The 70,615-nt window shown below is 39.0% G+C and overlaps 5 protein-coding genes across 6 annotated transcripts in view; all 5 read right to left on the bottom strand.

Annotated features, from left to right (window-relative positions):
* Positions 1 to 1,375: 1,375 nt before the first annotated feature.
* KRT25 (keratin 25) lies at positions 1,376 to 7,768 on the bottom strand. The gene is made up of 8 exons (XM_028089864.2): positions 7,340 to 7,768; positions 6,734 to 6,816; positions 6,158 to 6,314; positions 3,855 to 4,016; positions 3,636 to 3,761; positions 3,050 to 3,267; positions 2,382 to 2,449; positions 1,376 to 1,567 (listed from the first exon to the last, which is right to left on the bottom strand). The coding sequence occupies exons 1-8, from the start codon at positions 7,766 to 7,768 to the stop codon at positions 1,458 to 1,460; spliced, it is 1,353 nt and encodes a 450-aa protein (XP_027945665.2). The 3' UTR covers positions 1,376 to 1,457.
* Positions 7,769 to 17,073: 9,305 nt separating this feature from the next.
* KRT26 (keratin 26) lies at positions 17,074 to 22,011 on the bottom strand. Of its 2 annotated transcripts, none has more exons than XM_028089870.2 (8): positions 21,506 to 22,011; positions 20,740 to 20,822; positions 20,186 to 20,342; positions 19,894 to 20,055; positions 19,683 to 19,808; positions 19,102 to 19,319; positions 17,788 to 17,855; positions 17,074 to 17,213 (listed from the first exon to the last, which is right to left on the bottom strand). In XM_028089870.2, the coding sequence occupies exons 1-8, from the start codon at positions 21,932 to 21,934 to the stop codon at positions 17,074 to 17,076; spliced, it is 1,383 nt and encodes a 460-aa protein (XP_027945671.2). In that variant the 5' UTR covers positions 21,935 to 22,011. The 2 variants fall into 2 exon arrangements, with proteins under 2 accessions (XP_027945671.2, XP_087883423.1); XM_088027297.1 differs by having other exon boundaries at positions 17,788 to 17,849; positions 21,506 to 21,934.
* Positions 22,012 to 30,422: 8,411 nt separating this feature from the next.
* KRT27 (keratin 27) lies at positions 30,423 to 34,698 on the bottom strand. Its single transcript, XM_028089862.2, has 8 exons — positions 34,285 to 34,698; positions 33,740 to 33,822; positions 33,208 to 33,364; positions 32,774 to 32,935; positions 32,557 to 32,682; positions 30,954 to 31,171; positions 30,681 to 30,730; positions 30,423 to 30,565 (listed from the first exon to the last, which is right to left on the bottom strand). Exons 1-8 carry the CDS (start codon positions 34,696 to 34,698, stop codon positions 30,423 to 30,425), a joined length of 1,353 nt encoding a protein of 450 aa, XP_027945663.1.
* Positions 34,699 to 55,181: 20,483 nt separating this feature from the next.
* KRT28 (keratin 28) lies at positions 55,182 to 62,860 on the bottom strand. Its single transcript, XM_028089846.2, has 8 exons — positions 62,411 to 62,860; positions 61,884 to 61,966; positions 60,974 to 61,130; positions 60,079 to 60,240; positions 59,869 to 59,994; positions 56,682 to 56,899; positions 55,608 to 55,663; positions 55,182 to 55,324 (listed from the first exon to the last, which is right to left on the bottom strand). Exons 1-8 carry the CDS (start codon positions 62,858 to 62,860, stop codon positions 55,182 to 55,184), a joined length of 1,395 nt encoding a protein of 464 aa, XP_027945647.1.
* Positions 62,861 to 70,407: 7,547 nt separating this feature from the next.
* The window catches only part of KRT10 (keratin 10), a 4,413-nt gene continuing 4,205 nt past the window's right edge, over positions 70,408 to 70,615 (bottom strand). Inside the window, exon 8 of the mRNA XM_028089844.2 lies at positions 70,408 to 70,615. This exon is cut by the window's right edge and continues 156 nt beyond it. The gene's annotated coding sequence lies outside the window, so the exon portion shown is untranslated.

The raw sequence follows: 70,615 nt of genomic DNA, 5'->3' as shown, positions 1-70,615 counted from the left end.
CTCCATGGCTGATTTCAAGCTACCAAGGTGATATCACTAAGTGGGGAGTTGGGAAGAGATGTACAGAATTGGTTCTTCTGAGATGGAGAAACAGCTCCCAGATACCACTAGGTGTAATTTACAGAAATTTTTAAATTTGCCCTTTTTATGTGTTTGGGCTATAAATTTTGACAAATCTATACCATTGGTGTCAGAATTTACATCTGGCAGCATCATTTTAATGAGGTGGGATTTGATGATAGGTAGGAAAGGTGGTGTGTGTTCCTTCAGCACTTAGATAACTACAAGATATTTTTTCTAAGTGGAATTTTCTCCAAGACTATAATGGTTTGTTTCACATAATCTGATGGAGGATACTGTTAGGCATTTTGACTGTAGTGGCCTCTGGCTAAGATTCATTAGAAGAAAATAATAAAAGTAATTCAAGGATAATTCTAGTGTTCTTAAAGGATCCCAGTATTCTGCTTAATTTTCAGATGAAGCCTGAAATCAAATTTTCATGGATGGATTACAATATGGATAGTCCATCCACAGAAGACCAAGAGTCAACAATGTACCTAGGGGCAATATTTGATCTGAGAAAATTATGTTTTCAGTTCCACTGATTTATTTCCCTTTACTAGAGATGGATCCATTGGTCAAGAGAGTTATAAGCATCAAGCATACTTTGTAATACAAGTGAATGACTCCATTAATAGAAATGGAATTCTAAACCAGAACTTTTGCTTAACCTCCCTGTACTTGGAATATTGTTTAAATACATATTCAAAAAGGAAATGAGATTTGAAAATTCCTCATTATAAATATCGAATATGAAAAACTGAGTTAGCATTTATTGAATGCTTGCTCCTTAAGTGCATGATCCAATAACTTATTTGTTTAATCTTTACAGTAACCACTTGAGAGAAGTAGTATTATTTTACAGATGAACCTGAATTGCTTACATCATAGCTGTTATGAAAGAGAAGAGGCTTGTTATTATATCACAGCATGGCAGATTGGAGATTTAAGTGGAAGTATTTTTATTCCTTCTGAGTTTATCTTATTTTGAATTATTGGGAAATCCTCATGAAAATCTAGGGGGAAGCCTGTCAATTTTTTGTAAAAATTTTCATGTAAATTAAAAGCTATTAGATGTTCATACATCTGTACCACAGACACGAGCATTTTAAAGATAAGACAATACCACCAGTGGTAACTTGCTAAAGGAAGAAGGTTTATTGAATACAAAGAACTGACATTTTCTGTAGAGCAATCAAATGACTCATCAAATTGGTATGTGACATTCTTCCAGATGAATGGGGAGATACCAGTATTGATTGCCCACACAGTGCTTATATTTCAGTAACAGAAAGAAAATAGGACAGGCATTTTTTCTTAGGCTTGCTCATTTTTCCAGACATAATGCTCTCTTTTCTTAGAGAGTATCTGGCATATGCTCCCTCCTTTGTCTTAAATTAATTGTTTTGAGATTTCTCTTCCAGGGAGTGGAGCCTGGTGGTGAGTATTTTGCTTCGTTGGTCTACCTCCTCAAGAACTTTCTTAACCACTATGGCTTTGGCCAGATCTAAAAATTAAAATTTAAAAGGAGATTTTAGAAAGTTGAAAAAAGATGAATAAGATCCCGCTAGCTAAAATGTGGAAGCAACCCAAGTGTCCACCAAAGGATGGCAGATAAACAAACTATGGTATATACATTCAGTGGAATATTATTCAGCCTTCAAAAGAAAGGATATTCTGATAGATGCCATAACATGGATGAATCTTGAAGACATGATGCTCAGTGAAGTAAGTTATCAACAAAAAGACAAATATTGTATGATTCCACTTATAGGAAGGACCTGGATTAGTCAAATGAGTAGAGAGAGGAAGTAGAGTGGTGGTTGCCAGGGGCTGGGAGGAGGAGGGAAGGGGGAGCTCTTGTTTACTAGTTACAGAGCAAGACGAAAAGAGTTCTAGAGATGGATGGTGTTGCTGGTTGCACCACAATATGAATGTACTTAACCTGAAAATGGCTAAGACAGTAAAGTTTATGTTCTGTGTATTTTACCACAATGATAAATTGAAAAAAAAAGATGAATAAGAAATTATATAAATTAAAGGAATAGTAGGATTTTTAATAGGATGGACTATGCAGTAAGCACAAGTAGATGATTTTTTGGTGAATTTTGATTTCTTGGTTAGCTAAAAGCCTGGTGACGTATTACTTTGTTTAAAATTAGTGCATATCACTAAAGTTAGACATCCATCACATGCTGATGTGTGTACTATAAATCTTTATCATTATCTATTCTTACTAAGCCCTAGGAATATAAAAACAACCAAGCTGGACATTGCAAATGAAATAGTACAGCATACAAACAGAATTTCATTTTAATTACCTTTGACTTGATTTCCCACGTTTCCAGATCCATAATCTCTAGACTTGTAAACTCCAGACTTGCAAGCCCTGTGAACACATATTGTTGGAAACTCACAAAAGAAAGTGATTTAGAGAGAACGCCTTCTTTTTTTCTTTTTTTAAAAAAAAGATTGTACTTATTTATTTTAGAGAGAGAGTGTGAGTGGGTGGGGGGGAGGGGCAGAGGGAGAGAATCTCAAGCAGGCTCCACACTCAGCACAGAGCCCGATGTGGGGCTTGATCCCATGACCCCGAGATCATGACCTGAGCTGAAATCAGTAGCTGGATGCCCAGCCAATTGAGCCACCCTGGTGCCCCTAGAGAGAACCTTTTCGATTCTAGATTCACTCTTGCATTTTCTTTAACTGTTTGGTGAGAACAGTTGCAGTGGGTTACACAGCTGGAACTATTCTGCTTTAGCATTAGCATCAAGAGGCGATATTTTTAATTGTCATACCTTTAATACAGGGCTTGTCCCATTTGGGGTTTGTGAGATGTTAATTTTACCTTGGCGGTCATGTATTATGTTTAATGTTTAGCATTCATGATAACAAATGCAGTCATGTCAGTTTACGTTCACTTTCTAGTGATCTAAGTGTCCAGTGGACTTCACTACAGGACATCTTCCCCGTGAATTATTTCACCTACCCATCCTCTCCATCAATCAGGCGGCAGTAGGTCTCGATTTCCTTCTCCAGGTGGACCTTGATGTCGAGCAGCTGCTCGTACTCCAGCTTCTGGCCCTCCGTCTCGGTTCTGACCTGGTGCAGCTGCTCCTCCAGGGCCCCGATCTGAGCCTGGATCTGGGCGAGCTGTGCACAGTAGTTGCCTTCAGTCTCGCTCAGGGAGCACTCCAGGGAGTGTTTCTGTCAGGAAACAAGAACGAACCTGAGATGCAGAACCCGAGATATGCAGATGTTTGCTCTGATAGATGACTTCCTTCTCTTGTTAATTTCATCTCCAACTGAGTTCGATTTCACATGGACATGTAGTGAAGAAGACTCCATGGAATTCTTAAAAAGGAGCACATCTCTTTTTGGTGGAATAAGCTAGAGACATTAATGTGTTACTGTTTTAGCTGTTCTATGTAAAATCCTATTCTTCTGTTCTAGGTTCATTGCATAAATATACATGTGGATATATTCTCACCATGGTTAGTTAAGGGCTTTAAAAACAACTGGTGCATATTTAAAACGATACTCTGGGAGATGGTAAGAAATTGTCCTTTTCATACCGTGGCTAAGAGAGATTGAAGTTCAATTTCCAATGTTTGGAGATTGCGCTTCATTTCGGTCAGTTCATTCCGGGCTGAGGTTGTGGCCCCAACGTCCTCAGAGATCTGCTGTTGCAGCGAAGCACTCTGAAAAGGTAGGAGTGAGGGAGCAAATCTTAGTTTTGTGACCCTCACTAAGATACGGAGGAATTTTTTTTTTTTTTTTTGGACAGGACTCACCTTCTCGTTGAACCAGGCCTCTGCGTCCCTGCGGTTCTGCTCGGCCAGGGCCTCATACTCAGCCCTCATGTTGTTCAGCAGGACGGTGAGGTCCACCCCGGGTGCTGCGTTCATCTCCACGTTCACGTTCCCTCCGGCCGCGCATTGCAGGACCTGCATTTCCTAGAGGCAGAAAAGTGTACAGGTCAGGTATGCAAGGATCTCATAGAAAGTCTAGAGGCTTAGCTTTGGAAGGCTTCTTAGAGTTCGTCTGGTTTCACCTCCCAGTCTGTGCCATGACCCTCCTCTCCTTTTTATATTTCTTTCCCATCTCACGAAGTAGCCTGCTTCATAATGAGAGAGTTCTTCAATTGCTCCAGAGTTCTCCCATCTGCTGAACCAAGGCCCTGCGTTTATGACTCCAATTCATTGGTTTTAGTTCTGTTGCACAGAAAGTCTTAATTCCTTTTCCGAATGAAAACCCTCAAGATATTGAAAATGAATTATCCACCATCTCTTATTCTATTCATTTACGGCTGAAATGTCTCCACCTTGGTGGACTGGTCTTCAATCCACTTAGCAAACAGCTTTGATGTGTTCTTGACTCAGCCAGATCCTGAACACAGCATGAACAGGGGCAAGGGGCTGAGTCTGAGTATTTCTGAACAATTGAAATAATTATAAATAAATATTTATGTGTATATATTTATTTATACTTATAAATATATTTGTTTACTTATAATTAATAAAGGAAGAATATCATCCTCTAAATAATTCTAGCTGTTTAAGAAGCTATTAAGCTCACATAGGGACATTTGGTGTTAGACACATCTCTATGTGAATTCTGGTTCTGCCTTGTAGTGGCTGGGTGAACTTGAGAAAGTTGCTTAACTTCTTTAAATCTCAGTATTGTTATCTGAAAGTTGAGGATAAAAATCCTTCTCTGGGTTGTTGAAAGGGGGTGAAAGAACTATTAGTAAAATGACCAACAATATACCTGCTGTATAAATACTAAATAAATGCTAGTTATTCTGATCATTGTCATCATCGTAGAAGTTGGAATCAGTTTTGCAGTCAAAGTCCACACATGATTCCATATGCAGTATGTACTGTTGGGTTGGAATGAGTTTCTTCTCTCAGACTGTCATTGGCAGACATCACTGCTAAGACTGTGTGCACTGAAATCATATGTGTTGGCTTCTGTCTCTACTGCAGAAACTGTCCTCCCCACCCATGTCCTGGGTTTAGATTGGTCCTTGTGATGATCAATAATGAGGTTTTCTTTCCTTCCTGCCCCAAGTCCCTCGAGTGATTCTAGCATTCTTTCCTCCCTGGTAGCCCCAGATCTTCTCTATCGTCAGATGTGGTTTTTACGTCAGAGGACTTAGTGAAAACTTCCCCAGTTCAAGCAGAAAAAGATAAAAGAGATGCACGTGGGTTTGCCTGTAAGTGAAGCTTTAAAAAAAATCAATGGTATGCAATTTATCAAAAATTTATTAACTACCCTGGGCAATACCCATGCTTGAATCATAGAAATGTTGTTCTTCAAGTAGTTATTTTTATAAGACAGGCTCATGACTAATCAAATAGCATTTTTAGCCTGACTTCCTGCTTTAAGTATTTGGCTTGACTGTAGAAGACTTTTGGTTGTTTAAAAATATCAAGTTCATTTTTCAAAGAATAAAGTTTTTTTTTTTTTTCAGAAAACAGTGGTTCTAAAAACAGTCCCAAAGATGTGTCTGGAATAGTGGCTGTAGGATCCGATTTTGAACCCAGCTTCCAATTGACCGCTTTGAAGTATACTCTTTATTTGGAAGAAAAGATTTTGATGTAACAATTTATTTTCAGTCTCCCTTTTTATAGACACACCTATTAAGAATATGCATTAATATTAAATGTATATATGTAATGTATGTACAAGGTAAATGTTTAAGTGTTTTGAATCTGCCACTATTATATAGGAATTTAGATCTAGTTTTCTTAGGATGTCCTTACTGTATATTTATTTTATGTAATTAGATGTAATCTCTTAACTGTCCCATTTTAACTTAGCTATAATTACCTAGCCAAACACTACTCTTATAAACCTGATTGATCTGGAAAACAGGATTCTTTTTTTTTTTTTCCCATGGGAAACTTGATGAGAGAGCAAGGGTGGATTTGTACAAATACTTTGCTATTTCTCAAGGCAACTCATGCCTCATTGCCTATCTGACAGTGGGTCTTTAGTACCAATTTCTCATTTAAGAAGTCAAATGCATTATCTTCCACCAGATGGATGGTGTCTGCAGAGGGATAGCAAAATGCACATAGGCAGTTCTTACCTCCTTATGGTTCTTTTTTAGGTAAGTCATCTCCTCACTGAGGGTTTCATACTGAATCTCCAGGTCTGTTCTGCACAAGGTGATTTCATCCAGAACTCTGCGTAGCCCATTGACATCACTCTCCACACTCTGGTGAAGAGCCAGCTCATTTTCATACCTTAAGGAACATTCATAATTTTCCAGTATGTCATATGGTAGGAAAAATAGTCACTTATCAATGATCAAGGGCTAGAATTCTGGAATTTTGAAGTGGCAGATTTGGCCACAAGAAACATTTTAAAAGTATACTGCATAACAATAATTATTTTCTTTAATTTGAGGCATTTCTGTCACAGAAAATGAACTAGGGGATTGGACACTGCTTTTATAGCAGTTCATACTTTATGTTTCACAGCCAAAATATAAAAAAGTAGTAACATTCTGTTTAGTTTATTTTACATTCTGTTTTAAATCCAAGTGTTTTACCAGTGTTGGAATAAGAGTTGGTAATAGTTAATGGAGGGCTCAAAAAATAAATTCAATTTAATGCTTTGTGTTAATTCCCATGTATCTTTTTCACTCTCTGAGTCGACTTACTTGAGTCTGAAATCATCCGCTGTCAGCCTGGCATTATCGATCTGCAGAATAGCATGAGCATTGCTGGTGGTGGAAGCAATGATCTGGAAATGGGGAGTTTGACTTTTAAAGGGCAATTTAGCACAACCAATAAAAAATAAGTTTTTTTTTTTTAAGGTTAGGGAGTGGGAATAATAAAAATTAATATAGTTACTAGATAGTGACATTTTTATCATGAGGTTCACAAACTGAATCTACTTAATGCTTATTTCCAATTCTACATTGAAATTCCCTTTAAGAAATTAAATATAGGGGGACTCCTGGGTGGCTCAGTCGGTTAAGCGTCTGCCTTCATCTCAGGGTGTGATCCTGGGGTCCTGGGATTGAGCCCTGAGTAGGGCTCCCTGCTCACTGGGGGAGTCTGCTTCTCCCTCTCCCTCTGCCCCTTACCCTGCTAGTGCTTTATCACTCCTTTCTTGCAAATAAATAAATAAATAAATAAAAATCTTAAAAACAAAAAGAAATTACACAGAGGGATGATCCATGTTTTTAGTATTCAGTGAAGAAAGGAAAAGAACATTTAGAAATAAAACTATGTAAAAATGATCGTGAAGTGTAATTTCTTACCTGATTTTTCAGATCCTCAATTATCGGGAAATATCTACTATAGTCGTGATCAAGACCGCGGCAAGAACCAGGCCCAAATTTCTCGTACCAGCCCTTGATCTTCTGCTCCAGGTCGGCATTGGCCTCCTCCAGAGCACGCACATTCTCCAGGTAGGAGGCCAGGCGGTCATTGAGGTTCTGCATGGTCACCTTCTCATTGCCTGACAGGAGGCCCCCCTCATTCAGTGTAAAGCCAGTACAGAGATTGCCTCCCCCTGCATTTCCCCCTGATGAACTGCCCCCGAAGGCGCACGAGAAACCACTTCCAATTCCAGGCAGGCTGCAGACATTGCCCGCTCCAAAGCCGGATCCCCCGCCAGAGAGCCTGAGCGATCCTGCAGTAGGACGGGGACAGGCCCTCCTGGATCCACTGGAGAGTCGAAGAGACATGGTATCAGGGCCGATGCGTTTCACAGCTGTCTTGGAGAGAGCCAGAGTGGAGTGCCTTTTTATAGACAATTCTCAAGTGTGTTCTGGATGAAATTCTGCCTACATAGAGTAAAACATGGCTTGCCAGCCTCAGCAAGTTAGCATAATTGGATGATTTTTCCTAATTAGTAACTAACTTAGCTGGGCTCCTTTCTGTAGGAGGGCAGTTGCCCTCAGGTTGGTGGTTATCTGAGAAATGGGTCTGGGTGGAGCCACGTCAGTTTCCTTATAGCCTTTTTATGCGAGTGAGTCATTCTTTACTTCCATCCTCAGAAGATAAAACTCATCAGTCCACCACACAATAGAAATCTGGCGTCATGGTATTGGGCTATTATGCTAATAGATATCGATGTTTCTGAGACTTTTTCTACTTTTATTTTCACAGTTCTTTCCACAGAAGTAGAGAACAGTCCTGTACTTGTTACTCCCCCCAAATGGTCCTTCAGTCACTGGTTTTCCCCTCCCTCTTGGCACTGTTTCTAATGGGAAGTTAACTTCCATTTTGGCTGATGTGCCATCATCTTCTGTTGACACAGAAGATGTTTGGGGATAGTTGTCTTCTCTTATCCATTTTGGCAATTAGGAACACACCCCTAATTGCTGTTATGTGCTGTGGGACTTCCGAAGGACATTAACATATTTCCTGACCCTGCAAAATCTGAGGCAAACCTGGAAGGAAATAGTTCATCTGTTTTTATTTCACTGTGGGTTAGCTTAGGTGAAAGTCATCAGTAGACTAATTATTTACTAGGTGTGGATTCCCAGATATTTATTGAAAACCCTGAATATTTTGGCAGTTTTTGAGACATCTGGAAATTGACTTGTGGACAAAATTTCCCTGAATATTTATTATGGGTGTGAAGCTGTTACAGATTCATTCGTTCATTCACTTAACAAGTATTTATTAAACACCTATTATGTGCCAGTCACTATTCTGGGCACTTGGGATAAGTAGATTCATACATTATTTGTCTTTTGGTGACTGACTTATTTCATTGAGTTTAATGCCTTCAAGGTTCAACCATGTTGTAGCATGTGTCGGAATTTCTTTCCTTTCTAAGGCTAAATAATGTTCCATTGCATGTAACCATGTTTGGTTTACCCCCTCATCAGTCAATGGACATTAGGATTGTATTCACTTTTTGGCTGTTGTGAGTAATGCTACTAAAAACATGGGTGTACAAATATCTGTTTGAGTCCCTGCTTTCATTTCTCATAGGAGTATACACCATGGTGGAAGTAATAGATCATATGGTGATTCTGTTTTTAATTTTTTGAGGAACTGCCATACTGCTTTCCATTGTAGCTGCACTATTTTATGTTCCCATCAATAGTGTACAAGGATTCTCATTTCTCCACATCATCACCAACATTTGTTCTTTTCTTTTTATTTCTTTTCTTGATAGTGACCATCCTAATGCACAGCAGGTGGTATCCCCTTGTGGTTTTGGTTAGCATTTCCTTAATGATACATGGTGTTGAGCATCTTTTCATGTGCTTGTTGGCCATTGGAGTATTTTACCTGGAGAAATGTCCATTCAAGTCCTTTGTGCATTTTTAGAATCATGTAGTTTGTTTTTTTGTTGTTGTTGAGTTGTAAGAGTGTGTTATATATTCTGGATATTAACCCATTATCATTTCATTGTTAAGCAGGTTGTATTTATCACTCTTTCTATTTTTGGATTGTGATTCTTTTATCTTATTTAAGAAATGACTAATTCTCCAAGATCATATACATATTTTCTGATGTTGTTTTCTAAACATTTAATCATTTTGCCTTTCACATTTAAGGCTTAGGTAGTTTGGAAAATTTTTAAGTATTATTTTTTAAAATTCTTTGATATAGAATCAAATTTCATTTAAAAATATAGATAATGATAATTTCATCATATTTACTGAATGGTGCCATACTTTCCTCACAGTGCCATATTGTCATAAAGCATGTGTTCAGTGCCTCCTCTGTCGTCAGTAAAATCTTCATATAGGTGAGGGTTCAAGAGGTACTATTTTTCTATCTGTGCCAGAACCATGACACACAGTTTTAGTCACAGTTGCTCCATAATATAACATGATATTTGGTAAGGCAAGAACTCCACCAGCTCCATGCCATCAAGTCAAATATTCTTTCTCCATTCTTCTTTCATATAAATTTTAAAATCATCTTTTTATATACAGTAATATCCCAAGATTTGCCTTAAATCTATAAAGATATTGAGGAAAATTGACATCCCTATGATATGGTGTATGTCTAGCCAAAAAATTGAATATCATTTCCGTTTATTGAGGTCTTTCTTAATGTTCTTTAGTAGAAAGTTATTTTTCTGTATGTGCTTTCATATTGTTTTTTAGAAAATTTCCAGATATTTATCTAATATCATTGTTAAAGATATCTTTTAGAAATCACATATTCTAGATAAATTTTACTATATAAGAAATGCAATTAATATTTGTGTAGTCCCTGTGATAAATTTTGCTACATTCTTTTCTTTTCACCCCAGTTTTTATTTTCTCCAGGCTTATTGAGGCATAATGGCCAAAGAAAATTGTAATATATTTAAACTGTACAATGTGATGATATGATATATGTATACATTGTGAAATGATTCTCACAATCAGGTTAATTAGCACATTCACCGCTTTACATAGTTACCTTTGTGTGTGTGTGTGTGTGTGTGTGTGTGTGTTAGAGAGAGAGAGAGAGAGAGAGAGAGAATTGGTAAGATCTACTCTCAGCAAATTTCAATTATGGAATACAGCATAATTAATTTTAGTCACCGTGCTACATGTTAGATCCTCAGAACTTATTCATCTTATAACTGAAAGTGTGTACCCTTTTACCATCCTATCCCATATTCCTACCTCCCGGTCCCTGGCAATCACCATTCTGCTCTGCATGAAACCATTCTTGATAAAAACAAATCTAGCAGTATCTAAGAGTGTGGAGTAAAATGTTAAAATCTTTCCTTATTTTGTCCTCCCTCCCCTCCCAGGTGACTAGGTTACCCTTCTAGATGTTTGCACCCTTCCAAATGGTCTTCTGTTCATTTGCACAATCCATAACATGGAAACATGCCATACGTGAATCATCTGTGTTATATGCACTGTTCTGTAACTTGCTTTGTTCACCTTACATAATATGTCTTAGGGCACGAATATGTGCCTGATATGGCAGAAACTCTTGGTTGACCCCCAGTTTTTACCCGGGCAATGGCTGCCCACAATAAAGACTAGTTTCCCAGCATTCTTTGCTGCTCACTGTGGTATGTGATCAAGCTAGCCAGTGTGATGTAAGTGGGAGAATATGTGGCATGTTCTAGGGACTTTAGCTAAGAAGGAGCTGACACCAGTCTTTGTCCCATCTTCTCACTTGCTTTCATCCTGCTGGCATGGGTGTGATGGCTGAAGCTGATGGTTGGAACTTCATCTTGGACCATGTGGCAGGGCCACATCCTGGCTATGGTAGAGTGGGAAGCTGAAAACAACCTGGGTTTCTGATCGTGTTCTGGTTCAGAGATATCATCCTAGCCCTGAGTGCTCTACGTCTGGAGTTTTGTTTTTTTTAAAGATTTTATTTATTTGTCAGAGAGAGAGAGGGCACACAAGCAGGGGCGGGGGCAGACAGAAGGTGAAGAGCAGGGAGCCTGATGCGGGACTTGATCCCAGGACCCTGGGATCATGACCTGAGCTGAAGGCAGACACTTAACCGACTGAGCCACCGGGGCATCCCTACCTCTGGAGGTTTATGTGTGAAAGAAATAAACTTCTGTGTAAAGTTCTGTTATTCTGTTAATGTTACTCAGAGCCAAACCTAATATTAAGTAATTTGTCTAACCACTAGCTTATTAAATAAGGACCTTCAGATTGTTTCTAGCTTTATTGCTGTTATTGATAATGCTGAACATGTTCACATTTTTCTTTAGGATAGATTCCTTAAATTTTTTTGCCAGTTCTTTTTAATCAGATTTATTGAGGTTTAATATACATATAATATAATTCATCCTTTTTAGCTTACAGTTCTTTTGTTTTTTTTAAAGATTTTATTTATTCATTTATTTGAGAGAGAGAGAGAGAGCACATGAGGTGGGGGAGGGTCAGAGGGAGAAGCAGACTCCCCGCTGAGCAGGGAGCCCGATGCGGGACTCGATCCCGGGACTCCAGGATCATGACCTGAGCCGAAGGCAGTTGCTTAACCAACTGAGCCACCCAGGCGCCCTAGCTTACAGTTCTATAAATTTTGACAAATGCATGGTTCATGTAGCCACTACCACAATCAAGATATAGAACAGTTCCCTAACCACCCCCTCCCAAATTCCTCTGTATCCCTTTGTAGTCAGTCTCTGCCCACAGCCCCAGCTCTAGGCAAACACTGATTGCTTTTCTATGCTCATAGTTTTACTCCAGAATGTCATATAAAAGGGTTCAGACAGTATATACTCTTTGTGTTTGACTTCTTCACTTAGCATAATGCAGTTGAATGCATTCATGCTGTTGAGTGTATTAAAAGTTTGTTAATTTTTATTGGATAGTTTCCCATTTTTTTGATGTACCACAGTTTATCCACTCACTAGTTGAAGGATATGAGTTGTTTCCAGTTTTTGATGAATATGAATAAAGCCACTATAAATATTCACATATAGGTTTTTATGTGAATGTAAGTTTGATTTATTTAATATCAGGTAGTGGGATTGTGAGGTCATATATATAGATGTCTATTTAATATTATAAGTAACTGGCAAACTGTTTTCCAAAGTGGTTGTACCATTTTGTATTTTCTTTCTTTTTTTTTTGAAAGATTTTATTTATTCATAAGAGACAGAGAGGGAGAGAGGCAGAGGGAGAAGCAGGCTCCCCGCTGAGCAGGGAGCCCGATGTGCGACTCGATCCCAGGACCCTGGGATCATGACCTGAGCCAAAAGCAGACACTTAACCATCTGAGCCACCCAGGCACCCCCATTTTGCATTTTTTAAAAAGATTTTTATTTATTTATTTGTCAGAGAGAGAGAGAGAGAGCACAAGCGGAGGAGCAGTAGAGGGAGAGGGAGAAGCAGGCTCCTCACTGAGCAAGGAGCCCGATGTGGGACTCGATTCCAGGACCCTGGGATCATGACCTGAGCTGAAGGCAGATGCTTAACGACTGAGCCACCCAGGCGTCCCTTCCCATTTTGCATCAACAATGAATGAGAGTCCTAGTTGCTCCTTATCCTTACCAGCCCTTGGTATTGCCAGTTTTAAAAATATTTTTTGTGTATTCTAATAGATGTGTGATAGTATCTTATTGTGGTTTAAATTTTCATTTCCTTAATGACTCATAATGAAGAGCATCTTTTCATGTGCTTATTTGCCATCCATATTTCTTCTTTGGTGAGTCATCTCTTCCGTTCTTTTTCCCATTTATGTATTAGGTTTGCTTTCTTACTGTTGAGTTGTGAGGGTTCTTTATATATTCTGGATACGGTACTTTATCAATAGGTAATTTGCAGGTATTTTCTCATAATCCATGTCTTGTCTTTTCATTTTCTTAGTGTCTCTCAAAGAGCACACATTTTAAATTTTGATGAAGTCTAAATGAGTATTTTTCTTTCAAATCATGTTTCGGATGTCATGTCGAATGAATCTATGCCTAAACCAAAGTTACAAAGATTCTTCTATATTTTCTTCTATAATTAAAAAATTACTTTGAAATAATTATAGATTTACAGAAAAGTGCAAAAGTGTGCAAAGAAATGTTCAGGGAGGTCCTGTGCACCTTTCACCCAGGCCCTCAGTGTTAACATCTTATATAACTGTAGTATAGTATTAAATCCAGGAAATTGACATTAGTACAATCCATAGAGTTTATTCAGATTTTGCCAGTTATGCAGGCATTTATTGGTATGTGCTCATGCATGTGCTTGTGTGTGTAACTCTATGCAATTTTATCACACATGTGCCTTCATGCAACCACCACCATAATCAAGATACCTAACTGTACCATTTTCGTAAGACTCTCTTGTGCTAACCCCTTCACAGCCACACCCACTCCTCCCTCCCAATCCCTAACCCCTGGCAACCATGAATCTGTTCTCCATCCCTGTAATTGTTTTATTTCACAAATGTTATATAAATGCCATCATGCAATATGCATTCTTACAGATTTGTCTATTACTTCTTTCCACTCTTAGTTTTTGCTTCATGTGTTTGGAAGATTTCTTGTTTTATGTATTTAGGATTGCTTTGTCTGATATTAATATAACCACTCTTGATTTATTAAAAGTAAATTAAAATTTATTTTTTAAAAAATGGAGATATAATTGACATATAACATTGTATTAGTTTCAGGTGTATAACATAATGATTCCATATATGTATGTATTATAATGATCACCACAGTAAGTCAAGAACATCCATCACCCCACATATTTACAAATTAAAAAAATTTTTTTTGGATTAATTTTGCATGATATATCTTTTTCTGTCCTTTTACTTTCAATCTACCTGTATTTATGTTTGAAGTGACACTTCTGTAGATAGCATATATGTGGGTTGTGTTCTAGAGAAACTCGTGCACATGTAGTAGGTGCCATGTGCAGAATGTTTATAGTAGTATTGTTCATACTAGTCTCAAACCGGAAGCAATTCAACAGTAGAATGGATAAATTGTGCCAAATATTTTTAAAGTTTTGCCAAGCTGGGAGTTGTGTAATGGTATCTCCTGTGGTTTCAATTTCTATTTCTCTGATTGCTAGTGACGTTGAACATTTTCATACATTTATTGGCCATTTAGGATTTCTCCTGGCACATCGAAGATATTCTACTGTCCTTTGGATTCCACTGTTGATGTTGCCATTCATTCTTGTTGCCACTCATTTGAAGGTCATAATTTCCCCCCCATTTGTCTGATTTTAAAGATATTCTATTATCTTCATTGTTTTGTGGTTTCACTATGATTTATCCATATGTGGATCTTTTTATCTTGTTTTCAGCTTTATTATGATCTGATCCATGTGCATTTCATTTTATTTTGATGTGTAGGACTTCTTTAATCTGTGAACTGGTGTCTTTCATCAGTTCTGGAAAAATTTCAGCTTTTTATCTCTTCAGATATTGCCTTACTCCAATTGTCTCTGTTTTATCCTTCTGGAAGCCGGAAGGGGTTTACTTTCTCTGTTCTGTCTTTAAACCAATTGCTGTGGGGAGATCCAGGGCCTGTTCTGAGGGCCTGAAGCTTATTCAATGTTTGGTCCTCAGATGGTGTGCTGGCAGAGGTACTATAGGAATTGAAAGGCAAACCTATATTTGAATGAACTAAGTGTTACTTCTGTTAAGGAAAGTTTGCTGTTCCCTCCAGGATAAAGGGATTCAGTAGTGTCATCCTGAGAGCATGTGGTTAGTTTTCCTTCTAAAAAAAATGGTACCATCTCAAGAGCTCAGTTTCTATGTCTGCTGATGACATCTCAGTAGCTTGACCAACCTTAGGGAGATGGAGTCTGAAGTATAGATTTCATATCTGTCACAATGGCCACTTTGACAGTGGGCTCATTGTGCAAGCATTGAAGTGGTGAAGAGGGAGACTGGCTGACCTCCACAAGATGAATCAGCTTGTCCACATAGTTTCTCTGGGGTGGATGTTCTATAGAGGGCATTAAAATGAGTCACAAAGAGCATATGCCTTGTGCTCACTCCCAGAGGAATACAATTTTCATAACCATGGACTTGTCATATGTGAAGACTTTTTACAGGAATTGCACAGAAATAAAATTTATAAAAATTCTTGTGTATAAAGAGCATAAAGCAGTACTAAAAATAATAACTATGTTGCATTACCCATCATATTCCTGTCAGGAGGAGATTTTTGTCTTTCGTAGGCATCAGTGAAAATGAATTCTCTACAATTTTACACATATGATGACTTAAAAGATTTTCCATAGACTAGCTTCTGGTTCCACATACTTCATACATTGTATCTCTTCCGTTATCTGCATATTTCTGGTGCTGTGTTTTATAAGATTTGTTCATATCACAATTTGCAGCCTGGTAACTTTATGATATGATACTGCATGGGCACAGTGGGCAGTGGGAATATTCCTAGAAGTTTCCATGGAAATGATGAGAACCTCATTAATATATTTCACTACACTCATCTCAACTTCCTCTTGACTTAGGGTGACTTTATGTCCATATGCCTAAAATAGGTCAGTTCATGTCTGCTAATATGCCTGGTAAATAGCATCCTTTACTCTCCCTCAAATGTTACATTTGGATAATAAATTGTGATCATACAATTTAGTGATAGATCACCCCCAGACATGAGGGAAAGAGTGATGGAGGAGAAACTGGAGTGGAAAGAGATAGCAGACTTAACCGATGGTGCTAAAATTATCATAGTTTTGCAAAAGTTTTCTAAAAATGGCTATACAAACATAATGCTAGAGCCCTTCCTGTGCTAATGAGGGACCTGAAGCTTATGCATTGTTAGTGTCATGGTAAATTCACCTGTCAATCACCCTGCCCTCAGCTTAATCTTAGTCTGGTTCACTATCATACTTGGTTCTTCTAAGTCCTGAATCTCTCCTGGATTCTATGGGATCAATCAGTTCCTTGAACATGTATTATTGTTGTTGTTGTTGAGGATTCTTCCACCATTCTGAACCAATGGGTTTTCTCCCCTGGGGCAGGAGTAGAGAGATTAATGTACTGCAAAATGGAAAAATAGCTATACATATTCAGATTCAGCAAATTCACATTAACTGATCACCCAAGCAGGCTTGTCATTGTAAGGGTGAACAAATCCTAGTGATCAATGGGGATACTCTTCCATCCACAAAAACCCAAACCCAAGGAGATCTAGTCATTTACATGGTTGACTGAGGACAGATTTGGGACCAGGGATGAGGTCTGGTACTCTTTCCAACTTATCTTATCATGAATTGAAGTAAGTGTGACTGTATGAGGCACTTTATTTTACCAGTGTATCCTTAGTACTGTCAAATTGAGATCAACTGTAGAAATTCAAAAGCACCAGATTCATCAGAAATAATTTGCAACAGAAAAATTTTTAATGAATGGCCAAAAAGTTCCAAATAGAAACAAAACAATGAGACAGAGCAAGATTTTTCCTACTCCTGAAAAGGATTACATGGAAAGAATGTGAGAAAAGAAGAGAAAGAAAAATTCTAGCCCTTGAATTTTTAAGAACACACATGAATGATTTCCTTGGTTATTTGGCCAATGGGATTTTGCAAAGGCAGGCTTTTTTTTAAATAACTTGTTTTCTCACTATGGTGCTTCAGAAGGTACGTTGCTCCATTGTAATGTTGCTTATTTTAGAGGATTTTTCTTCAACTGAATGGACCCTTAGTGAAAGGACATTACCAAGTTGATCTAGTTCCTCAACCACTGTTTTGACAACAATTTCTTCTTTTGAGTCTAAAATAAAATAAATGCAAATTTAGTGCTCATTCTTAACAGGCTGGAAGGTACTTAGTCATAACGGTATGCTTCTAAAAAATAGTATTTGCAATAACTTGAGATATAATACTGTGTTTGAAGACAAATACTGTGTTTGAAGACTTGCTTAGCAATGCCCAGAACTATCTTATACTTAACCATTGTGTTTAGAACAATGGGTGTTTGAAGGTGTAAATAAAACATAGATTAAAACTAGAGCAAGTAATGTCTTCCTTTAAATGCCAACTTGCCCTATTTTTGTGGTTTAAAATACAATAGCTCTTTCACCAAAGCATTGGAATTGGGAAAATGATAGGTTCTAGGTAAGAAAAATGTTTGGGGATTGAATCCCCATTTCAGAAATTTCACAATTTGACCACATCTGTTCTACAGGAACATAAAATACATTAAGAAGTTGCCATAATGACCCCTGATTTCTTCATTCGCTAGAATTAACCTTAGAACAATTTGATTTAGTTTACAAATAAGTGACTTATTTAATAAAATTGCTCAAGTTGAAAAGATTTATGCCAAGTAAAAAAGCCTTTTGTACCTTTGACTTGATTTTCAGAATGTATAGGCCCACGTCCTTTGGATTTGTAACACGTGGACTTGCTTTTTCTGTGAAGAGAAGAGTAAATTGTTGCATTTCTTTTTTTTTCCTTTCAGGAGGAAGCTCAGAAATAACTATGAGTGGGGAATAAAAGTTTAGGAATTCTAGTTTCTGCAATATTAAATTCCTTTTATGCTTAAGAGATATATAAGTAAGCCTTTCATGACCTCAGTGTTGTGAAGGGAGAGATTAAATGAGTGTTTATGATCAGAAATTCCCTTGTGACCAGCTATCATCTCTTTGGTCTCACTCTCTAGAGACTCCAGTTTCTGACTCTGACTTTTCAGTCAATCACCGGGGCAATGAACAAGTTCAGGGTGCCACAATGCAGAAGGTGCTGGGCTAGGTGCTGTAGAAAATATAGAGTGATGATACAAGCAGTTTATACCATTGAAAATAAAGCATATGCATGTAAAAATTTAGCTGGAACACAGCTTGAAAGGTGTAGTGAAAGAAGGGACTAGTGAATGCTGTAATGAGAGCTTTGTTCGAAGGAGGGAACATCACGGTTGAGTTCCTATGAGAATAGATTGTAGAGGGCTGACACTAGCCTTGGCAGATGCATGAGATGGTACGGACTCCTGGTGTGACCATGGGCAAGCATTTAGTAACAGCCACGGATTACCGAGTACCTTTTGTGTGCAAGCCACTCTCCTGAACACTCTACCTCCATAGTGATGCGCTATGGTCATGGGTAAAGAGTGTGGTTTTGATGTTCTCACAATCTTACCAATAAGGAAAATGGGATTTAAAGAGGTTAAACCATGTGTTCAAATTCACACAGTGGTGTGATCTGCACCCAGAGCTGTTGCTCTTGGCTAACAAGCCATGGTGACTTCTCCAAGGAAACTGTTATTGTTCATCTTTCAAATGAAAACATAATAACCCACCTAATACAGGGTGCATGCGTGGTCACTAGTGAAGTACCGATAAAATAGAGTGTGTTGTTATAGGAAACGTGCTCCAACATTAAATCACAGAAAGCAATCCCCCCACGCCTCCCCCCCCCCAGAGTATAGGAATTGTTTAACATTTGGTATTTAAATGTCCTATATGTTATTATAGATATGCACACTTCACATACTTGCACATTTGATTTGGCTGCCCGTTTCATGTCATTTGGATGCAATAATAAATTCCTGAGACCAACAGATGAGTATGATCCTTAGAGTAGGAAATTCTAGGATATGATACTGGTGTATGTGGGTACTGAGAAAACCTAGTTGATGGGAGAGGATTCTTTTTAGTATTTACCTTTCTTCTCCATCTATTAACTTGCAATACGTTTCTATTTCTTTCTCTAAAAATATTTTGATATCTAGAAGCTGTTCATACTCCAGCTTCTGGCCTTCTGTTTCCGTGCGAATCTGTTGCAGTTCTTCCTCCATCGCCCCAATCTGGTCCTGGATTTGCTGGAGCTGGAGGCAGTAATTGCCTTCTGTCTCGGCCAGAGAGCATTCATAGGAATGTTTCTGAAAGAAGAATAAAGCAAGTGGGGAACAGATAAACAGCACGTTCATATTTGAGACATTCTCAAGGTGGAAAGAAGCATTTGTACAAGGTCTAAATCTTTTCGATCAGAAATCAGCATAAGCCAGGTTTCTTTAAAAAAAGGAAAAAAAAACCCAACCATTTTCTCTTCATTGAGAAAAGTTTGATTTTTAAGTATTGGGATTGGTGAGTTAGAAGTGATGTTTATGGACAGCATTCTTATTATTTACCACATTTTATACTTTTAGTTATATGTAATTAGTTATATATACTTAGATAGATGTGCATTTACCTACACACACACACACACACACACATTCAAATCAGTGGTGACTTCTACGAACCATGGCCACAACAGACTGAAGTTCTATTTCCAAAGTTTGCAGATTGCGTTTCAGTTCCGTCAGCTCGTTCCTGGCTGTGGTGGCCGCTCCTGCATCATCAGAAATCTGCTGTTGAAGTGAAGCACTCTGTAGCATAATCATCGGAACGGTTAGCGACCAGCCTGGTGGTTTACTGACCAAGCCTTTGGTGTGTGATCTGCCACAGACGTACCTTCTCGTTAAACCAGGCCTCCACGTCCCTGCGGTTCTGCTCAGCCAAGTCCTCGTACTCGGCCCTCATGTTGTTCAACAGGACAGTTAGGTCCACTCCTGGGGCTGCGTTCACCTCCACGTTCACATCCCCCCCTGCCGAACACTGCAGGACTTTCATTTCCTGGAAAAGGGATCAGTATTAACCCTCAAGGTAGAGTTTTGACTGATCTTCCCACTCTGCTCTGAAGTGAACAGTGGGCCAGAGGAACGAAATCAGGTACTATCGGAAGCTATGCTGGGGGGTCCTTTACCTCCTGGTGATTTTTCTTGAGGTATGCCAATTCCTCACTGAGTGTTTCAAACTGTATCTCCAGGTCGGCTGTACAAAGGGTCAGCTCATCCATAACCCTGTGAAGACCATTGATGTCAGCCTCTACGCTCTGGTGTAGAGCAAGCTCGTTTTCATACCTGGAAGTTTAGTAAAGTGCTTGAGAATTGTGACCGTGGGCAGGTGCAAAGCATAACTTTCTCTGACATCTGGTATACTGAATGACAGGATGTTCTGTCTAGGCTTCTAAAGCTTATTGCATCGGCAAAGAGATGACACACTTTGGAATACCTACTGATTTAGGATGACTATTTTGGAGGAATTGATTTTTCAGAATTTTTATCATCCGATGTGCTTCGTAGTTGAATCAAAATGTTTAAAATTTGGGATAGCTCTTTTTATAACGGCACATTTAATTTCTTCAGTGATTTAGTCTGACTTCATAAAAACATGTTGGTTTTTAAAGCAAAAGGTCTGGTTTTTACTCCAGCTGTAGTATTTACCTTTATTATAGTTAATTACGTTATTTTCACCTACTTCAGCCTGAAGTCGTCAGCGGTCAGTCTGGCATTGTCATTTTGTAGAGCAATGCTGGAGTTACAGGTAGTCACAGAAATAATCTAAATAGGGTAGATTGTGCAAAATAGTTAGGTACTGAAAGTCGAGAGAGTCCAGATTTCAGTGTGATTCTTATCTTCTCAACCCATCAAATATCTACTTTAATATTTTTTCTGTGTGAAAGGAGTCTGGCTTTTTTTTTCCAGACAGTGAATGTCCAGAGCTTAAGAGTCAAAGTGTAAGCTTTTACAATCACAGATACTTTTATTACTCTTGATCAAAAAATATGAGCTAAATATAAGGTCAGCAAGGCGATTATATCTGTTTTGAAATTATTTGCCTTTAATTCTACAACTTTTTTTTTTTTTTTTTTGGCCAGACATTGCTTTTTTTAATTTTTTTTATTTTTTTTTAAAGATTTTATTTATTTACTTGAGAGAGAGAGAATGAGAAATAGAGAGCACGAGAGGGAGGAGGGTCAGAGGGAGAAGCAGACTCCCTGCTGAGCAGGGAGCCCGATGTGGGACTCGATCCCGGGACTCCAGGATCATGACCTGAGCCGAAGGCAGTCGCTTAACCAACTGAGCCACCCAGGCGCCCCAGACATTGCTTTAATAAGCACTGGGAATAGAGAGTGAGCAATTCTACATCATGTCAAAATTTTAAGCACATTTTATATTTTGTCTTTTTTAGGTTATGTACACCAAAAGTCTATAGTAAAAGTAGGCAAATCCATATTTCTTACCTGCCTTTTAAGATCCTCAATGACTGAGAAATATCTCGTGTAGTCATGATCTAGTCCTCGGCAAGAACCAGGCCCGTATTTCTCATACCAGGCCTTGATTTTCTGCTCCAGGTCTGTGTTGGCCTCTTCCAGAGCTCGTACATGGTCCAGGTAGCATGCCAGGCGGTCATTGAGGTTCTGCATGGTCACCTTTTCATTCCCAGAAAGCAGGCCATGCTCATTTCCAAGAAAACCAGCACAGACACTCCCACCACCATTACAGAAGCCACCTCCAGAAGAAATGCTCCCAAGAGTACAAGAAATGCTGCTTCCTGCTCCCGATCCATGGCACACATTCCCAGCCCCGAAGCCTGGACCTCCACCAGACAGCCGCCCTGGGCCCGCTCGTGAGCAGACTCGCCTGGATCCACTAGAAAGTTGAAAAGACATGGCGACAGTACGGCAGAGCGACCCTTTCTCAGTGAGGAGTGAAGCAAAAGCACACCATCCATAGAAGTGATCTCCATTGGCCTTTTATAGGACTCAGTAGGTCATTTCAGTCTTGACTTTCAATCTCTAATAAAATATTACTCGCTCCCTAATTGTTGTTTTTCATAATTGGGTGATTTTTAAGAGTGTCCAGTCTGTAGGTGGAAAGGTGCCCCAAGGATATCTTGGTCTATGAAAAGGTGCCTGGTGAAGTAATACTAAATCATAGTTTTAAAGGTCAAAATTAAACATGAGTAAGCATATATCTTTTTGACTTCTGGAAGAGAGTCTAGTTTTTTTTTTCCCCCTAGACAATAAAAAACTAATAATTTACGTGAGAAATGTCCACTGCTTTTGTCCTGCAAATGTTTATGGAGTATTTCTATGGGCAATTTCCTTCCTTACTAATATCAGATACTCTCAAAATACAGTGATCTGATATTGAAGTATGTACCCTCTATCCCTACACTCTGAAGAGTTTTGATCAAGAAAGGATGCTGTACTTTGTCAAATGCTTTTTCTGCATCTGTTGAGAGGATCATATGGGTCTTGTTCTTTCTTTTATTAATGTATTGTATCACACTGATTGGTTTGCGGATGTTGAACCAACCTTGCAGCCCAGGGATAAATCCCACTTGGTTGTGGTGAATAATCCTTTTAATGTACTGTTGGATCCTATCGGATAGTATTTTGGTGAGAATTTTTGCATCTGTGTTCATCAAGGATATTGGTCTGTAATTCTCCTTTTTGATGGGGTCTTTGTCTGGTTTGGGAATCAAGGTAATTGTGGCCTGATAAAACGAGTTTGGAAGTTTTCCTTCCATTTCTATTTTTTGGAACAGTTTCAGAAGAATAGGTATTAATTCTTCTTTAAATGTTTGGTAGAATTCCCCGGGGAAGCCATCTGGCCGTGGGCTTGGAGAGGGATGGGAGGATGAGTTAGCCTGGTGATGGGTATTAAAGAGGGCATGTTCTGCATGAAGCACTGGGTGTTATACGCAAACAATGAATCATGGAACACTACACGTAAAACTAATGATGTAATGTATGGTGATTAACATAACATAATAAAAAAAAGAAAAAATATAGTGATCTGTTGGTAGTGGGAATTTTTTAATTGATTTTTTTAAGTTGAAAACTGAAGTAACAGAAGTCCTGCAATACTTTGCTTATCAATTTAACTAAAATTAATGAATATGTGTCAGTGACAGAAAATTATTTTTACTGAGATTTCTTGGTTTAGTCCAGGAGCAGAATATCCATTCAACAAACTTCTGAGTCTCCACATTGTTCATTTTTCTACCTCAAAAATATTGTTTACTGTATTTTAGTTTAAATTTTTGTATTTAAGGTATTAGGAATTATTTTGAGAACTGAACTTCCTATTGATAGTTAGGGAGTAAAATATATGAAGGAGAGATGTGTTTTCATCCCTACCTAGAACACCAATAATTATGGTACTCGAGATGGAAGATTAGTTGTTATAGGTAAGCAACCTCTTCATTCTCTTTCCTTGATGCCCATGGGAAGTTATCCCATTTGGTTATGCTTCATTTCCCTGCTGGGCAAATGGAAATAATAACACTGAATGTTGAGCAGTTTCAATAATTAATGACTATAAAACAGTCTGAAGGGCACAAACATTTTGTAAATGTTAATTATTTAAATTATTATCATAAAGTGAACATGTCAGACAGGGTCAGGTCTCTATGACTTATAATGGTACAATTTGATTGGTTACTGATTTTAGGTTTAGATTGTTTTGAAACAGTAATTTTTTTCTGAATGAGATTTTTCAATGTGGTGTGTATCATATACTTTGAAAAACACCCAACATTACTGCTCCTAAAAGATACGTAATAATGGTGGGCCAGAATGTCTGGACTTTTTTGACTAAAATATTTTAAGATAATTTATATAAAACTGTAATTCAGACCATTGCTACAGGTTTAGAATAATGTGCGATAAGAGTTGTAGCTCACATTCAGAGACTTGTTATTGATGTTGTTGTGACCTGGTCACAATTTTAATCTTTTGTCCAAACTTCCCATGAATAAAACAAGAAAAACAGAGTATGGGGTCAGTGTAATCTTGAGTCTCTTGAATAAGAGGTATTATGAGGCTGCAAAGTATTATTAACATAATCTACTTATCTCTAGATATTTTATAAATACTAATTAACTTGTAATCTTTTGGGGAACAAGTTAAGCATATATTATTAGAATCTTCTGGGGATGAGTTGGCTGTGAAGCTAAGCGGCAACACAGATCACAAAGCATTTTTATATCCAAGCAGGACTGGAATGAATGATGCTTAACTCCTTCTGAAAACACTGTCATCTGTTTGCTCATCAGGGCAAATCTCTTGACTTTTCTTACTCATAGATTTCCTCTACACTAACAATTGCTACAGAAGTTTAGGTATACTTTAGTCCTTTCCAGAAGTGGGAGATAGACTTAATGGATTCTATCCATACATTTCTTCCTTGAGAGTAGCTTATTTTATTCATAGTAAGAAACACGTATTCAGCCACATATCATTATCCTTTCTTCTATTAGGTATTTAAGTATTAGAACTGTATTAGGTATTAGAACATTCATTATATAATGTGCATATTTTAGGTACTCAGAAATAATTGAATTAAACTGTAAGTTATGCAGTGTAAATGTCTGCTCACCTCAGGATAAAGACATTTATCACTTTATCTTATTCTAACAATAGTAGGCTAATTTTGTCCCCAATAAATTTAGTGTTTAGTTTCAAACATGCTTAAATACCTTTAAAAAACATTTTATTTAAATTCAATTTAGTTAACATATACTGTATTATTAGTTTCAGGGGTAGAATTTAGGGATTCATCAGTTGCATATAACACCCAGTGCTCATTACATCAAGTGCCCTTCTCAATGCCCATCACCCAGTTACCCTATGTCCTCACCCACCTCCCCTCCAGCAACCTTCAGTTTGTTTTCTAGAGTTAAGAGTCTCTTATGGTTTGTCTCCCTCTCTGTTTTCATCTTATTTTATTTTCCCTTCCCTTCCCCTTTGTTCATCTGTTTTGTTTCTTAAATTCCACATATAAGTGAAATCATATAGTATTTGTCTTTCTCTGACTGACTTATTTCACTTAGCATAATACCCTCTAGTTCCATCCATGTCATTGCAAATGGCAAGATTTCATTCTTTTTGATGGCTGAGTAATATTCCATTGTGTGTGTATGTGTGTGTATACACATTTTCTTTATCCATTCATCTGTCAATGGACATCTGGGCTCTTTCCATAGTTTGGCTATTGTGGATATTGCTGCTATAAACATTGGGGTACACGTGCCTTGAATCACTATTTTTGTATCCTTTGGATAAATACCTAGTAGTGCTATTGCTGGGTCATAGGGTAGCTCTATTTTTAACTTTTTGAGGAACCTCCCTACTGTTTTCTGGAGTGGTTGCACCAGTTTGCATTCCCACCAACAGTGTAAGAGGGTTCCCCTTTTTTTCCATCCTCGCTAACTTCTGTTGTTTTCTGAGTTGTTAATTTTAGCCATTCTGACTGGTGTAAGGTATCTCATGTGTTTTTGATTTGTATTTCCCTGATGCTGAATGATGTTGAGAATTTTTTCATGTGTCTGTTAGCCAATTTGTATGTCTTCTTTGGAGAAATGTCTATTCATGTCTTCTGCCCATTTCTTGACTGGATTTTTTGTTTTTTGGGTATTGAGTTTGATAAGTTCTTTACAGATTTTGGATACTAGCCCTTTATCCAATATGTCACTTGCCAGTATCTTCTCCCGTTCCATAGGTTGCCTTTTAATTTTGTTGATTGTTTCCTTTGCTGTGCAAAAGCATTTTATCTTGTTGAAGTCCCAATAGTTCATTTTTGCTTTTGTTTCCCTTGCCTTTGGAGATGTGTTTAGCCAGAAGTTGCTGTGGCTGAAGTCAAAGAAGTTGCTGCTTGTGTTCTTCTCTAGGATTTTGATGGATTCCTATATCACTTTTAGGTCTTTCAATATCTTTGTTGTTTAAAATTTACATTTTACATTTCTGTTACCCAAGTTGAAACGGTATTTTTCTCGGACATGAATGAGATGAGGTTTGTTTTGTCATTAGATACCTAGTTTTTCTAAGAGTCAGAATCTGGTGTGCTAACTCTTCCCACAAAATGGCTTCCCTGGTTTTGATATTCCCACTCTGCACTGAAAGGAACAGGGGACCTGAGGAAAGAAATCAGATACTATCCAAAGCCACTCTGCAGGGTCCCTGACTCTGATAATGGCTTAATTTTAGATTGAGTGGAGTTTAGAATGTGCTTAGTTTTTACCTCCCTTCTCCTGCTAGAAGGAAGGTGGAATCATGAGGTTCTCAATAACATAGTATTATGTTGGAGTCAAGCACAGACTATGAGCCAGACTGGCTGGATTAGTGTTCTAGCAACTCTAGTTATTAGCTGTGTGACCTTGGGATAGTTACTCAACCACTCTATGCCTCAGTTTCCTTATGTATAAAAAGAGGATGACAATAGTATCTATCTCATAGGGTTGTTCTGAGAATTACAATGATGCTTAGAATAGAGTTCAAAGTGCTGGATATCATGATGATTGATTCTTTCCTGGAAGTTATGTAAAAAGTCCTGCATGTACTTTGTTTTGTTGCCTTTATTTTGGTGTCACATCCAAGGAATCATTACCAAAACCAATGTCAAGGGGCTTTCTCCTATGTCTATGGCCATACCACCCTGAACACATCCAATCTCATCTTTTGTGTTTTCTTTGAGGAGTTTTACTGTTTTGGGTCTTATGTTTAGGTATTTAATCCATTCTGAGTTGATTTTTGTGTATAGTGTGTCATAGGGGCCCAATTTCACATGGGGCCCTTTTTACATGTGGATATTCAGTTTTCCCAATACCATTTCTTGAAGAGATTATCCTTTCCTCATTACATATCCTTGGCCCCTTTGTCGAAGGTAAGTTGACTATATATATATATGGATTTATTTCTGGGCTCTCTATTCTTTTTACTGTGGTAAAATACACAGAACACAAAATTATTATCTTATCTATTTTAAAGTGTACAATTCAGTGGTACTGAATACATTTATAATGTTGTGCAACCAACATACATTGCTATACTGTTTTCATCTTGTAAAACTTAAACATACCCATTAAACAATAACTCCCCATTCTCTTCCCCCCAGCCCCTGGCAATCACCATCCTACTTTTTCTCTTTATGAATTGGTCAACTCCAGGTACCTTATATAAGTGGAATCATATACTATTTGTCTTTTTGTGACTGGCTTATTTTACTTAACATAGTGACTTCAAAGGTTCATCCATGTAGTAGCATGTGTCAGAATTTCCTTCCTTGTAAAGGCTGAATATTATTTGATTGTATGTATACACCACATTTTGCTTATTCATTCTTTATTGATGATCACTTGGGTTGCTTCTACATTTTAGTTGTTGTGAATGATGCTGCTTGGAACATGGGTGTACAAATATCTTTTCAAGATCCTGCTTTCAATTCTTTTGGGTATGTACCAGGAAGTGGAATTGCAGGAACATATGGTAATTCTATTTTCAATTTTTTCAAGAACTGCCATACTGTTTTTCATAGTGGCTGAACCAGTTTGCATTCCCACCAACAGTGCACAAGGGTTCTAATTTCTCCATATTTTTATGTCTTCCATGCTGTTTTATTTACTGTAGTTTGTAAGGTATTTTGAAATCAGGAAGGGTGATTTGTCCTTTCTCAAAATTGCTTTAGCTATTAAAGGTCTTTTTTGTATTTAGATGAATTTTAGGATTGTTTTTTCTATTTATGATAAAAATGTCATTGGGATTTTGACAGGGATTGCATTAAGTCTGTAGATTGCTTTGGTAGTATGGCCCTTTAAACATTATTAATCTTTGGGTTCATGAACATGGGATGTCTTTTGATTTGTTTGTGTCTGCTTTAATTTCTTTCATCACTGTTTTGTAGTTTTCAGTGTACAAGTCTCTCATCTCCTTAGTTAAATTTATTCCTAAGTATTTTATTCTTTCTGATGCTATTATAAATGGGATTGTTTTCTTAATTTTCTTTTTGGACAATTTATTGCAAGTGTATAAAAATGTAACTGATTTTTAATATTGATTTTGTGTCCTGCAACTTTGCTGAATTTATTTATTAGTTTTAACAGTTTTTGGGTGAAGTCTTTAGGGTTTTCTATATATAAGAGCATGCTATCTGCAAACAGAGACAATTTTGCTTCTCTTCCAATTTGGGTGCCTCTTATTTCTTTTTCTTGCCTAATTGCTCTGGCTAGGAATTCCAGTATTGAATAAAAGTGGTGAGTGGACATCCTTGCCTTATTCCTGGTATAGAGGAAAAGCTTTCAGTTTTTCACCACTGAGTATATTAGCTGTGGTAATTTCATATATGGCTTTTATGTTAAGTTACATTCCTTCCATACCTAATTTGCTGAGCATTTGTATCATGAAAAGGTGTCAAATTTTGTCAAATGTTTTTTCTGTATCTATTGAGATGATCATATGATTTTTACCCTTCCTTCTGTTAATGTGGTGTATCACATTTATTGCATCCCAGGGATAAATCACATTTGATCATGGTATATGATTTTTTTATGGTGCTGTTGAATTTATTTTGCTAGAGTTTTGTTGAAGATTTTTGCATCTATATTCATCAGGGGCATTGGTCTGTAATTTTCTTTTCTTGTAGCATCTTTGTCTGGCTTTGGTATGAGAGTAATGCTGAACTTAGAAAATGAGTTTGGAAGTGTTTTCTCCTCTTATTTTTTGGAAGAGCTTGAGAAAGATTGGCATTAATTCTTCTGTAAGTAGTAGAATTCACCAGTGAAATCATCTAGTCTTAGGCTTTTCTTTGTTGAAAGGGTTTTTGATTACTGATTCAATCTCCTCACTCATCATTGGTCTGTTTAGATTTTCTATTTTTCATGATTTAGTCTTGGCAGTTTGCATGTTTCTTGGAATTTATTTCTTTTATTTCTTTATTTTTTTAAAGATTTTATTTATTTATTTGACAGAGAGAGAGACAGCGAGAGAGGGAACACAAGCAGGGGGAGTGGGAAAGGGAGAAGCAGGCTTCGCATTGAGCAGGGAGCCTGATGTGGGGCTCGATCCCAGGACTCTGAGATCATGACCTGAGCCGAAGGCAGTCGCTTAACCAACTGAGCCACCAAGGCGCCCCATGAATTTATTTCTTTTAGATTATCCAATTTGTTGGCATATAAATGTTTCAGTATTCTCTTATAATCCTTTGTATTTCTGACATCACTTGTAATGTCTCTTTTTTCACTTAAATTTTTATTTGAGTCCTTTCTCTCTCCCTCTGGCTGGACTAGCTAAAGATTTTCAATTTTAACTTTTCAAAAAAACCAACTATCAGTTTTGTTGATCTTATCTATTTCTTTTCTAGTCTCTGTCATTTATTTCTGTTCTAATCTTTATTATTTCTTTCCTTCTGCTAACTTTAGGCTTAATTTCTCCTTTTTCTAGTTTCTTGATATGTAAAGTTAGATTGCTTATTTGTGAACTTTCTTCTTTCTTAATATATGATTATCACTATAAAGTTCCCTCTTAGTACTGCTCTTGCTGCATCCCATATATCCCTGTATATTATATTTTCATTTGTCTCAAGATTTTTTTTTTTTAATTTTCCTTTGGATTTCTTCTTTGACCCACTCATTGTTCAGGAGTGTGTTAATTTTTACATATTTTTGGATTTTCCAATTTTCCTCCTGTTATGGATTTCTGGTTTCATACTACTGTGGCCAGAAAAGATACTTGATATGATTTCAGTTTTCTTCAGTTTGTTAAGATGTGTTTTGTGGCCTAACATTGTAGAATTTCCCTATCTTGCCCTATCTAGTTCCCATATTTCTCTCTCTTCCTTTCTACCTTCAAATATCACCATTTACAGTTTTTTCCCTTTATTTTTAGGATGTTTTTGATTCTTCTTATTTCCACTTCTATAAGCATGTTGCATTCAGGAATTAGATTTTATAGACTATTTTATTCTCATTGCCAGCACTTAGAAAGTGTGCTTAACAAGGATTTATAGAAGGCAGGAGGAAGATTTAAAATTTTACAGAGATGTGAAAAAGACTCCAGCCAGTTTACCTGTTAAGTTTACTCCTAACTTGTGAAGGCCACTGAATTAAACAAACAAACAAACAAACAAACAAACAAAATCAGATTCAGCTCCCCTTGTGGGTATGTTTAAAATGCAAAGATTGACCAGAACCAGTGAAAATGACTTGCAACAGGAAGAACTTTTATTGACACACCACCATAGAGAAAGTCAAAGAAATGTTACCATTCTACAAACAGCTTGTCTTAATTCATTGGAAGAAAAGCAGAAAAATAAGAGGGCTTTTGTTTAGGAACCTAGCTTCAGTTTGGTATTTTAATTTAGGGGCTCTTCTTCTGGGGCTCAGGAAGGCACCCTCTGTTCACTCTTCACGTTGTTGGCTTTGGTGGCTTTCTCTTCCACAGTGTGAACTCTGGATGAGAGAACTTTGCCACGAGGATCTATTTCTTCAACAATTGTTTTAACCATGGTGGTTTTAGATGACTCTAAAATGACACATGAATTGTTAGAATTTATCAGATCCATGAAGGGGAAATAATTAACTCATCATTTGAAACTTATACAGGTACATTTTGAATGCTCAACACAGCTTTTGTTTACCTTTTATCTGATTTCCTGGTCCTCCATAGCCTTTTGATTTAACACAAGAGCTGTAACAATATAGAGAGCTTGCATTAATTATTTCACTCTATTTTGCTAAGGAAACTGGAAAACAAGGATTTAAGATGGGAGATCTCTGGATTCTGAAATAACACTAGAAGGGGTTTAGTTATACATGATATAGGTCACAAATACTTTGTACTTGGTTTCTAAAAACCTTTAATAACCTTAAAATAAAGTATAAAGTGTTTTCTCAGTAGAAGCTGTGCTTACCCATCCTCTCCATCAATCAGGCGGCAGTAGGTCTCGATTTCCTTCTCCAGGTGGACCTTGATGTCGAGCAGCTGCTCGTACTCCAGCTTCTGGCCCTCCGTCTCAGTTCTGACCTGGTGCAGCTGCTCCTCCAGGGCCCCGATCTGAGCCTGGATCTGGGCGAGCTGTGCACAGTAGTTGCCTTCAGTCTCGCTCAGGGAGCACTCCAGGGAGTGTTTCTATGGATCAGGAAGACATAGTTTAGTAGAAAGTGTCACAGTGTTGGCAGAGCACTTAAGAGATATTTAAAAGAGTTATCTTACACGATGCAAATAACCATATTTACCCCCAAAGAGTCCCCCTTGTTCAATATTAATTGTTGCCTTTATTAGATGTCATACTGTTTTTCTGTTTGAGAATGACACAGTTGGTGGTGAATGTCACTCATATCTCCAGGAGTGTTAGCAAAGATGAACTTGTTTCTTCATAGGGCACAGTCTAAAGATCCCTCTGCCCCACCTCTGCTTTGAGAGTCTGGCACAATTTGCCACATTTCCCAGGAATAAAAGTCCCCCTACAGTTTGCTACTTTGTTTCTAATCACATGACAGTCTTGTCTCATGGAGATTGTAGCTCTTCTATAAAATTAATAACCCCATAGTGAACTGGGTAAACTTTCCCAAAGTAGACTGACCCAAAGAAAAGAATGATGTTTTTAAACTTTAAATGGTTTGTGAATCCAAATGGGTTTATAAAGTGTTTCTCCTAAAGAGGGATGCTTGCTATACTTGTAGGTGGAATGAAAATAAAAGTGTCTTCCTCTTTCAGCTGCAAGAATTTTTATGCCAAGTCCTAATTTTATATACATTCATACCCTCTTTTGTGGATAAACTCTGAAGGTTTGTCTACTAGCCGTAGCGGGAGAAGTATACACGTGGGAGTTAGGTAATTTGGAGAGAAGTTCAGGTTCCTTCGTATTCAAGTGTGGGGCTCTGGGAAAACTGCCTAACTTTTTTTTTTTTTTTTAACTGCTTAACTTCTTTGAATCTCAGATTGTTCTTTTGAAAATAATGATAGGAATTATAAAGTCTGCCCTGCCCAAGCCCCAGGGTTATTGTGGACTCAGGTGGGAGAAAGTGCTGGGCAAAACCTTAATGAAAAGGTTACTATTATTATCAAAGGTGTTTAGCTTTAGAGGCAACATTCATGCCTCCGCTTTGCTTCTTGTTTATGCCACTTAAAAAGGAACTTCTAAGTGTTCTTAATTAAAGTGGCCCAAAGGAATGCCAGATGAAGAAGATAGGAGGGGTGGGAACGCATTTTTGCATTCCAGGGAGGATGGTTTATCTTTTGACTTGGGAGAGAAGATTCAGGGTAGAAACTATTTTCTTTTCCGAGTACTTCAAAATAACTGTACTTGCTAATTTCCAATGTTTCATAATTATGAGCACCTAGGTCTACTTTTCAGGCCAAGAGGGTTCTGCTGTGAAAAATGCAAATGTGGCTTATGTCAAGTCCGGCGATTAATGGATAAAAACGAAGGTAAGTAATAAGACGTGAAAGAAATGCTCTTTACATTTCTTCCCCACTTCTGAAACCAATCTTTTTTGATACTTTTTACTGACCATTGCCAAGAGGGACTGGAGTTCGATCTCCAGGGTTTGAAGAGTACGTTTCATCTCGGTAAGCTCATTCCGAGCTGAGGTGGTGGCACCAGCATCATCAGAAATCTGCTGCTGCAAGGAAGCGCTCTGAAAGGTTGGAGAGGTGGGGGGTGTTAGGGTGCTGCCGGCCTTGCATCAGCGCCCAGGGCCACGCAGGCGTGCCCTGGTGGGGTTTTACCTTCTCATTGAACCAGGCCTCCGCGTCCCTGCGGTTCTGCTCGGCCAGGTCTTCGTACTCCGCCCGCATGTTGTTCAGCAGGACCGTGAGGTCCACTCCGGGCGCCGCGTTCATCTCCACGTTCACGTTCCCTCCAGCCGCGCACTGCAGCGCCTTCATTTCCTGAAAGAAATTTGTTTGACCACGTTAGGAGCTGAATATTTTCAGAGGAACCAGACCGACAGGATACATGAGGTTAGAAACTTTTTAAAAAAGGTTTGTTCTTTGGAGGCCTATGGATAGAAACATTTCCAAACAATCTAAGCCACGCAGAGAAACTGACGAGTTCCTTCTGGAATATTGATGGCGGACATTGTTATACCTGTCACCTGAAATTCATTTTTAAGTTTTGGGAGCAAGGCGGATTGTGGAATCGGGGGAGACAGAGGACCTACCTCCTCGTGATTCTTCTTGAGGTAAGCCAGCTCCTCGCTCAGGGTTTCCAGCTGGATCTCTAGGTCGGTTCGGCAGAGAGTCAGCTCATCCAGCACCCTGCGCAAACCGCTGACATCCGCATCAACGCTCTGGTGAAGGGCCTGTTCATTTTCAAACCTTAGAAAATATTTGACAGTTGCATCACCTTAGTCCCATCACTTTCTGGGTCATCATAAAACGCCAACCATGCATCAAGGTCAAACTGTTAAAATACACTCAAAGCTTCAGTTAGACTGCCCATAATGCAATCAGCAAATTTCTTTGAAGCAAGAGAATGGGAACACTCAAAATTCTCTTTCATATGATCTTGACATTCATTTGTCTCGGTTCCTAAATTTCCCAAGTAAAATATATCATTCAGCTGGTCATTCTTACATGCATTTGGTTTAAAGCAAATAAACAAAGTCAAACAATTGAGGTGACCTCTGATAGCTTAGATTAAAGGGGGAAATGTTGAAATAACTTCTTTAGTTTCTCTTCAGCTCTACTCACTTTAGCCTGAAGTCATCAGCCGTAAGTCTTGCATTATCATTTTGCAGGATAACATTGGCATTGCTGGTAGTTGCAGAAATGATCTGATAAATGGGAAGTTAGTTAGGAGTTAGGAAATGTCACATTTCCTTGAAAGAAAGTCACCTTTGAAATTATCGTAATCTTTCTGGCATTCTGTCTCCAACAATAAGATGATTCTTTTGCAAATGGGAAATTAAGTATAGCCTTTTTTACTCTTCACCCCACCCATAAAAAAACCCTTTCTATGGAAAAAGTTATAAATAATATAGCAGGAGATGGTGGGCAGTTTTTGATATTTTCATATTACAAAAAGCATAAACATGCATACCTCGTACCAGGTATGGGTGAGCCATGTTCAAAGATTAGGATTTGAAAAGAAATTATTTTTAATATTCATAATGCACTACGGAAAATCCGAGGCTGAGAGCAAAGCCCTGCTGTGTGTGACAGCTTACGCATTTGTGGGTGCTTGTGTGGCTGAATATTCTTAGCGGTATTAACCCTCATGACATTGTGCTTCTTACCTGGTTCCTAAGGTCATCAATTATTGGGAAGTATCTGCTGTAATCATGATCAAGACCACGGCAGGAACCAGGCCCGAATTTCTCATACCATCCCTTGATCTTCTGCTCCAGATCGGCGTTGGCCTCCTCTAGTGCTCGCACATTCTCCAGGTAGGAGGCTAAGCGGTCATTGAGGTTCTGCATGGTCACCTTCTCGTTGCCCGACAGGAGGCCGTGTTCATTCCCGGTGAAGGCAGCGCAAGAAGCACTTCCCCCACCCAGTCCCCCACCATAGCCTCCTGCAGATGAGCTGCCCCCAAAAGCGCAAGAAAAGCCACTTCCAATGCCTGGCACACCGCATGCGTTTCCAGCCCCAAAACCTGCTCCCCCGCTGGAGCCAAGCCGTCTGGATGCAGAAGAAAAGCGCACAGACATGATGTCCAGACCCAGAGAGATTGTTCCTGGAGTGAAGCTCTGATGGCAAATGTCCTGCTCAAACAGTTGAGTTTGTCTTTATATACACATTATCAGGGTGTTTCTTGATGAACCTAGCTACCCATAGCAAACTGGTGTTTGCCAGCTCATCATGAATTATTCATAATTGGGTGATTTTTTTTTTTTTTTAATGAATGCCTTCACCCTACTGTGTCCATTTCTGTAGGTGGATAGTTACCTTGGGGTTATTTGTTATCTCCAAAATGGGATAGGGAGGAGTATTATCAAGATTATTACAGTGATGCATTTCAAATTTAGTATGAGCAATCCTTCCTGTCTTCCAGGTTTCAGGACTACAAAACTCCTATAAGAATAAAAAAGTGTGATAGACAGATTTCTCTTTCTCTTGCTCAAACCAGCGATATTACATTTTCTCCAGCAAGTGAGCCATCATAGTCATGGGTCTCAGTGGATAATATGGTCTTTCTTTCAGATATATTGAAAATGATTTCAAGACTATGGGCTCATAGTACCAGAGGAAGGAGCCATCTTAAATGAGAAATGAGGATTTAAATGGACTCTTCTGGAGTCCATTTCTGTCTCTTTCTGGAGACAGAAAGTCTTCCTTGATCCTTATCCCTCCTGAATTACCATTTCATCTTTGCTGGTTTTCTGTCTAAGGTATAAATAAAGGTATTGGTTAATTTCTCTGGGCCCAGTTTTCTTATCTGTAAAATGAAGGGACTAAAATGGCCAGCCTGTATGTTCCATTTCTATTCCCAGATTTCTTGTATTTTTACATTTCTTCTTTTCATTATTTCTGGAAAAATTTTCTGCGTTCACTTCCCATCCTACTCACTCCCAAATTGTGGTCCCAGCACTTCATTGAAATTAACTCTCAGCTTGCTAATTATCCCACATCCAATCCAGTCTCATGTTTATTCTCCTACACCCTCTTGGACACATTTGATACTGACCAGGCTTACTGAATTTTGAACAATTGCCTTCTAAAAATACTTCTATTAGAATATTTGTTCCCTCCTCTTCTTTCTTACATTTGGTGAATCTTTGCTCTAGATCTTGTCATTCCTTATAGTTTTGTGATTCGCACTCTTGTTTTCTACACATTGTCCTTTGGTGCTGTCATCCCTTCTTGTCACTTTGACTGTAGGTGAATCGTTTCTAAATATACATCTTTAACACTGGCCTGTGTCCCAGTCTAGACCCGCGCCTCACTATGCCCACCAGACATTTCTACTGGATGATTTCTAGCTCAACACTCAATCACCTTGTCATCAAACTTTGATCTTTTGTATCTTTTTTTTCATTGCCTGTTGGTGGAATTACCCTGAGTCATGCTCAGGGTAATGCTAAGAAATATATCATTTCTATCATCTTCTACTAGCCTGCATCCAGCAAGTCACTAGGTCCAATTGAATCTACTTCTGCAGTGTCTCTTGAAGCATTTTTCTCTTTTCTATTTTTCTTCTATCATTTTTTTTTCAGCTCAATGATTGGATTTTTGGTTCAAGTCTTTTTCCTTTCCATCCTGGTCAGTAGGCAGAGCAGTAAGTTGAGGTATCATTCCTAAAATAATACACCACCATTCATGTAACTGAAAGAATGTGAGTTCTTGGATCAAACATCTCAGCATTCACATCCCAGTTCTGCAACTTTCTGGCTGTGTGACCAGTGCAAAGTTCCTTCTTGCCAAGCCTCCATTTCTAAGATGGAGACATGACTTGTGTTTTTGTGAGGCTATTAAATGGTAGTTACATTTGTTTTTGTTTTTGTTTTTAATTTTTTATTGTTATGTTAATCACTATACATTACATCATTAGTTTTTGATGTAGCATTCCATGATTCATTGTTTGTGGATAACACACAGTGCTCCATGCAGAATGTGCCCTCTTTAATACCCATCACCAGGCTAACCCATCCCCCCACCCCCCTCCCCTCTAGAACCCTCAGTTTGTTTTTCAGAGTCCATCGTCTCTCATGGTTCGTCTCCCCCTCCGACTTTCTCCCCTTCATTATTCTCCTCTTGCTATCTTCTTCTTCTTCTTTTTTTTTCTTAACATATATTGCATTATTTGTTTCAGGAGTACAGATCTCTGATTCAACAGTCTTGTGCAATTCACAGCGCTCACCATAGCACATACCCTCCCCAATGTCTATCACCCAGCCACCTCATCCCTCCCACCACCCATCACTCCAGCAACCCTCAGTTAGTTTCCTGAGATTAGGAATTCCTCATATCAGTGAGGTCATATGATACATATTTTTCCATGATTGACTTATTTCACTCAGCATAACACCCTCCAGTTCCATCCACGTCATTGCAAATGGCAAGATCTCATTCTTTTTGATGGCTGCATAATATTCCATTGTGTATATATACCACCTCTTCTTTATCCATTCATCTGTCGATGGACATCTTGGCTCTTTCCACAGTTTGGCTATTGTGGACATTGCTGCTATAAACATCGGGGTGCACGTACCCCTTCGGATCCCTACATTTGTATCTTTGTGGTAAAAACCCAGTAGTGCAATTGCTGGATCAGATGGTAGCTCTATTTTCAACTGTTTGAGGAACCTCCATACTGTTTTCCAGAGTGGTTGCACCAGCTTGCATTCCCACCAACAGTGTAGGAGGGTTCCCCTTTCTCCACCAACATCTGTCATTTCCTGACTTGTTAATTTTAGCCATTCTGACTGGTGTGAGGTGGTATCTCATTGAGGTTTTGATTTGGATTTCCCTGATGCTGAGTGATGTTGAGCACTTTTTCATGTGTCTGTTGGCCATTTGGACATCTTCTTTGGAAAAATGACTGTTCATGTCTTCTGCCCATTTCTTGATTGGATTATTTGTTCTTTGGCTGTTGAGTTTGATAAGTTCTTTATAGATTTTGGATACTAGCCCTTTGTCTGATATGTCGTTTGCAAATATTTTCTCCCATTCTGTCGGTTGTCTTTTGGTTTTGTGGACTGTTTCTTTTGCTGTGCAAAAGCTTTTTATCTTGATGAGATCCCAATAGTTCATTTTTGCCCTGGCTTCCCTTGCCTTTGGTGATGTTTCTAGGAAGAAATTGTTGAGGCTGAGGTCAAAGAGGTTGCTGCCTGTGTTTAGGATGTTGATGGACTCCTGTCTCACGTTTAGGTCTTTCAACCATTTGGAGTCTATTTTTGTGTGTGGTGTAAGGAAATGGTCCAGTTTCATTCTTCTGCATGTGGCTGTCCAATTTTCCCAACACCATTTGTTGAAGAGACTGTCTTTTTTCCATTGGACATTCTTTTCTGCTTTGTCAAAGATGAGTTGACCATAGAGTTGAGGGTCCATTTCTGGGCTCTCGATTCTGTTCCATTGATCTATGTGTCTGTTTTTGTGCCAGTACCATACTGTCTTGAGGATGACAGCTTTGTAATAGAGCTGGAAGTCCGGAATTGGGATGCCGCCAGCTTTGCTTTTCTTTTTCAATATTCCTCTGGCTATCCAGGGTCTCTTCTGGTTCCATACAAATTTTAGGATTATTTGTTCCATTTCTTCGAAAAAAGTGGATGGTATTTTGATGGGGATTGCATTGAATGTGTAGATTGCTCTAAGTAGCATTGACATCTTCACAATATTTGTTCTTCCAGTCCATGAGCATGGAATGTTTTTCCATTTCTTTGTGTCTTCTTCAATTTCTTTCATGAGTATTTTATAGTTTTCTGAGTACAGATCTTGTGCCTCTTTGGTTAAATTTATTCCTAGGTATCTTATGGTTTTGGGTGCAATTGTAAATGGGATCAACTCCTTGATTTGTCTCTCTTCTGTCTTGTTGTTGGTGTATAGGAATGCCCCTGATTTCTGTGCACTGATTTTATATCCTGCTACTTTACTGAATTCCTGTATGAGTTCTAGCAGTTTTGGGGTGGAGTCTTTTGGGTTTTCCACATACAGTATCATATCATCTGCAAAGAGTGAGAGTTTGACTTCCTCTTTGCCGATTTGGCTGCCTTTGATTTCTTTTTGTTGTCTGATTGCTGTGGCTAGGACTTCTAATACTATGTTGAATAGCAGTGGTGAGAGTGGACATCCCTGCCGCGTTCCTGACCTTAGGGGGAAAGCTCTCAGCATTTCCTCATTGAGAATGATATTCACTGTAGGTTTTTCATAGATGGCTTTTATGATATTGAGGTATGTACCCTCTACCCCTGTTCTCTGAAGAGTTTTGATCAAGAAAGGATGCTGTACTTTGTCAAATGCTTTTTCTGCATCTATTGAGAGGATCATATGATTCTTGTTCTTTCTTTTGTTAATGTATTGTTTCACGTTGATTGATTTGTGGATGTTGAACCAACCTTTCAGCCCAGGGATAAATCCCACTTGGTCCTGGTGAATAATCCTTTTAATGTACTGTTGGATCGTATTGGCTAGTATTTTGGTGAGAATTTTTGCATCCATGTTCATCAAGGATATTGGTCTGTAATTCTCCTTTTTGATGGGGTCTTTGTCTGGTTTTGGGATCAAGGTAATGCTGGCCTCATAAAATGAGTTTGGAAGTTTTCCTTCCATTTCTAGTTTTTGGAACAGTTTCAGGAGAATAGGTATTAATTCTTTAAATGTCTGATAGAATTCCCCTGGGAAGCCATCTGGCCCTGGGCTTTTGTTTGTTGGGAGTTTTTTGATGACTGCTTCAATTTCCTTAGTGGTTATAGGTCTGTTCAGGTTTTCTATTTCTTCCTGGTTCAATTTTAGTAGTTGATACATTTCTAGGAATGCACCCATTTCTTCCAGGTTATCTAATTTGCTGGCATAGAGTTGCTCATAATATGTTCTTATAATTGTTTGTATTTCTTTGGTGTTGGTTGTGATCTCTCCTCTTTCATTCATGATTTTGTTGATTTGGGTCATTTCTCTTTTCTTTTTGATAAGTCTGGCCAGGGGTTTATCAATGTTGTTAATTCTTTCAAAGAACCAGCTCCTAGTTTCATTGATCTGTTCTACTGTTCTTTTGGTTTTTATTTCATTGATTTCTGCTCTGATCTTTATTATTTCTCTTCTCCTGCTGGGTTTAGGCTTTATTTGCTGTTTTTTCTCTAGCTCCTTTAGGTGTAGGGTTATGTTGTGTATTTGAGACCTTTCTTCTTTCTTGAGAAAGGCTTGTATTGCTATATACTTTCCTCTCAGGACTGCCTTTGCTGTATCCCAAAGATTTTGAGCAGTTGTGTTTTCATTTTTCATTTTCATTGGTTTCCATGAATTTTTTAAATTCTTCTTTAATTTCCTGGTTGACCCATTCATTCTTTAGTAGGATGCTCTTTAGCCTCCATGTATTTGAGTTCTTTCCGACTTTCCTCTTGTGATTGAGTTCTAGTTTCAAAGCATTGTTGTCTGAAAATGTGCAGGGAATAATCCCTGGGATTATCCCAAAAATAATCTTTTGGTACCGGATAATCCCAGGGATTATCCCAAAATAATCTTTTGGTACCGGTTGAGACCTGATTTGTGACCTAGGATATGATCAATTCTGGAGAATGTTCCATGGGCACTAGAGAAGAATGTGTATTCCATTGCTTTGGGATGGAATGTTCTGAATATGCCTGTGAAGTCCCTTTGGTGCAGTGTGTCATTTAAAGTCTCTATTTCCTTGTTGATCTTTTGCTTAGATGATCTGTCCATTTCAGTCAGGGGGTGTTAAAGTCCCCCACTATTATTGTATTGTTGTCAATGTGTTTCTTCGCTTTTGTTATTAATGCCTTATATAATTGGCTGCTCCCATGTTAGGGGCATAGATATTTACAATTGTTAGATCTTCTTGGTGGATAGACCCTTTAAGTAGGATATAGTGTCCTTCTTCATCTCTTATTACAGTCTTTGTTTTAAAATCTAATTTGTCTGATATAAGGATTGCCACCCCAGCTTTCTTTTGGTGTCCATTAGCATGGTAAATGGTTTTCCACCCCCTCACTTTCAATCTGGGCGTGTCTTTGGGTCTAAAATGAGTCTTTTGCAGACAGCATATTGATGGGTCTTGTTTTTTAATCCAATCTGATAGCCTGTGTCTTTTGATTGGGGCATTTAGCCCATTTACATTCAGAGTAACTATTGAAAGGTATGAATTTAGTGCCATTGTATTGCCTGTAAGGTGACTGTGACTGTATATTGTCTGTGTTCCTTTCTGGTCTATGCTGCTTTTAGGCTCTCTCTTTGCTTAGAGGACCCCTTTCAATATTTCTTATAGGGCTGGTTTTGTGTTTGCAAATTCCTTTAGTTTTTGTTTGTCCTGGAAGCTTTTTATCTCTCCTTCTATTTTCAATGACAGCCTAGCTGGATATAGTATTCTTGGCTGCATATTTTTCTCGTTTAGTGCTCTGAAGATATCCTGCCAGTCCTTTCTGGCCTGCCAGGTCTCTGTGGATAGGTCTGTTGCCAATCTAATGTTTCTACCATTGTAGGTTACATATCTCTTCTCCCGAGCTGCTTTCAAGATTTTCTCTTTGTCTCTGAGACTCGTAAGTTTTACTATTAGATGTTGGGGTTTTGACCTATTTTTATTGATTTTGAGAGGGGTTCTCTGTGCCTCCTGGATTTTGATGCCTGTTTCCTTCCCCACATTAGGGAAGTTCTCTGCTATTATTTGCTCCAATATACCTTCTGCCCCTCTCTCTCTTTCTTCTTCTTCTGGGATCCCAATTATTCTAATGTTGTTTCATCTTATCGTATCGCTTATCTCTCGAATTCTGCCCTTGTGATCCTGTAGTTGTTTATCTCTCTTTTTCTCAGCCTCTTTATTTTCCATCATTTGGTCTTCTATATTGCTGATTCTCTCTTCTGCCTCATGTATCCTAGCAGTTAGTGCCTCCATTTTTGATTGCACCTCAATAGCCTTTTTGATTTCGACTTGGTTAGATTTTAGTTCTTTTATTTCTCCAGAAAGCGTTTCTCTAATAACTTCCACGCTTTTTTCAAGCCCAGCTAGTATCTTTAAAGTCATGATTCTGAACTCTAGGTCTGACATCGTACTAATGTCCGTATTGAGTAGGTCCCTGGCTGACGGTACTATCTCTTGTTCTTTTTGCTGAGGTGATTTTTTTTGTCTTGTTTTTTTGTCCAGAGGAGAATAGATGAATGAGAGAACAAAATGCTAACAGGTTAAAAACGTCCCCAGCAAATATACTCTAAACAAATCAGAAAAGACCTGAAACCAGGGGAAAAGAAAAGGAAAGAGAGAAAAAAGAGAGAAAAAAAAAAGAAAAAGATAAAAACAAATAAAAACAGAACAAAACAAAACAAAAAAACAGAAAATGATCAAATATGATCAGGCTAGTGCATAGATCAGTGCCAGACAGTAGATTTTGGGTGTAGTTTGGTCTGTTAGAAAAAAGTGCCTCCTAAAATTTTAAAGGAAGAAAGAATTATATATGTACAAAATAAGAGTTGATACAATGAAGGGATGGAAGTTGACTGTAAAGATGAAAATTATAAAAGGTTTTATAAAAGGAATTGATAAGAAGTTGTTTGAAAAAAGAAAGAAGAAGATTAAAAAAAAGGGAGACAGTGTGATTAGGCAGACTAGAACAAAGCCATACAGTAGTGATTTAGGGTATATTTTGATCTGTTCGAAGAAACTGTATCTCAAAATTTTAAAGAAAAGAACTTATATATATATGCCAATAATAAGGGGAACTACTATGAAGGGGAAAATATGACTCTAAAAATGAAAAATAAAAAACGTTTTTTTAAAAAAGGGATTGATAAGATGTTGGTTGAATAGGGGAAAAAATTAAAAAAAAAACAGGTAAAAAAATTAACTTTGAAAAACTAATGAATCATGGTAAAAAAGCCATGAATTCTATGTGCAGTATTCCCGTAGCGCTGGAGTTCTCCCGTTCTCCTTGATCGGTAAACTTGGTCTTGGCTTGCTGGCTGTTCGTGCTGATCTTCTGGGGGAGGGGCCTGTTGCCATGGTTCCCAAACCTCTTTGCCGGAGACGGAATTGCCCCGCCCTTGTCGGTGCAGGCTAAGCCATCTGCTCGGGTTTGCTCTCAGGAGCTTTTGTTCCCTGAAAGCTCCCGGCACAGCTTTGGAGGACAAGAGTGAAAATGGTGGCCTCCCAATCTCCGCCCGGAGGAGCTGAGAACTCAGGGCCCCGCTCCTCATTGCACTCCCAGAGAAAAGCAGTCACTCACGTGTCCCCGGTCTCCGGCTGCACTCCGTGCTCACCCAGCCTGTGACCGAGCGTTTCTGTCTCTGGCACCCGACCCCATGTGGAGTCTCCAAACCCAGCAGATCCCTGCGGTGCGCTCCCGCACTGCATCTCCTTGGGGAGGAAGGGGAGTCTCCCGGATCTGCTGCTCGTTGGGTCCCTGCTGGAGGAGCAGTGGCCCGACTGGGCTGCGGATCACAGTTTATGGCAACCCCAAGCTGATAGCCCGCGCCTTGGGTCCGTCTCTGCAGCCAGCTTCCCCGCTCCGATACCAGGGAGCTCTGCCGCACTCAGGCACCCCCGATCTTTTTGTGACCCCGAGGGTCCTGAGACCACACTGTCCCGCGAGGGTTCCACCCCCTGCTTAGCCACTGGAGCGATGTCCCTCAGTGGAGCCGACTTCTAAAAGTTCTGATTTTGTGCTCCACGGCTCTATCACGTGCCAGAAGCGGCTGATGGAGGCCCCCTCCCCCACTGTCTACCCTCCCGAATATTGCCTCGGATTCACTTCTCCGCATGTCCTACCTTCCAGTAAGTGGTCGCTTCTCTGTTCAGAGAGTTGTTGCTACTCTCTTCTTCGATCTCCTGTTGAGTTCGTAGGTGTTCAGAATGGTTTGATCCCTATTCAGCTGAATTCCTGAGAGCAGACGAAATCCAGGTCTCCTACTCCTCCGCCATCTTGCTCCGCCCTCTGGTAGTTACATTTGTAAAGCAACTATGCTTGTCAATAATATGTAGTCAGTAAGTATATCTTTCCTTTTCCCACTTTCCTACAGTTTAAAGTCAATGGACTATAAGCTAGATAAAGCTCCTTTGCCTGACATGTAACTTTCTTCTTGAGGGAGGTCGTACCTACCTGACTTGTTCATTCTTTCATTTTACCGTTCTTCTCCCCTCCCTCCTTTTGGTCTTTGCTCGTGTTGTTCTCTCCAGTTGAGATTATTTGAGATCTTGCATTTGCCAAGAACAATGGACATCCCTTTCAATTATATAGATTGCAAATGAAATTGCTAAAAATATAAATTTTCATGACTTAATAAGTGAATTTGCAGAAAAGCAAGCCAGAAAAATCTGTTGATCAATCAAGAAATCATATTAATAAAGCATTAGAATTTATTGTATTACACTAAATTATGACATCAAAAGTGTTATTTTTTGCAATGTATAAGATTATATTATGTGTGTATTAGTACTACCTCTACTATATGTTTTAAGTAATAAAATATTTTTAAAGAAAAAAAATGTATGGGTTAGTACTTCTAACTGAACTTCTTCCTGACTTTTGAACAAGGGACCTGATTTTTCATTTTGCACTAGGGCCCACAAATTAGGTAGCTATCTCTGGTTGTTGGGTCCTTCTCTGGGGTAGCTGAAAAGTTCTAGAGAAAACACCTGCAGATACTTGAGTGTTTCCCACAAAAGAATGCTTACTACCCATTCACCCTGGAGTGAAATACACACACACACACACACACACACACACACACACACACACACACAGAGGCTCCAAATATTTTTAGGGCCTTACTCTTAAAGATGAGCAGAATTTTAAAAATCACCATACATTAAAAAACACTCCAACATGAAAGACAAAGACTCAAAGAAAGAAGCAAAAAAATGGCACTTGAGAAATAGACAATAAAGGAAGCTGAAGAAAACTTAAAAAAAAAAGAAACCAGGGATGCCTGGGTGGCTCAGTCAGTTAAGCAACTGCTTTTGGCTCAGGTCATGAACCCAGGGTCCTGGGATCGAGTCCCACGTCAGGCTCCCTGCTCAGCGGAGAGTCTGCTCCTCCCTCTTTCCTGGTCGCTCCCCCTGCTTTGTGTTCTCTCTGACAAATAAATAAAATCTTAAAAAAAACACAACTACCTATGATTAATGCCCTTAGAAGTAACAAAAATACTACATTTTTGAAACATGAATACAGTATCATTAAAATTAAACAGCAGAGCACAAGAATGGGCTCTAAGAATGAAAAAAATAAGTCCTAAAATAACTTCAATGGATGGGTTGGAAAATAAGCTTCAAAAAAAAAAATCTCCCTAACAGTTGAACAAAGTTCAAAAAGATGGATAAAAGATAGGATTAGAAAATTAGAGGCTTAGTCCAAGAAGAGCAACCTTAAGTAAATCTTTCAGAAAGAGAGAAAGGAGAAATGATGAAGAAATTATTTTATAAACATATCTTCTAATACTACTTGGAACTAAGGGACTGAGCTTCTAAATTGAGAGAGGCTATCAAGAACTATGAGTAATAAATGAAAAAGAATCACAGCAGAGCACGTGCTCAATTTATTTCAGAGAACCATGGAGAAAAAGAGAACTCTTAAAGTGTCAGAAGAAAAGACAACACCCATTCAGTGATGGGGAAATCCGAACAGCCCTGGACTTCTCAACTACTCTGAAAGCCATGACTCCAGTGAAGAATATTTTGAAATTCTACTTGAAAATGATGTCCAATATAAAATTCTCTACATTGACAATTGATCGTGAGTGAGGGTGGAATAAAACTATTTTCAGACATGAAAGGTCTCAAAAAATCAATTTCCCTCACACACTTTGTCAGGAAACCACTAGAGGGAAAAATGAACAAGAAAAGAGAAAGCTTAGAATCCAAGAAATGGGGTCCCAGTACAAGTGCACCAAATGCATGACCCTGATGATAGCTGGGTAGCAAGTTGGGAAATCCAATACAAGGTGGGAGGATTCGGAGTGTGAGATCTGCAGGGGATAGATGAAAATGATCAATAGTTTTGTTCATGTAGGAAAGAGGCATGAGAGATTAAGATACACAGGAAACCAAGTTAGTAAAAATGTTAGAAAAATATTGCTTGTATGAAGAACAAAAAGTTGTACAAGAAAATGTGGCAGACACTGCTCAACACAACAATGAACACTATCTACCTAGTCATAATTGTGCGAAGACTGAACATTGATTTAACCAAAGATTGTGGTATAGTTATGTTAGGAAGAGAAGAAAAGTGGTAAAGGCAAAACTCTCAACTTTCTTTTAAGAGCACAATATATGATATGTAAAACTGGTAAATCAAGAAATATTGAATAAAGCATATTATTTAAAAGTCTAGAGGTAAAGATGACAATGAATAGCTAAAAGAGTTGTAAATGGTTGCTTGTGGAGAGCAGGGCTTGAGGTAGAAGAAGGGAGAGAAAAAGACACTGTTGTTTTTTATTTTTACTTTTAGCATGATATAACTGTTAAAACAAAGTGCATTCATTACTTTGATAAAAAGTAAAAGTTTATTTAAAACTAGCCAAGAAAAAAAAAATCCCAAATGCATGTTTCACTGTAAAATTTACAAATAAAGTTGATACAGAATGCAGTTTAAAAAATAGACACTATGGCTTCTCCATGTCTAGCAGTTAAATAAGACTAGATGAAATACCTAATGCTGGATAAATTATTGTAAAATGCCTTTTAAATTCATATCTAAGGTCAAAAGAAAATAAAGGAAGACATAAAAAAAAAAAAGAAACACAAAGAGCTGAAACGTGAGTGGTGAGCAGACACAGAAGCTTGAGCTGCTCTAGAAATATGCTCAGAACAGAAACAGATTTTTCTGGTTAAGAGCCCTAGTGAGGAATAAGATTTGGACCTGACCAAGTGTCGTAGCTGAACCTGAGACCCCACTTAAAGCTGTATGCCCCAAAGTCTATGTCATCAGTAGAAAGGATGAAGTTAGAAAAATCTCCATGCTGGCAAAAGTGGAGAAATCAGCAGGTCATTCTGTTGCCAATGGAACTGACTAAGAATTCAATACAATGAATATTATTAATACTTGATAATGACTTATAATCATAGCCTTACTCTGATACAGTCTTACGATTTGAATTTATGCCCACTTAGTCTGAGAACCCCAATCCAAGAAATTCATTTAAGACATTTTCAGGTTAGGGTGTCTGGGTGGCTTGGTTGGTTAAGTGCCCAACTCTTGATATCAGGTCAGGTCTTGATCTCAGAGTTGTGAGTTCAAGTCCTGTGTTGGGGTCCACGCTGAGTGTGGAGCTTACTTAAAAATAAAAAATAAAAAATAAAAAAAATTTTTAAAAGATGTTTTCAGGTTGGTACTGCTTCATAGTACCCTGGAGAAATCATCTCAGTTCTGGCCCTGCAGGACTCCCAAAGTTAAATTCTAACCACGTACACAGTCATAATAAAATAAAATAAACATGTGAAGAAACAAACATGTATGACTAAGAGCCAACACTAAACACAGTCTACAAAATAGAATGTCAAAGACCAATGATAATGAGATAACAAGAAATTGTATGCAAAAAAAGTGTGGTTTTTTTTGTGTGTGTGTGTTTAGAGAAGTGAAAGAGAGAACTGGAAGTGTTCCAAATGAATAACTCTTAAAAATGACTAGGTCAATTTTAAATGGAAAAGAAATGGATGAGGAGGATGAGGAGTGCACTTTTCTAGATGAGCACTGAGCATCCCAGAACTGTTGTATCACCATATTGTACACCTGCAACTAATATAACACTGTGTGTTAATTATACTTGAATAAGAAAAAGAAATGGGAAATATAATGACTAAAATTAAAAATTTTAACTGAGGATTAAGCAACAGATAAGACACAACTAAGGAGGATAAGTAAATTGTAGGAAAAATAAAAGGTTATTATTCTAAATGAAAGAGAATGAGACAGAGGGAGGGAGTGAGGGAAGGAGGGAAAGAGAAAGAGGGAGAGAAAGGGAGATTGGAGAGAAACTCTGACATACGTTTCATTGGAGTCTCCCTAGAGACCATACTAATGGGGCAGAGGGTAAGATTTTCTAAATAGATTAGAAACAGTCCTCCAATTGAAGAGGCAATGTGAATTTAAGAATCTACTTCTAGTCACATCGTAGTGATGTGGAAGAACACCAAAGACAAAGAGAAGACCTTAAAGCAGCCAGAGAAAATAGAGTGCATCTACAGAGGAACCATAATTAGACTGTCAGTAGCTTCCACGAGCAACAACAGTGTCTTACTGGAATGATTTCTACAAGATACATTTTTTTAAAGATTGATTTATTTATTTTAGAGAGGGGGTAGGATGAGCAGAGGGAGAGAGAAACTCAAGCAGACTCTGTGCTGAGAGCAGAGCCCGATGCAGGGCTCGATCTTACATCCTATGATATCATAACCTGAGCTGAAACCAAGAGTTGGATGCTTAACCAATGGCACCACCCAGGCACCTCTCTACAAAATATTAAGAAAAAATAATTATCACATTAAAACTGAGCACCAAGCAAAGCTGTCTTTCAAGAATAAGGTATGGATTCTGGGAAATCATGGCAATGGTTGCAGAATTTTTGAATCCTCACAAAGAAATCACACAGAACATTTATATCACAAAACCAGAGACCCGTGCACAACTTTTATAACAAATCTAGGTGACAAGGTATTACCATGAAACCCAAAATGTAAGTTGGTAGAACAAATTACCATTAGCCATTAGACTTCTGTGGGAAGGAGAGGGAATCCAGAGGCATCCGAAGGGTCTGATTATTGGAGAATTATGGAAAGCCAACTGAAAAGGACAGCAGGTGAATTTGAGAAGATCAGGTAAAACTATAACTTGAAACTGGGTTTGCCTCTTGGTAGGTGTGGAGCCAAGACACAACCAAGCCAAAGAATAGGAAAAGAAAGGGTTTTACTTGCAATAAGTCAGGAGAACATCCTGGATATTTTCCAAAGCTGTGTCTCCCCAAACAACAAAATTAGGGAAGTTTTAAGGTAAGGGTGCATGTGTATTCACGGATGGGGCTTGGCAAGGGAGAATTCAGTAAAGAGTTGGGGCAAAAGTCATCCTAAGGGGACAGAGTCCAGGTTCTAGTTGATTGAAGTCATGGAGGGTCAGCATCACCAATTCTCTGTTCTGGTGAGTCTGGTGTTTGAGTGCTCAAAAGGGTTTAAGTCCTGTAAAAAACAACTCAAGGATGTGCGTTAGGTCAATCTTTATTTTTGAAATAGCACTGGAAGTCTTATCGTTGATTTATTGTCTCTGATATGGTTAGGCTATTTCCTGGCCTGGTAGAGACTTAGTTTCTGCATTCCCATTATTCCTTTAGAATCCTTAACTCCTGAGATTTTTGCACTTTGGGTCATTCCAACGCTTCCTAGGAAGTTCTGCAAGAAATGTGCTTGGACAAGGAGTGCTGGTCAGGCATAGATCACAAAATGGCTGGTCAGGCACAGACCACAGAATGGCTGGGGGCCTAAAATGACTTCTCTTACATTAAGAAAGCTATGACTTGTTTTTCCTTTTCTGGGGATCTCTAACCCTATCTACCTACAAAACTGGGAGAGTTTTGCCCATTCAGAAGTAGGTGAGTGGAAAGAGTCTTGAATGAGCTCAGACGGAAATGGTCTAGACCTTGTGAATTCTCAAAACCGACCAGCTGTGTTTCCCTTCCAGGAGAGTGCCCCACCATGAGAAGAAACCCCTGGAAGAAGAATCGAAACTGACCAGAATAAGGTCAGTAGAGATGAAGGGAAGAGAAGGTCCAGATACAGTGGAGAAGAGGAAAGGAGACAAGAAATTTGAAATCAAGCCAATATATTTTTGAACCCTAGATGAAAAATGAGAAAAGGGATCTATGTGCAGTTAGAAAAGCCATGTGGAACTATACTCATTCTAAGGTTAAGGAACATGAATTGCCTATAAAAATGAGCAGAAGAAAAGGATTGAGGTAAAATCTCACAAAATGGTAGCACACAAAAACAAAAAAGAAATTAGGAGCTGAATTACATCTCTATAGAAAATGAGAGGAGGCCAGAAAGACATGTCCACAAAACAGATTAAGATATAACTTACCATTTCAAAGTGACCTAAAATTCATTAAAAATGATGGAAGAAAAAACAATCAACATAAACCATAATTAGGACACTTAGAAATGAGAAGACAGAACTTAGGAAAGGATTAGAAATAAAACAACAACAACAAAAAAATCATTACACTGAATAAGAGCCAAACACAGGCAATGAGAAGTTTAGGGGAAATCAGTTCCCAGAGAAAAGACATATTCTGGTAATACACAATCTTAAGTCAAATGTTAGCAAATATAATTCAATAGTATATTAAATAGCATATACTATTCCAAGGGAGTGATTTATAGGAAATGAGGATGGTTAAATATTACATGTATAAAATGTCATATGACAAAAATCCTATGATCATCTCAAAAGTACTAAAAGAAAAACATGGGCAATTTTACTTATCATGTTGGAATGACAAAGGCCTTTCTCAGCAGATGTAAAACTCTGAATCTATGATGGAAATTTATCTATATTTATGATAATGTATTATAAAATTCTGTGTGATGACAAAAAATATTAAAAGAGAAACAGCAATAGCAACACATTTGCAACACCCAACAACAAACGGTAATTCACTTCTTTTGTAATGAGCATCCACAAATCTTGGGTGTTTGTTAAAAGAAGGGATATCAGTTTGGGGCTTCTGCTTTAACAACCTCCTAAGCACAGTATCTGAAGTCCTTCTCCTTCAGATAGCAACCAACTCCTTGGAAGCTCCCCACAGCAAAAAGTACCCTTCAAGGATTGGAGAAAAACGTGTCATTATTAGTAGAATTCTTGAAGAACTCAGGAGCCCTAGAATTCTGCCGAGTGAAGGAAAATCATAGACCTAAAGGCCACGGTGAATTCTTACTCTCCTCGAAAGGAAGAACAGATTTAAGACTAAGTTCTGAGGATGGGATATTTGCTTTGATCCTATGAACTCAACAGAACATAAAGGAAACCCACCCAGAATTTAATTTTACAGCTGTTCCTTTGCTAAATAAATACACAGGAATTCTGGTTTGTTCTCTTGGCAAGAAATTGTTAAAAAACAAAATCCAATGGAGTAAATCTGAAGATCTAATAGGCTTTATGAGGCGATGCATGAATTGGGCAGCATCCCATTCTACAAGCAGTGAAATGCTCTGAGGAGCTGTACAAAATGAAAGGCTTTTATAGGAAGGAGGGTGGGGCCAGCAGTTATTAGCAACAGAAAAAACAAAAGGATTGTTACTTCTTCTTTTGGGGGTGGGAAGAGAAGGGCAGGGTTTTTTTTTATAATGCAGATGACCTCACCAGTGCTGATCAGGAAATTTCAGATTGACTGTTAAAATGTCACATTCCTGGAAAAGGTTGAAACTGTAGTTAATTAAGTCCTGGTTTGCTGTTGTGGGGGCATATGACTTCATTATAGGCTTGTAATTTCTTTCTTTTTTTTAACAAAATGATGACTTAGAGCTATTTGCTTTTCTTTTGAATCTTGTCACATCAAAAGTACCGTTACCACAAAGCGCAATGTGTGCTCCCCATACTACCTACCGCCAGAGTATAGTTCTGATTTCAATTCCAGGGTGTGGGTTTTTCCCCACTACACCAAGCAATTCTTTGACACCAGCAACAATTCTCCCCCACTCAATTCTGACACTGTCTAACTGGAGATAGGTGAAGGGTTCAGTCAGTCCTGTAAGACTGCTTACTCTACCTCCAACTAGTTCAGACCCCAATCTCAAGTCTGGAATGTCATTTACGCATCTAACACTGGCTGTAGATCAAAGGTTTTCCCAGGATCCCCTCCTTGGGTTGATTAATTTGCTAGAGTGGTTCACAGAACTCAGAGAAATATTTTACTCACTAGATCACTGGTTTACTATTAAAGGATAGAACTCAGGAGCAGTCCATATGGAAGAGATGCATAGGGCATGGTATGGGGAAAGGGTGTGGAGCTTCTGTGCTCTCTCCAGGCGCACCATCTTCCCCAAATCTCCACATGTTCATCAACTTGGAAGCCCTGCAAACCCCGTCCTTTTGGGTTTTTATGGAAGTTTCCTTACATAGGTGAGGTTGATTAAATCATTGGCCTTTGGTGATTGAACTCAAACTCCACCCCCCTCCCCTCCCAGGAGGTGGGGTTGGGGATGGGACTGAAAGTTCTAAACCTCTACTCACATGGTTGGCTCGACGGACAGCCACCCCCCTCTTTAGTTTCTTTATAAGATTTCCAAAAGTCACCTCATTAACATCACAAAAGAACCTTGATAGCTCTGGACATCTTGGCAGTTCCAAGGGTTTTAGGAGCTCTGTGCCAGGAATGGGACAAAAATATATTTCTTATAATTCACAGTATTGCACCATGAAAAGCCGATCACCATGAAGACAGTGTTTTTTAAAGTCAATGTGTTATGAGCACACCTGATAAGCAGAGCTGGCTTCATCAAGCGTGAAACCTGTGCAGGACACGGTCTCCCGTTCAGAAGTGCCCCACACTTGGTTTAATGCTCTTCTGTTGCCATCTTGGTATTCTTTTTTTTTTTTTTTAATTTTTTATTGTTATGTTAGCCATCTTGGTATTCTTAATAATTTTATCTCCCGAGCTTGTGTCTTGTAAGTGAAGCCTGCTGGGACAAACGTTTGAGCAAAGGAGTATGGATGGAAATAACCTTTGTCTGCAGTTTTTCCTTACTGCCTCAGCAGCATGTAGCATATGCAAAGCCCAGGTGCACAGCATTCTGGTGCACCCATCCTGCGGAGTTTGCTGAAACTCAAAGCAAGTGCAAGGTAAGTATGTCTGTGACTGGGTAAGTAGGGTTTCTGACAACCTTGAGAGGTTTTCCATTCAAATGGAATTTGTTTCAAATGCAGAAAGAAGGCAATGGTGTTCTAAGGAACAAGAATTACCAAGGAACCTTATCACATACTATTACATTCCTGTATGAGCCAACCACTCAGGCTGAAAACAGTGCTACAGAAGGATAGGGCAACCCACAGCATCTTTTCCTGTCTTTTTTTACTCATCGGTATGCCAATGGTGGGTAGTGTTGGCAGAATGTGAGCAGATAAAGGAGTGAAAGAAAACCCATTGAGTTGGTTTGATGCAGTGTTTCCACTGTTTTGGTAAGAACAAAATACATATGCATGTGTAGGGGCCAACCAAAGGCAGGCTGCCCCAAAATATGCCACCTTGGCATATTGACTATTTTATTTTTTTTAATTTTTAAAAAATATTTAATTTATTTATTTGAGAAAGAGTGAGTGAGAGAGAGAGAGAGAGCCCAAGAGTGGGCAGGGTCAGAGGGAGAAGCTGACTCCCCGCCAGGCAGGGAGCCTAATGTGGGGCTCAATCCTGGGACTCCGGGATCATGACCTGAGCTGAAGGCAGATGCTTAACTGACTGAGCCACCCAGGTGCCCCTGGCATATTGACTGTTTTAAATAAAAGCTACTTAAGTGATAGCCTGTACAAGAAGGACACTCAGACCTCCTCTGTCCCCCTGAAAGCAGGAAATAAATCTCCCATGTGAAACATACCCTCCCCTCTCTATACCAAGAGGTAAAGAGACGTCCTTATTACTGAAGATGGAAAATTTAGAGCCAAGAAGGTTGTATAAACAACTCTTCTTACTTTTTACTGATTTACTACTGCAGCCTGAATTCTGTTTAGAATTCCTTACTAATTGAAGTCCCCAAAGCTACATTTTCTTTCTACTGTCAATTGCTCACAGATTTATTTTCTCTTTGTCTAAAAAGTATAAAAACTGCCTGCCTTGGTCATTCTTTGGGTCTCAAATTCATTATTGGGTCTCTGTGCACACGTAATAAGACTTTGTTTTTTTCTCCAATTAATCTGACTCATGTAAATGAATTCTTAGTCTAGATGGAAGACTTTGAAGAGTCGAGGAAGAATTTTTCCTTCCCTTCACATATATCAGCCACAAAATATGGATTGTGTTATTTTGGTGATTCTGTACACAAGTTAAATGTTCTTATATTTGAATTTAAAATGGGTATCTCCCAATATAAAAATGAATGGCAAAATTTATGCCAATAACTTAACATTTTAATTTTTATTTACTTAGAATGACATTAAATGACAAAAAAGAAAAAAACAAACCATGACAAGTAGAGTGCATGACTGCAGAAGGAAGGAAAAAACTTTATATTTTAGTGCCTTTAATGACACTTTCTCCCCCTGATTTTTGAACAAGGGACTCCACATTTTCATCCTGCCCTTAGCCCTGCAAATTATACAGCTGCTCCTGTACATGGTATATTTGGGAGATTATTTCCCCATGAATTTCTAGTATTTGCTTCATTTGATACCTTTTGGCTCAAGATTGTGTAAACATCCTATCTTTGCCACTTCTTTGAACTCCCATGTGGCGGTTGCCTTGTTGGGTAGAAGTCCCACCTTCACTGGAGCTTCTCAGAATCAGGACACATATTACAGAAATAGGAGAGCTGCTCTCCTTTTAGGGAATTTAATGTTTGTTAGGACTCCTTACCATACATTTTGATCCGAAACATAGACACAATAACCATAATGTTCATCAACCTCATGAGATTTTAAGTTCTAGACCAGGTGTTGGCGGGTTGAATCTGGTCTGTCACCTGTTTTTGTACAGCTCATGAGCTAAGAATGGTTTTCACATTTTTAAATGGTTGGGAAAAAAATCAAAAGAAGAATAATAGTTCATAATACATCAAACTTAGTTGCAATTTGAGTTTCAGTGTCCATAAATAAAGTTTTATTGGTACATGGTCATGCTCATTCATTTACCTATTGTCTGTGCTGTTTTCTGCTACAATGTCTTAGCCGAGTAGTTGAAATAGAGACCTATGGCCTGCTAAGCTTGAACTCGTTGCTATCTGGGGCTCGATGGAAAGTTTGCTCTAGGAAAAAAGTCATTCACATGAGGCTCATTGCTGTGGATCTTTCTAGAGTTAATCCTGATTATATGGGGAACAGTATACTGGGAAGTACCCAGATCTCCAGAAGAGTTTGGTAAGGTCATTGGTAAAAGACTAAGAATGCGCCATCTAGTGATGGGATTTTTCAATCACAGAGGAATTTCTGATTTTTTCCCCCAGATTATTTGCCCATGCAAGGTGAGATATTTAAAGATTATACCTGGTGAATATTAATATTTAAATGCCACGTGGTATTGACTATTATTTAAAACTAGAGTGAAAGGCAATGAAAATAGATTCCATAAATGAATGCCCGTGAATGAGATGTAGAAAAAAAATAAATCTCAAATAATTGTTTATTAGTTATGGGTGAATGGAAATGAGTGCACATCTATTTTTTTATTTATTTGAAAACAAACACCCAAGACCCTGTAAAAGTTAACTAAGAAAACAAGTATTTTTGCTAAGTAAATTATCCGTAAGGGTAGAAAGTTTTTTTTTTTTTGTAATTTCCTTGATATTTAGAATAATGCAGTTGTACAGGATCCTTTTTCCCAGATTGTTTTTTCTCGACGGTGGCTAGAATGGAACCTTTTGCTCTGTTTTGCCACTGGCCACTTTAGATGTCTTTTCTTCAAAGGCGTGAACTCTCGATGAAAGAACTTTACCACGTTGATCTATCTCTTCAACCACTGTCTTTACCAATGTGGTTTTGGATAATTCTAGAAATAAAACACCTGTGAATACACATATTCCAGCTAAAAGATTACATGAGGAAGAATTCCAGTGCTGATTATGATGTAACATATTATGTACACTTTGGTGAGAGAGCATTTTGGTGAGAGAGATTTATTATAATAGTTTGGGATAATTTTATCCACTTAAAATAATACTTTAAGTTCAGAGCACTTTAGTTAAAATTACTTAAATACAGATGTTGCCACAGTATATGATTGCCATTAACGTGAAAGTAGTTACAGCAGAAACAGAACTAGATTTTATTACCTTTAGGTGAATTCCCTGAGCCTCCTGATCCAAAGCCCTTTGATTTGGAGCATGAGCTGCAAAAAACAAAAAACAAAAAACAAAAAAACCCACCCCAGTTTACTCTTTAATATTTCAGGTTATCACTTAAGAAATATTCATTGAGTCAAATGATGAACATGAACTCAAGGGAACTTTGTATGCCAATAACAGATCTTAGTTTTCTGTAAAGGAAAATATTAAAATTTTTGTGTATAGGAGGTGAAAATAATTAAATATCTTCTAAAGAGAGGATATAAAACTACTTTGTTTTCATTTGATTTTTTTAAACTCAAGAATTTAAAACCTACAGAGAATATATATACATATTCATATACATATGTAATATATTCTATATACACATATGTGAATATATACTTTTTTAAATGAAAATAATACTTTTTTTTTAGAGAGGGAGAGAGGCAGGGGAGGGGCGAAGGGAGAGGGAGAGAGAGAATCTTAAGCAGACTCCTTGTCCAGTGGGGAGCCCAGTGAGGGGCTGGATCTTACAACCCTGAGATCAGGACCTGAGCCAAAATCAAGAGTTGGACGCTTAACTGACTGAGCCACACAGGCGCACCTACTTCTTTTTTTTTTTAAGTGTTTTATTTATTTAAGTAATCTCCACACCCATGTGGGACTCGAACTCACAACCCTGAGATCAAGAGTCGCATGCTCCTGGGGGAGCATACAGATCCTGGGGGTTTGTATAGAGTACGTTTATTTCAGAGCAGCGATGATATTAGGAACAGAGTGAAAGATGGGTAAAGCCTGGTGGGGGGTAATCTTGAGACCTAAAATGATGAACATGGATACCGAATGGGATCTTCTGCAGGGACGACTGGGGTCATCCAAAGCAGATGAGGAAGGGGCTGTGATATATAAAATATGGAAGGGATGACTGCAGAGGGAAGAGGTAGACACACGTCTCTGCGGTGGGAATGAAGAAGAAGCGGCTTGGAGGCATGGAACATGGATGGACAGTCCACGGTTGTGGCTTAAAATAGGTAAAAACCTATCTGGTAAAATACCAGATTTTCAAATGGTGTTACTTACTTCCCGTCTCCATCAATCAGGCGGCAGTAGGTCTCGATTTCCTTCTCCAGGTGGACCTTGATGTCGAGCAGCTGCTCGTACTCCAGCTTCTGGCCCTCCGTCTCGGTTCTGACCTGGTGCAGCTGCTCCTCCAGGGCCCCGATCTGAACCTGGATCTGGGCGAGCTGTGCACAGTAGTTGCCTTCGGTCTCGCTCAGGGAGCACTCCAGGGAGTGTTTCTGAGGACAGGGGATGTCACAGCAAGGATGAAGCCACTTTGAGGACTATGCAGACCAGAGCTTCTTAGCAAATGGCAGCACGGCTTCCTAGGTGAGTTTTGGAGATCTGTGGGCTCGTCACAACAACAGCGGAGGTGCAGAGGAAGGGGAAGTCACAGGCATTTCCCCAGGTGGGGGCCCGGCACGCTGGGGGACCTGATGTGGCATAAATGACCCTTGCCCACGAGACTTTTGACCGTTCCAATGGACTTTCTTGATATTTAGGTAATATTTCCTATCATGGTCAACCTACACATTAAAACTTTTTGGAGGACAGCGCAGTAAGAAATCATATTGGAAATTTTATAGATTGAAGTTACATACTTATTTTTGGGTTCGTTTTTGTTTTTCAATCTCATTCGGCCCCTGTCTCCAGAGACCTGCCCCACCACTGCTCCAAGGCCTTGCACGCTGCTTTTTGTTTTTCTGATCTGTCCGGGATTTGCTTGTTGTTATTCAGAGGCCTTTTCACGAAGCACTAGAGATAGAATGAATGCCTTACCAGGGGTGGGCTTTCAACACCACAGATATATTTCACAGCATGCTCCAGGTCGTTATTTCCCCACTACTCTTATGAATATTATACCTCCTCATTTCCTCTTGCATAGCCTGTCATCTGTCTCATCATGTGGTGTCTACTTCAATTAAAGTAATTTTCCTCTCCCCTTATCATAGGTAAGTACCTCTGGGTGGTTATTACTTCTCCTGATATTAGTTATTATCTGAAGGTCCAGCCCCATTCGCACTCTTTCATTTTCCTGTCCTTCTTGTGTGGAGCCACTCCTGATCTTACCTTGTTTAACATAAAAATTTATTTATCAAGGGAAGGGTAAGCCTCTGTCTCATTACATGTCCTGGGGTAGTTGGGCCCAGGTGTTTACATATTAAATAGATTTTATTTAAAAATACTTTTAGTTTTCCTTTTTATTGCAGTTATGGCATTATAGTGGTTTTAAAAATTTTTTTGTATTGCTAAATATATCCTCTATTGACTTCATTCTAGGATAAAGAGGGAGCTATAAAATATTCATCATAACAGGTGGACATGGGGTTTGATGGGGCTAAGAACCACTGACTTAATAAATAGGCCGACTGGTGCATCCCATGGGTGGTGCTGGGCTCTCCAGGGCAAAGGAGTGGAACGTGACCAGGATGGTGATGGGGAGGAGCAGGCACCAAGTGGCAAGACATTAGTGAGGTGTGTGCTCAGCTGTTCAAAACTTTAATTTCCCTGATGATGTATTCTCCAGGGATGAATACCATTCATATGGTATTCATTTTATTTCCATTTTTTTTTTTTTTTTTGAGAGGAAGAGAGAGGGGGCGGGGTAAAGGGAGAGGGAGAGAGAGAATCTCAGGCCAGCTCCCCACCCAGTGCAGAGCCTGATGAGGGGCTGGATCTCACAACCCTGAGATCATGACCTGAGCCAAAATTAAGAGTCGGATGCTTAACCGACTGAGCCACCCAGGTGCCCCTGGCATCCCTTTTTAAGGTTGCTAATACTCTTCTTAATCAGAGGGCACAGCATCCCTATCTCTACAGCTGTTCACTGTAAAGGTTAGCTTGTAGATAAGGAAGGAGGACAGGATGAACTTGCGAGTTTGCATACTATAGGAAGCATAGGAAAAGTTTACATATTTAGACCAGTCCCAACTTACAGGTGATTTGTGTACTAAACTATAGAAGATCCTGCTTAGAATCCATCTATGACAAAAGAATCTCAAGCATGGTAGTTAGGTTCTACACCACCGTTATTCTAGAATTCAGTTACGTTGTGTGGATTATCTCTGGAGCCCAAACTATGGTACTCCCGGTTGCACAGAATTAACTACTTTCTAACATCATCTCCTATGTGAAAATGCTTCCATTTTGATCTGGGAACTCAGGAGTTCATTTGCTTCAACGTAGCTCAGAAATGCGAGGGCAGATTGGTGCTCAGGGATATAGCAGCTGGCACAGGTCCTCGGGGTCCTAGTTGCAAGGATGAAGGCAACGGGGCAGAGAGCAGGGCTCTGGGAGCCCAGAGTGGCAGCGGGAGGGTTGGATTACCAGCCAGCAGTGGGGACCAGGGTCAGGACGAGAGGGGTACCCTGGTTAAGTTGGGGGTTAGTCAGTGGTCAAAATAAGTCTCTAATCTAAACCTCATAATGGTGAGAGAGCACTGTACCTTTTTAGGGTGGCTAAATCCAAATGGTCTTCCTGTAGTTTTGAGTCATCCTTACCTTCTCTGCTCACTGCACTCATTTTTATAATAATGGCTCTTTTCTTTGGGTTACAACTTCCTGTCCTCAGGAAGCATGAAACCTCTGATGAGGATGGGAACCCTTGGGTCACAGGTATGTGGTAATTCTCAAAATCAAGCTTTTTGGGTGTTGCCAGCTCATACACCAGAAGGGGAGCCATTTTTAGTCCTGGATTGTTTCCATGGTAACCTCTGAAATAATTGGCAGTGGGCGCCAAGGTGGCTGAATGCCCAGCTCTGTGAGGTGGGTGGGGATAAAGGGGCTGACCGGGCTCATAGCAATTCAGATATGTACCCTCTTTTCCTCTGCCTGATGACAAGCACCAAGTAGCTTTAATTGGCCTTCATCAGTACTAGGAGATGCTGATGATGCTAGGTCTACCTGTGTGGCCACCTGACATTGGCGTGACACTTAATTTTCAGGTGGGGTAATACCCCTGCTTCTTGCTCTTTGGCCTGAGGAAGGGACTGTGAAACGTGAGCCATTTTCATGAAAGGGACACTGAGCAGAGGCCTGGAAGGAAATCCTCAGTGACCTCAGGGAGGAAGAAACGCTCTGTCTGTCTCTCTGAGTGTCTGTGTCTGTCTTCCCTGTTCTCTTTTTGGAGGTAAAGCTCTAACTGGGAAGAAGAGGAGGGTTTCCACGAGAGTCACAAAATGCACGCTGACCCACGCGCTCTCGCCTACCATTGCCAGGAGGGACTGCAGCTCGATCTCCAGGGTCTGCAAGGTGCGCTTCACGTCGGTCAGCTCGTTCCTGGCCGAGGTGGCCGCGCCCGCGTGGTCGGAGATCTGCTGCTGCAGGGTGGCGCTCTGCAAGGTGGGGTGCAGAGGGGTGAGAGGGCCTGTACCCACCGGGCGGGCCGGGGGAGGCGGGGGCTGGGTGCGTGGCCTCACCTTCTCGTTGAACCTGGCCTCCGCGTCCCTGCGGTTCTGCTCGGCCAGGTCTTCGTACTCCGCCCGCATGTTGTTCAGCAGGACCGTGAGGTCCACCCCGGGCGCCGCGTTCATCTCCACGTTCACGTTCCCTCCGGCCGCGCACTGCAGCGCCTTCATTTCCTGCAGGGAAACGTGAGCAGGACTCGAGGGGCAGGTTATGGTCAGTGCACAGAATCGCTCTGCCTCGTTCCTGCCTTTCCAGCCCTCTGCCCTTTTTCTCTTTTCACGTTTCCTGGCCTTTCTGTCCCCCATAATTCTCTCCTTGGGGGCAAGTAGAGCTGGTGTTTTAGGCTTTTCTAACCTGTCTTAGAGTGTTTTCCGAAAATTTTTCATCCATTGTTTTGGAGACTATTTTGGGGATAGGCACTTTTTTTCCCCCTAGGGGGTTTGAAGCTGGCTGGTATAACATGTCAGGTAATGGGTTTATTATTGTGCAGGGTTCATCATTCAAGCAAAGCCAGGCTCATTAAGTGGAGAAAACACATGTTTTCCTAGTCAGAGACGTCCTTAGAAGAAGGTGGACCTCAGGATAGGCTTTTATGAATGAAAGAAATAATCTAGTGCAAACAAAGACGGGTGTATCAATGCAAAAGCAATGCACCATTTTCAAAAGGATAGGCTGTTCTATCCGCCTAAAAAATGGAAGGGTACAGATCAAATGGTTAACATTTACAGCCTTGGGGGATGAGATTAGAAGGGCAGAGAGCAGGAGAAAGGAAATTCTTTCTCTGTATGCCTTGGCATTGTTTAAATTATTATAATGAGCACGAAATACTATTATAATTTAAGGTCCCCCCCAAAGTATTTAAAATGTACAGAATCACGATTTGACTAGAAGTATAGCTTCTCCTACCTCTTCATGGTTCTTCTTGAGGTACCTCATCCCTTCGCTCAGGGATTCATACTGCAGCTCCTGGTCGGTTCTGCAGAGTGTTAGTTCATCCAGGACGCGCCGCAGCCCGTTGATGTCAGCCTCCGTGTTTTGGTGAAGGGCGAGCTCATTTTCGTACCTTGGCGGGCATTAAATGAATTTCAGCACAAGTTAGACAACCTCAAGAGGCGGAAAAATAAAACCTCAGTCGCTTTAAGCAGCACATTGGAAATTGAAATGGGACTCAGAATGTTATAAAAGTATACAGTGAATGCCTTCCTCCACTTCTTTTACCCAGTTCTGTGCAGTTATTTAGTGACACAAATTCTGATAAAGGATCCCAGTTAACTAAAAATATGCCATTTTAGATTTTTTTAAAAAGATTTTATTTATTAGAGAGAGAGATTGAGAAAGACAGAGATAGTGAAAGAGAGAACAAGCCAGGAAGAGAGGGAGATGCAGGCTCCCCGCTGAGCAGGGAGCCTGTATCTGGGGCTCAATCCCAGGACCCTGGGATCATGACCTGAGCCGAAGGCAGGCGCTTAACTGACTGAGCCACCCAGGTGCCCCCCATTTTAGAATTTTATCTCAGTGACTATTTTTCCTTACCTGATGCATATTTATGAGCTACTACTTTGTGCTTGGCACTATTCCAGGCAGGCATAGAAATACAGTGATATTTTGTCCCAAGAATGTAATAAATATATATAAATTGCGAGTGTAGCTGATTGTAAGAACATGCCTTGTGTCAGGATATTGTCGTATTATAACATGCATTACTTCCTTTAATCTTTTATAGTTTATTCTACTTGGGATGAAATTGAAATTTTATTTAGCATATTAAAATAGACAGGAAACTTCTTCTAGAGAGTGACTGTTTTCTATCACTTACTTTAGCCGGAAATCATCAGCGGCCAGTCTGGCATTGTCAATGTGCAGAATTACATTAGCGTTAGCAGTAGTAGACGAGATAATCTAGAAGAAACCAAAAGGGAGGACACAACAAATAAGCCCACTCTCATAATTTATCTCGGGGAAATAAAAAATGTGACACGATTCACTTTTGCATAAAAATTTTATTTCCTTAAGTGACAACCAACATATTTAAAATGTTCATTTTTAAAAATTACAAATGTGGTTATTTCTTCTCATCTACTCACTTAACTTTTAGAATGCAACATTTTCTTATCAACAAATATATTTCAAAACCAGTAACATTTAAACTACTTGAAATTCATGCATCAAAGTGCCTATTTTTGACTAAGAGAAAGAATGATTTATGAAAATAAATCATAAATAAATATGAACATAAATGACAGATAATAGTTATGAAGCATTTCCTGTTCACGTTCTGTGTCTTTTGCTACGTCAATCTTAGTTTTAAATACTTTGAGTATCTTCAGGTTTGTGATTTCTCACCTTATTCTTAAGATCCTCGATGATTAGGTGGTATCTGCTATAATCTTGATCAAGTCCACGGCAAGATCCTGGTCCATATTTATCATACCAACCCTTGATTTTCCTCTCTAGTTCAGCATTTGCTTCCTCCAGAGCTTGCACGTTATCCAGGTAGGATGCCAAGCGGTCATTAAGATTCTGCATGGTCACCTTCTCGTTCCCAGACAGAAGTCCCCCTTCACTTCCAGCAAAGCCAGAACAAGCGGCGTTTCCAAGGACACCACCAGCATGGCTCCCCCCAGGAACACTGCCCAGGCCCCCTCCCAAGGCACAGGAAAATCCACTTCCAGCAACAGAGCTGCCACATGCATTGCTGCCTGCAAAGCCCGAGCCTCCACTGGATGGTCTGACAGATCCAGTTCCAGACCATAAGCAAATATGCCTGGACCCACTAGAAAATCGGAGAGACATGATAGAATGAGCAACGTTCACCTTGTCTGTAACAAGATAGCTGTAACTTCAAGGGAGAACAGAATATCATGGGCTGATGGTTTCTTTGGGCTTTTATACACAATTATTGGGGTGTTTCTATTTGAGTTATGCATGCCAGAAGAAAAATGGCATCATTCCGATTAGCATGAAATTATGTATAATTAGGTGATTTTTTTTTTTTTTTTTTGTAAATTGATGTCTAACATCTCTGGCTGTTGCTTCAGGATATTTGTTATCTTAAATATAACAGGGTTCATTCTATATTAAGTTCATTATTTTAACTTCTAATTTTGGGTGAGTAATTCTTTACTTTCATCTAGACCCTAGGAATATACCGTCATTATCTGGCACCAGATATTATAAAGTTTTAAAAGTTAAGTAAGATTGTGATAGGGTACCTTCAGCTAGCTACAGTAGGGTCTTAATTACCAGAGAGGTATATAAAGAACCATTTACTAAAGAAACACATATTTTATCCTGCCACGGAAAAAAAAAATTGTGTTATTTAAAAAAATATGATCCTGGTAACTTCTCTGGTCTTACCATGATTGTGACATCTATGTATTACCTTGAACAATAACAGTAAGTATTAACTGATTCCTTTATTGAACATATATGGCCACTATGTCTGGTGTTCAAAGCTAAATGCAAAAATGAAGACATGGTGGTAAATAAATGCAAAGATGAAAAAGATATGGGTCCAGTCTTTAAGAAATGTATGGTCAGGATCAGGCAGAAGCTGGATCATGTTTAGCCTTCTGTGTCAAAGAGTTTGGAATGACTGGGTATGTGTGTGGAAGGGAGCGGGGGCGGGGGCGTCCCACCTGAGAGGGCAGGAGAGGTGAGCCGGAAGTGACCTGAGGAGCCTCCTCGTGAGGCAGTGGCCAGGAAGGTGCGGGTCAAGAAGGTGGAGAGGACAGGAAAAAGAGAGAGAGAGGAGGGATTTGGTCGGGCTTGACTGGTTCCTGGTTCTGTGGAGAAGACAGGTATAAAATTGTTTTGCCTCCAGATCAGTCAGGTGTCTCCTGGAACTGGGCTGGCACAAGCATTCTGAAGCCTGGCTAGCTGGCTCTGTGGCTGTCATCCGCATGGTCTTTAAATGCATTTTCTGGGCAAAGTTGTAGGATTTTTTTTTTTAGAGCAGCAAGGGGTCTTAGACATTACCCAATTCAGCCTCTTTGTCAGATGAGGCCACTGAGACCCACAAATGTTAAATGATTTGTACAGTCACCAGGAACATGCCGGGTGAAGACTTGGCATATGTTCTAGATAGCCTAGAGATTCTGTCACCATGAGTGTATTTTAGATACAAATAATTTCTCTAAATGATCCATGCCCATATAAATACCTATTTTATATATTGCCCTCAACAGTCTTAATATGTTATATTAATTGTGAAATTATTCTCTTAAGTTATTGAATTATTGACATTGAAATAGGAATTAGAATATTAAAATATCTGAAGAATTGTAAATTGTCAGTGCCTGATTAACTGTAAATAGTAATTAGACAAGTTATTGGTGTAATGTGTATGCATCCTGCATATGTAAAAAAAATTTTCCAAAGGACATTTTATGGCAAAAAAAAGGGAAAGAGGCTGTTTTTTAAACAAATTTAAATTGAAATAACTTGTTTCCCCGGTTAGCTTCGCCCCTGGTGATCCCACACTGTTCACCGCAATTGTCCCTGCCCCTCTATTTCCACCAGGGGGCAGGACTCACCTGCAAATGGACGTTGCTTGGGGCTGAATCGCCACTTGAGCCTGGGTTCTCCAAGCCCTCAGCTGGAAATTACTAAGCCCCTAGTAAGAAGCAACCTCAACATTTATCTTCTCAAAGTTCCAGAGCACGATGAGTATAAAGACAAGATTTCCTTACATTTATATGGTGCTTTACAGCTTCCAAAGGGATTTCTTGTACATTATCTCGTTTGAACCTTATAAAGAATCTGGGAATTTGGAAGAGAGATTTCCTTCTTCTGATTTAAGGATGAGAAAATGGAGGACAAGGACTGTTCAGGGACACACAGCATGAAGCAGGGTGAGTCAGGCCAGAATGGGCCTTGGGATTCAGTGTGGCGGTCCTTTTGTTAAATACAGTTATCTTAAAGTCAGATAGAAAAACAACTTCAGTGAAGCCAAAATCTCTTTAATGAAAAACATAAGCATATTTCTTACAAAATTCTTTTCAGAATTTCTAGTCAATAGCAAAATGAAACTTGTGACTACAGTTATGCTGCCTATCAGGTGTCATTCATTCATTTTTTTGTTCATTCAAGAAGTATTTAATGAGCACCTACTATGCATAGGGCACTGTTTTAGTAGCGGGGCATACAGAGTGGAAGAAAACAAATGCCTTCCAAGTTTTTACTGTGGAAAATGCCGCTGTGAACATGACACATACAGATATTGCTTCTAGACCTTAGTATCAGCAGTGAAGCTTCTGGATCATATGGAACTTTTGTTTTTAATTTTCTGAGGAATCATCATACTGGTTTCTGCAGCATCTGTACCGTTTATTTCCACCAAGAGGGCACAGAGATTCCAGTTTCTCCACAACCTTTCCAAAACTTGCTGTTTTCTATTATTATTACTATTATTATTAATGGTAGCTTTCCTAATGGGTGTGAGGTGGTATCTCACAGTTTTGATTTGCATTTCCCTAATGATTAGTGATGTTGAGCATCTTTTTGTGTGCTTATTAGCATACCCCCTTGCTTTTATCTTTACAGCTGTTTTCAATCTACTGAGATGCATTTGGTACCATTTTGTTTTCTAGTCCTCCCTTCAAATTTCTTACTTTAGAAAACCTTCCAGAGGCTCTATAGATCAAAACTTGAATGAGAGTTCTTCTTCCAGAAAGGTCATTAGCTTTGTCATGGCTCAGGTAGCCTGTGAACCTATTTATTCATGCTTTTCAAGCATTTCTCCTGAAGTGACTTATTCAGAGTAGGAAATTAGAAGCTTAAGTATGAGATTTTTTTTCTTTGCTAAAACCCTGAAAGACAAACCTATTTTCAGAGCACTACTCACATTCTTCCCCTAGGTAATATCTAATATTTGTACTAACTCACAGTAATGCCTTTTCTAACTGGTACTAGGCTGCAAAGATCTTTTATTCAGTGTTGGGGTGTGAGATTTTTTTTTTTTTTTTTTAGAGACACTGAAAAGCAGTGTGATAACTCAGAGTCCTTCCTCCTTTGGCATGAATTTCTGTGGGACAATCTGGTTCAAAAAGTATCCTTAAAAAAAAAATATCCTTCGGGGCGCCTGGGTGGCTCAGTTGGTTAAGCGACTGCCTTCGGCTCAGGTCATGATCCTGGAGTCCCGGGATCGAGTCCCATATCGGGCTCCCTGCTTGGCAGGGAGTCTGCTTCTCCCTCTGACCCTCTTCCCTCTCGTGCTCTTTATCTCTCATTCTCTCTCTCTCAAATAAATAAATAAAATCTTAAAAAAAAAAATATCCTTCATACCTGGTTTCCAGACTGGACTTATTTTTGTTGTGATAACTTGTTTCTCTTTGTCACTCAAAGATGCAGCATAGGTCATTTGCCTCATGATGAGGGTGACCACAGCTGTAGCTTTTAGGGATGGTCAACTCTCTCAAACCTTTGGGACAATCATCTGGTCCTTCCCACTTACCTTCACCTCTGGCTCTGTTTTATTGAACCTCAGGTTCATAGGACTACATTCGTCCGAATCCCCTTTGTGACACTCTCACCACTATTCCTACTGTCTGGAATTTTGTTTTGCAGCCCCAGGACAGCAACCTGACCTTGATCTCTACCCCATGGCAGACCATGTTAATGATCACCTACTCTAACAACCTATTGTTATGCTCCTGTCCATCTTTGGAGAAACTAGATTATTTAGTCAACAAAATACTGTTAGTTTTTTTTTTTTTGGCTTGTTTTATAAAACCCTCATTTATTTGGATTTATTTAATACATACCAAAAGCACACATTATAAAGGCAGAATAAAAGCAGATGTATTGAAGGAACAGAATTAAAAATTTATAGCAATTACCAAATTTCAGGACTTTTCCACTTTTTTGATAATATTTTGAAAATATTTTTCAAAATATATAGTATTTTTTTGTTTTTTAATTGAAGTATAGTTGGCACACAATATTATGTTAGTTTCAAGTATACAACGTAGCAATTTGACAACTCAATACTTAGGCTGTGCTCATAAGTGCAGCTACCATCTGCCACCATGCAATGCCATTACAATAGCATTGACTATATTCCCTATGCGGTACCTTTCATCCCTGTGACTTATTCATTCCATAACTGGGAATCCTGTATCTCCTATTCCCCTTCACTCAGTATACCCATCTCCCCACTGCCCTCCCCTCCGGCAACCATCAGTTTGTTCTCTGTATTTATGGGTCTGTTTCTTTTTGTTTTTTAGATTCCACATATAAGTGAAACTATATGGTATTTGCATTTCTGTCTGACTTACTCACTTAGCATAATACCCTCTAGGTCCATCAATGTTGTTGCAAATGGCAAGATAGCTCATCCTTTTTTATGGCCGAGTAATATTCCAGTAGTGGAATTACTGGATCATATGGTTTTCCTATGATTATTTTTTGAGGAAACCCCATACTGTTTTCCACAGTGATTGTACCAACTTACATTCCTGCAAATGGTGCACAAGGGTTCTCTTTCCCCACACCCTTGCCAGCACTGATTATTTCTTTTTCCTTCTAGCCATTCTGACAGGTGTAAAATGCTATCTCACTATGGTTTTGATTTGTATTTCCTTGATAATTAGTGATGTCAAGCACCTTCTCATATGTCTTTGGAGAATGGTCTATTCATGTCTTCTCCCACTTTTAGTTGGATTTTTTGTGTGTTTTGAGTTGTATAAGTTCTTTATATATTTTGGACATTAGTTCCCATTAGATATATCATTTGCAAGTATCTTCTCCATTTGGTAGGTTGCCTTTTCATTTTGTTGATGGTTTTCCTCGCTGTGCAAAATAGCATACTGTTTCTTCAGTGTCTACTCCATGGTGGGCATTTTTTTAAGGGTTTTATAGGCATTAACTCATTTTATCCCCACAATAATCTCTAAGTAGCTGTTGTCCCCATTGTATAGATAAGAAAACTGAGACTCAGAAGGATTGAAGTAACTTGTCCAAACGTTACATGATTTGTAAATGCCAGTGCCAGGATATGAAGAACGGGAACCGTTGATTTTGAAATGGATGCTTAAAGCCAGAAATGACCTCTTTCCCTAATTCTCACTCTCCAGATGCAATGTAGATGGGATACTGGGTGGACCTTATTTAGTTAACCTTACTCAAGCTATTTCCCTTATAAACCTGACCATAACTAAGTTACTTCACCATGCCCTAGCAAAATTGAGCCATCACAGACATCAGACTCATTGTGCAAAGCTTTAAGCAGCATGACGCAAAGTCTTCTGGCGAGACAAGCTTTTGCTGTTTAGTAGGATTCCACATGAGTGCCAGAATTGGCTCTGCTAGTCTCACTGGACACTGTCCTGCTTAAAAACAACTTTAGAATTTGTAGGAATGTGTACAGGATTTTTTAAGCGGCTACATGATAAATCCATGTTGTAAGAATAGTGATCTGTATAGTTATAACAGTAATTTTTTTAAACTATAAATACCAATGTCCTTGTTAAAATTAAACTTGTTTAGACAGACTGTCTTTATTAAACTGTAGTTTAAGTCCAGTTCAGAAAGTTCTATTTAAAATTTTTTCAGTTCTATTGATATAATTGACATATTACACTGTTTAAGGTGTATAATGACTTACCTATACAGAGAAATGATTACTGCAGTAAGTTTACATTCAAAGAGTAGTTTTTTTTTTTTTAAGATTTTATTTATTTGAGAGAGAGTGAGAGAAAACATGAGAGGGAAAGGGTCAGAGGGAGCAACAGACTCCCCACTGAACAGGGAGCCTGTTGCAGGACTTGATCCTGGGACTCCGGGATCATGACCTGAGCAAAAGGCAGTTGCTTAACCAACTAAGCCACCCAGGTGCCCAAAAAAGTAGTTCTTTATCAGAGAAAATGTAATATAAATAATTGTTTAAGAAGGTATTGGAAGACGGAACAGGTAAGAAGCAGGACTAGCAGTTCAGGAATGGAGGTTTGGGTTACCACCCAACCAGATGAAGAACTGTGACCAACTGAGATCCTGGCTTGGGGTGGGGGGTCAGGTAGGTGGTGTTGGTGGGAATGGGTGAAAAAAGACAAAGTTTAATAACACAACTATCTCATAGTAACATATTTATATTTGTGTCATTGAATATGTAACTACTTATTTCTTCAGAATAAGGAGAACGGCCATCTCAGATTATTAATGCTACTCTAAATCCTAGGACTTGGCTAACTTTGTTAGATATTTTAAAAGGTAGTGTTTCTGAACGGCAGTCAGTATATACACAGTGGCAGCTCAGAGGCCTTACCCAGCAACATCTCTGTTTTAGGGTTTTGCAGTGTGGCATGTTGGGACTTCAACAGTGAAGCTTAGGAGACTGGCATCCACATAAAAAGACACGCCAACTACAGTGGACAGTTTCTAAACTACGGTAATATTTGGTGCTAGATGGGCCACGGAGCCTTGACTATACGGAAGTCCATTCATTTTGAAATATGGCTTTGGTCATCAGTCTGGAGTAGAGGGTAGGGTTTACCCAGGAATCCCAAGTCAATGACTGGGGACCAAGGCTCAGGTCTTGGGGGAAACAAGCTCAAATCAGTAAGGATACACAGGAAGGCTGCTATTTGGTAGACATGGGTAATCTAGGAATTTACCAGGGAACACAAGGTAATCTTAGGGGCAACAAATAAATCCAGCCTTTAATAAATCCACCTATTCCATATACTAGCAGAGTACCAAGTAATGTCAGTTGGGTTCTTAGTGGCTGAAGGATGCGACTGGGTTGACAAGTACCAGGTCTTTAGCCCTTATCACTAGACAGAGTTTGGCAAAGGCAGGGACCTTAGTTGTCCCTTTGGTAAAACTGGCATCATCACGTCTTGACAGTGTTTCTCCTGTTCATCTGATATACACCAAATAATTTTGTTGGGGTGATACGATTTTACTGGCCTGGTAAGTGGTGGATGATATCTCTTAAGCTATATAGCAACTGGGCAGAAATGAATGGGAAGAAAACGAGGGTAGGTAAATGTGAGAAGCCAAGTAATCAGAAAATGTGAAACTTCCGATAACTGCCTTTGGGGTCTGAGACATTTTAGAATTTTCAGGATTGAAATAATTCAAAGCCAGAGCACTAGGTGTTTTCCATATATTGTGTATCTTTAAGAAACAGTAAGACTGTCTCAGAGACTTTCCACTCTGTGAGATTACTGACACTGATCCAACATACCCACAAGATTAAAACGTTTACTCAAGAGAAATCATAATGATAATTCTGTCTTCAGAATTTCTGGATGAATCAAACTTCAAAGGCTATGGTTCATCAATCTTTAAGGTTAAAAATATCAATTAATTTAAATAAAGACAATTCTGACCAAATTGGATCGCTTGCATCAGTAAGAAAGTTTATTGAAATTCATTAGTGAATGAGAATAGAAAAGTTTTTTTCATTAAAGAACACTTTCTGGTAAAGTGAAAAGAAGAAATACAGAAACCACAAAACACCTTTTAGACACCTTATTTTCAAGGAGTGAACCTATTTCCATAGACCATTAGGACTGAAGTGTTTTGGTGATTTTGTTTTTCATGCAT

Source organism: Eumetopias jubatus, unplaced genomic scaffold (genome assembly GCF_037043125.1).
Source record: "Eumetopias jubatus isolate StellerSeaLion01/CBP00866 unplaced genomic scaffold, mEumJub1_p1.0 scaffold_10, whole genome shotgun sequence".
NCBI classification, from domain to species: domain Eukaryota; kingdom Metazoa; phylum Chordata; class Mammalia; order Carnivora; family Otariidae; genus Eumetopias; species Eumetopias jubatus.
The sequence above is the reverse complement of the archived record's forward strand: the minus strand, read 5'-3'. Positions and strand labels throughout refer to the sequence as shown.

Coding starts and splice junctions, on each gene's coding strand:
- KRT28 (XM_028089846.2), bottom strand. CDS start 62,860: ATGTCTCTCCGATTTTCTAGTGGGTCCAGGCATATTTGCTTATGGTCT. Junction 56,900..59,868: donor TGCAGTCCCTCCTGGCAATG/GTAGGCGAGAGC, acceptor CCCTGTCCTCAG/AAACACTCCCTGGAGTGCTC. Junction 55,664..56,681: donor CTGATTGATGGAGACGGGAA/GTAAGTAACACC, acceptor TGTTTTTTGCAG/CTCATGCTCCAAATCAAAGG.
- KRT25 (XM_028089864.2), bottom strand. CDS start 7,768: ATGTCTCTTCGACTCTCCAGTGGATCCAGGAGGGCCTGTCCCCGTCCT. Junction 6,315..6,733: donor GCGGATGATTTCAGACTCAA/GTAAGTCGACTC, acceptor ATGTTCCTTAAG/GTATGAAAATGAGCTGGCTC. Junction 3,762..3,854: donor AGGCCTGGTTCAACGAGAAG/GTGAGTCCTGTC, acceptor CTACCTTTTCAG/AGTGCTTCGCTGCAACAGCA.
- KRT26 (XM_028089870.2), bottom strand. CDS start 21,934: ATGTCTTTTCAACTTTCTAGTGGATCCAGGCGAGTCTGCTCACGAGCG. Junction 19,320..19,682: donor TTCAGTCTGTTGTGGCCATG/GTTCGTAGAAGT, acceptor TTCTTCTTTCAG/AAACATTCCTATGAATGCTC. Junction 17,214..17,787: donor TTCTGAAAATCAAGTCAAAG/GTACAAAAGGCT, acceptor ATTTTATTTTAG/ACTCAAAAGAAGAAATTGTT.
- KRT27 (XM_028089862.2), bottom strand. CDS start 34,698: ATGTCTGTGCGCTTTTCTTCTGCATCCAGACGGCTTGGCTCCAGCGGG. Junction 33,823..34,284: donor TTGATGACCTTAGGAACCAG/GTAAGAAGCACA, acceptor CCCATTTATCAG/ATCATTTCTGCAACTACCAG. Junction 31,172..32,556: donor TCCAGTCCCTCTTGGCAATG/GTCAGTAAAAAG, acceptor CCTGATCCATAG/AAACACTCCCTGGAGTGCTC.